General features: G+C 37.8%; 1 protein-coding gene across 1 annotated transcript; it reads left to right on the top strand.

Moving 5' to 3' along the window:
* The first annotated feature begins 28382 nt into the window (after positions 1-28382).
* Positions 28383-58933, top strand: TEX43 (testis expressed 43). The gene is made up of 3 exons (XM_053700487.1): positions 28383-28646; positions 28930-29038; positions 57336-58933. Exons 1-3 carry the CDS (start codon positions 28564-28566, stop codon positions 57555-57557), a joined length of 414 nt encoding a protein of 137 aa, XP_053556462.1. The 5' UTR covers positions 28383-28563; the 3' UTR covers positions 57558-58933.
* The last annotated feature ends 13156 nt before the right edge of the window (positions 58934-72089 follow it).

Here is a 72089-nt window from a genome sequence, read left to right as displayed (position 1 = left end):
GACTATACAGTTCTAGCTGCTTTAGGGTCAGGACAAGAAGAGGGGGGAAGCAGCAACAATTAGAACTTGACAAAAGGTCTCTTTTGGGAGAACATCCTGAGAATCAGGTATCCAATATTGTAAACTTATCCTGATTTCCCCTCAATCAGGGGCACATTAAACTCCTAGAAAAGGGGCTCCGCTTCTGCCCCTCCAATAGACTTAAGCTTTTCGAGGTCACTAAAGATCTGCATCTTTTTGCTCGGAAATTATCACTAAAGAAAATAATGACCCTGCAAACAACTATTGATCTAGCTAGTGGGAGTGATAGAGAAGCTCTACATAATTTGGAAACATTAGCTTATGAGCAATCTGATGAACATGTAGCTATCTGCCCCAGATCCAATTTTAAGAAAAAATCCACGTATATGCCTTCCTTCTCTGCAATACCCAATATATCTGTATCTGTGCAGAGTGTCTCTGAACAGTTTGCACAGATACAAACTACTGGTATAATAAGTGACAATTTAACTCATGGAGAACGTAAAGCCTTAGATGATCCTATTAACCATAAAGAGTTGGTCATTAAACCGGCCGACAAAGGCTGGAATGTTGTAATTTTAGACCAGAATTATTATATTGTTGAGGCTATACGACAACTTTCTGATGTCAACCAATATACCCCAGTGACAAATGAAGATTTCAATAAATCACATAATGAGTTATTGTTTCTGTTGAATGATGCTAGGAGATTGAATCTAATCACTAGTCAAGAACAAAGCTATTTGTATAATGCTAAACCTAAAATACCAGTGTTCTACTGGATTCCTAAACTACACAAATCACTACAGAAACCCCCAGGATGCCCAATCATTTCTGGGATAGGGGGCCCCACTGAGGCAATTAGCAAATACGTTGATTTTTTGTTACAGTCTTTTGTTAATTAATTGAGGACCTTTTGTCCAAGACTCTAGTGATGTAATAAAAAACTTGTCTATTATTATTTTATTATTATTATCAGGTATTTGTAGAGCGCCAACAAGTTCCGCAGCGCTATGAACATAGGTAGTAAATAAAAATTATTACAGGGATCAAATGGGGAGAGAGGGTCCTGCTGAGAGTTGCACTGTTGTAGTCGGCTCTTGTGAAGGTGAACTACAAACAGCTGGGCTCATAGCCTTACATGCTATGGGGTTTTAGGGGATAGCAGTGGGGATAGGAAGGTTAGTGTAGGTTGTAAGCGTCCCTGAATAGTAGAGTCTTCAGGGAGCACTTGAAGCTTTTAAAACTAGGGGAGATTCTTGTGGAGTGAGGCAGAGAGTTCCATAAGATGGGAGCCAATCTGGAGAAATCTTGAAGACGGGAATGTGAGGAGGTAACAAGAGAGGAGGAGAGTAGGAGATCATGAGCGGAGCGAAGGGGACGGGAGGTAGAGTATCTAGAGACAAGGTCTGAGATGTAGGGGGGAGCAGTGCAATTTAGGGCCCTAGGTGTCAGAGTGAGAATTTTGTGTTTAATCCTGGGCAGTTATCAGGATATCACATAGCTCTTGTTCTAGACTCCGAAAATGTTCCTCTATAAGCCGGGTCAATGTCAACTCCCATCTACGTAGATTCTCCATTTTGAAATAAAGGATAGATGGGCTACCAAGCAGCAGAGTCCCAAATTATGCTTTAGTATTGAGGAATTATCCTATTGCAGGATAGCTAAACCCCAGAGTTTGGGGGGAGTGGGGTAATTGTGCGGCAGCCCCAGACCTATGATTCACGTCTCACGCAGACTTTGATTAGTGAGATCCTCTCATTACTTGAAAGTGGCAGTTGTAAAATGGCTGCTAGGCCTGAGCAGATGCGCGTCTCACAGCTGTCTCAGAGAACATAGGCAAGGACGCGGTCGAGACATTCACTCTTAGCATCTGTCGGATCTCGGTTAAACAGATGATCACAGGGGAATAAAATAGTGTAGATTTTCTGCAGAAAAGCCATCCAAAATCTATCTGGTATCAGGAGCTTCATAAAGACGCGTCCTACTGCACTGAGAGCAGGCTCCACTCCCATAATGATCAACATTTTATTACAAAATTTATTACAAAACCAGAGACTTATATTTTGATTAGTTTAAAGCAAATAAGAATTTAAAGTTCAAAAGATATCTGATCACTGGGTTTAAGTAAAATTTCCGGAAGGGACAAATATTTCAAATAGGCTTTAGTGGCAGCCTAAGCTTCTAAATTATCAACACCTGCTTCTTCCATGATCTATTTTACCCATATGGAAAAAGTTAACAGTGGAGAAAAAAAGAAGAAGAATTGGTTAGGAGAAGCACAAAACAGTTTAGTTTCATTTATGTCTTCTTAAAATGTTCAACAAAATATAACTGTTTATCCTTAGTAAACTGGATAAAAAATAGTTGAAAATGTCAATAATCTGCATCTCATTAGGGGTCTTCATTACTGGACATTACACATTAAATCTATAGTAATTTCTGTCATGTTTATTTAATTTGAAATATTGTCAAGAGACAGGAAAGGAAAGTTAAGGGGAAATTATTTTCTGGTCTAGTGTCTTCCAATACAAGCACAGGATAACTATGGTTTTCACTTCAGTCCTTTATAAGGGAGGTGAAAAAGTACAATTTGTAGACGTCAATTACAGGAATAGCAGACAAAAAACATAACATAAATATATATATTTTTTAATTATGCGTAAAAAATGTATAGGGAATTTAAGTTGTGCTTACTATCCCTTTACTCTGTTAACAAATTGTTTTTGCACAGCACTTTCCTTAAGAGCAATTTTGGTCTGGGGCACGCAACAATGGATGAAGCCAGATTCGTCATCGCTCAGCAAAAGAAAGTATTAGATGCGGGCAGAGGAACGGTGCAATGTTTACCATCTCTAAATGGTAAATATTTTAGAAATGTAGCGGCTTAAAAAAAAATCAAAGTTCCCCTGTTTTTTATAGTAATTTTATATGGTAGCCAGGGAATCTGTAAACTTTACAATCACTTTAATGTGTGTGTAGTGTGGTGTTTGCATGGTGTTTGTGTGCATGTTTTAATCTGTCTGCAAAGGAAAGAGATTAAAAAGACACTGTACTCATATTTTCCATTTCAGAGAGGTCATTTTAAAGTATCTTACAACCTTTAAGCTTAAAATATGTTCCTCTGCTAAAATCTGTTTGTCAGTCTTTTAGAAGTGTGCCAATGTCAACCAATACAGTTGATGGAATTGTTCCTACCAGCTAGGGCACAGTTATATAAATATGAATATTACATATAGAAGACAGCAAGCATGCTGTTAATTCATATTGGTGTCAAAAATGATTTGCAAGTGAAAGTGGAAAATAAAAAAAAATAGCACTCCTATTCTTGCGCTCATTTTATAAGTTGAAAGTAAAACGTTTTCACTTGAGTGAAACTCTCAGGTGAGCTAACATCTGGAATTCTGCTATTCGGCCTCACTAACTCCTTTTCCCATAGACTTCTATGGGCTGAACTACAAAAGCCTGCGCTGGGCTAAAGCAAATTAAGAAATACTTGAAATAGCTGTAGATCCAAATCTATACCCAAAGATATAAAACAACTCAAAACCCTATACACACTAATACAAACATTTTAGAAGTTTCTTGCAATGTTAGGAATTAATCTGCATATCCCTAAATTCAAAACTATTTTAGGTAACCCAGAATTTCAATTAGGCTCTCAATCCACACCGTTTCAAAGATGGGACAATTTGGGTTTAAGCAAGGCTTCTTAGTTTGTAGATTTGGGAATACAAACAAATATTTTTACACATTGAGCACAGAATTTAACCTTCCTAACTGACGGCTAGATTACAAGTTTTGCGTTATGAGTGAAAAAACAGTGTCATGGCTCTTTTTCACTACCGCTGGTATTACGAGTATTATAGGTATAGCTGTACCGCACACCTTTTTGGCCTTAACGCAACGTAACTACCGCACCTTTAAAAAAAGTACTTTTTCAATGGGACTTCCATAGCACCGGTAATACGAGTTTGCCTGTCCAGCCAAAAAGTGAGCGGTCCAGCCCATAACTACAAGATCTGTACCGCCACCTGAAAGTCAGTAGTTATGAGTTTTACGCTACAAAGCTGTAGCATAAAACTCATAACTAAAGTGTTACAAAGTACACTAACACCTATAAACTACCTATTAAACCCTAAACCGAGGCCCTCCCGCATCGCAAACACTAAAATAAATTTATTAACCCCTAATCTACCGCTCCGGAAATCGCCTCCACTGTAATAAACATATTAACCCCTAAACCGCCGCACTGCTGCATCGCAAACACTAGTTAAATCTTATTGACCCCTAATCTGCTGCCCCAATGTCGCCGCCACTATACTATTATTATCCCCTAACCCTAAGTCTAACCCTAACGTAACCCTAACACCCACTAACTTTAACCTAATTAACATAATTCCAAATAAAAATTACAATTAATACCTAAATAATTCCTATTTAAAACTAAATAAATACTTACCTGTAAAATAAAACCTAAACTAGCTACAATATAACTAATAGTTACATTGTAGCTAGCTTAGGTTTATTTTTTATTTGACAGGTAAGTTTGTATTTATTTTAACTAGGTAGACTAGTTAGTAAATAGTTATTAACTATTCACTAACTACGTAGTAAAAATAAATACAAATTTACCTGTAAAATAAAACCTTAACTGTCTTACAGTTAAACCTAACATTACACTAAAATTAAATAAATTAACTTAAAAAAATACATTTATCTAAATTACAAAAAATTAATAAACACTAAATTACACAAAATAAAAAAGAAATTATCAACTATTTAAACTAATTACACCTAATCTAATAGCCCTATCAAAATAAAAAAGCCCCCCCAAAATAAAAAAAAAACCCTAGCCTACACTAAACTGCCAATGGCCCTTAAAAGGGCCTTTTGCGGGGCATTGCCCCAAAGAAATCAGCTCTTTTACCTGTAAAAATAAAATAAAAACAACCCCCCAACAGTAAAAGCCACCACCCACACAACCAACCCCCCCAAATAAAAACCTACCTAAAAAACCTAAGCTCCCCATTGCCATGAAAAGGGCATTTGGATGGGCATTGCCCTTAAAGGGGCATTTAGCTCTTTTACGGTGCCCAAATTCCCTAATCTAAAAATAAAACCCACCCAATAAACCCTTAAAAAAAAACTAACACTAACCCACGAAGATCCACTTACAGTTTTTGAAGACCGGACATCCATTCTCATCCACTCAGGAGAAGTCTTCATCCAAGCGGCAAGAAGTCCACAACGAAGCCGGGAGAAGTCTTCATCCAAGCGGCAAGAAGTCGTCCTCCAGGCGGGCAGAAGTCTTCATCCAGACGGCATCTTCTATTTTCATCCTTCCTATGCGGAGCAGCTCCATCTTCAAGACATCTGGTGTGGAGCATTCTCTTCATACGGTCCCAGCCGTACACTGAAGGTTCCCTTTAAGGGATGACATCCAAGATGGCGTCCCTTGAATTCAGTCAATGAATTCTGATTGACTGATAGAATTCTATCAGCTAATCGGAATTAAATGGTAAAAAATCTTTTTGGCTGATGAAATCAGCCAATCGGAATTAAATGGTAAAAAATCCTATTTGCTGTTCCAATCAGCCAATAGAATGCAAGCTCAATCCTATTGGCTGATTGCATCAGCCAATAGGATTTTTTACCCTTTAATTCCGATTGGCTGATATAATTCTATCAGCCAATCGGAATTCAATGGACGCCACCTTGGATGACGTCCCTTAAAGGGAACCTTCAGTGTACGGCTGGGACCGTAGGAAGAGGATGCTCTGCGCCGAATGTCTTGAAGATGGAGCTGCTCCGCGTCGGAAGGATGAAGATAGAAGATGCCGTCTGGATGAAGACTTCTACCCGCCTGGAGGACGACTTCTTGCCGCTTGGATGAAGAATTCTCCCGGCTTCATTGAGGACTTCTTGTCGCTTGGATGAAGACTTCTCCCGGCTTCGTTGAGGACTTCTTGCTGCTTGGATGAAGACTTCTCCCAGCTGGATGAGGATGGATATCCGGTCTTCAAAAACTGTAAGTGGATCTTCGGGGGTTAGTGTTAGGTTTTTTAAGGGTTTATTGGGTGGGTTTTATTTTTAGATTAGGGACTTTGGGCACCGTAAAAGAGCTAAATGCCCTTTAAGGGCAATGCCCATCCAAATGCCCTTTTCAGGGCAATGGGGAGCTTAGGTTTTTTAGGTAGGTTTTTATTTGGGGGGCGTGGTTGTGTGGGTGGTGGGTTTACTGTTGGGGGGTTGTTTGTATTTTGTTCTTACAGGTAAAAGAGCTGATTTTTTTGGGGCAATGCCCCGCAAAAGGCCCTTTTAAGGGCTATTGGCAGTTTAGTGTAGGCTAGGGGTTTTATTATTTTGGGGGGCTTTTTTATTTTGATAGGGCTATTAGATTAGAAGTAATTAGGTTTTTTTATTTTGTGTAATTTAGTGTTTATTATTTTTTGTAATTTAAATAAATGTATTTTTTTAATTTAATTTATTTAATTTTATTGTAATGTTAGGTGTTAGTGCAACTCAGGTTAGGTTTTATTTTACAGGTAAATTTGTATTTATTTTAACTAGGTAGCTAGTAAATAGTTAATAACTATTTACTAACTAGTCTACCTAGTTAAAATAAATACAAACTTAGCTGTGAAATAAAAATACAACCTAAGATAGCTACAATGTAACTATTAGATACATTGTTGATTGACACCCCCTGCTAGCGGCCGATTAGCCGCGAATCTGCAGGGGGCGGTATTGCACCAGCAGTTCACAATAAGTGTAATGTAGGTGCCTGCGATGTCGGGTGCGGCAGATTAGGGGTGTTTAGACTCAGGGTTTATGTTAGGGTGTTAGGTGTAAACATACATTTTCTTTCCTCATAGACATCAATGGGGCTGCATTACGGAGCTTTACGATCCGTCATTGCTGGTGTTAGGCTTTTTTTTAGCCGGCTCTCCCCATTAATGTCTATGGGGAAATCGTGCACGAGCACTTCAAAACAGCTCAAAGCAGCGCTGGTATTTGTTTGCGGTATGGAGCTCAACGCAACCATATTGCTGGGTTTTTGCAAACCTGTAATAGTAGCGCTATTAAAGGTGAGCGGTGTAAATAACTTGCAAGTTATTACCGAGCCACTCATAACGCCATAACTCGTAATCTAGCTGAAAGTCTTCTTTGCTGACTTACAAGTTAGACATTATGGGGCATATTAATCAAGCTCCTTATGGAGCTTGATGCCCTGTATTTCTGACGAGCCTTCAGGCTCGCTGGAAACACAAGCTATGAAGCAGCGGTCTAAAGACCGCTGCTCCATAACCTGTCTGCCTGCTCTGAGGCGACGGACAGAAATCAACCCGATCGAATATGATCGGTTTGATTGACACCCCCTGCTAGCGTCCAATTAGCCTCGAATCTGCAGGGGGCGGTATTGCACCAGCAGTTCACAAGAACTGCTGATGCAAAGGCATTTATCGATGTGCAGCGGACATGATCCGCAATATCGGATCATGTCCGCTCACACAATGATAATTAGGCCCTTAGATCTTTAATTTAGCTACAGAACATGGATGGAACTGGTCCTGGGGAGTTTTTGAAAAATGGTTCCCGTTAGTTAGGAATGGTATTTACTCTATTTCAATATGGTATATATTGCTGCTCTCATAAAGAGGTGGCCTAAATCTCCTAGAATTATCCCAACAATGGAATGTTCTAAATCCCCAAATTAATGTTGATCAGGAAAAGATTCCAATATCTATTTCATTAGTTTCACGAGCTACACTATCCTCAACTTGGAGAGAGTCCCATGTTAAACTACTTTATAAGACTTATTTTACCCCTGCAAAGGGATATAGATGGGGGAATGTTAAGTTCAATGTATGCCCAAAATGTTCACTCCTCGCAGCTGACCTTGTTCATATGTTATGGGGATGCCCTAAAATCCAACAAATGTGGCAGAAAATAGAATATTGGATTATTAATGTCTTGAAGCTGCCATATAACGGCATTTCTCTATCACACATAATTTTCTTATGGGAGGGAAGTCAAAATCAATACTGTAAATAAATTGTTAATATTAAACAATGTATAATAGAACAATACGACACAGGTATGAATTATGACTGAGACATATTTAGTTTTTTTCCAAAAATGGTCCTTTTTATAAAAAGTCTACCTCCGGGAGAAATCAACTATTTGATTTTTCCATTTCGGAATTCAGAAATAGTCTTATTAGGAATTTGGTAAGCCGACTCTTCCTCCTTTCTTTTTTACCTCCCCCCCCCCTTTTTTTTTTTCTCCTTCATATACAGAAATGCATGGAATACTCCTTGAACGTGTATAGCAAAAGTAGCTTTTTAGCATATTCTGCAGGTATTGTATGCATGTAAGGCAATAATGTATTCTTTGACACAGAAATGTATTATTTACTGTGGAGAAATAATCGCCTAGATTATGAGTTTTGCGCTAAACAGGCAAAACTAACGGCAAAAAAGTGCATTATTGCACTCTCCATAGCGTTGCCATTACGAGTTACTGAAAAACCTCCTTGTGCTGTGCGTTATGGTGCGTTAAGCTCCATACCCCCCTGGGCCTTCCCGGTAGTAGTAGTAAAGAGCTGGATTGAGCAGCAATGGAACACTGAATTAACTGAAGTAAACTTGCTAACAATCAAGCAAGGATTGTTAGGGGAGCGAGGCCGGCTCGGCACAGAAGTCTTCGGCGTCCGCCAGGGGGCGCCGTAGAGCACCGAAATCCGTGTCGCCGAAAATCTCCTCGAGGGTGCCCCGGGCTCGTCGCGAGGGGGGCTGAGGGGGGCCCCCTTCGGCGGGGGCGAGCGCTGTCATATCTTACTTTTCCTTTAAGATCCTGCTCCTCACTTTTACCTGCCTATATTACCTTCCTCTTCCTAACAATCCTTGCTTGATTGTTAGCAAGTTTACTTCAGTTAATTCAGTGTTCCATTGCTGCTCAATCCAGCTCTTTACTACTACTACTACTTGTGACTATCCGGATTTACTTGCTGGTCTGACTGATCCGCTAAAGCCTTACACATTGTACTCACCTTCAGACCGGCTGAGACTGGAGCTCTGTTTCTCACTTCCGGGACGCCGAATCCATGCTGCTGTGACCATTCAGGAACCAGTTCTGTCGGTAACAGTCTGCGGGGTCTACCTGAACTGGGACATTTCGTCTCCTACATTCCTGTTGCGGAGCTCACAGGAACCTGACTCCTTCTCTTCTGCCTAGAAGGTAAATATTATCGCCTCCTGCAATTCTCTGGTAAAGGATCTCTCCACTGACAAAGTTACCTTTATCCTATTACCTATTTTGCTTCATCAATCCAAATATTTACATGCTGATTTCTACAATAAGATATATTTTACTTATATCTGGGATCTGTGTTCTCTGGTTATCCATATCTCTCACTGTGTATGATTATTTTGGACATTCCATTTCATGATACTCTGCTCTAAACTTGCAATACTTCCTTTTTGCAAGTTTAAAGCTAAAACAGCTGCTGGTGTACAGTATTTTACAGCCTCAATTCTAATTTTATTGCTGTTTTACTGAACCAGCTACAAATATTCTATTCTGTGTTAGTTATTTTCTCTTAAAGAGGCAAGCTAACTTGGATTTCCTTGTTAGTCATTGCACGCACAAAAGCCAAGGGCTGAGTTTACGTGCTCGTGTATGCTTTCCCCCATACACATCAATGGGGAGAGACTGTTAGAAACTAACACCTGCAATCCCGGAATGGAGATCGCCGTAACACAACCCCATTGATGTCTATGGGGAAACCAAAGTTATGTTTAAACCTAACACCCTAACATAAACCCCAAGTCTAAACACCCCAATTCCGCCACTCCCCGACATCGCCGACACTAATAAAAGTTTTTAACCCCTAATCCGCTACTCCCCGACACTAATAAAGTTATTAACCGCTATTCCGCCACTCTTGGACATTGCCGACACCAATAAAAGTTATTATCCCCTAAACCGCCAGCCCCCCACATCGCAAACACTATAATAAAGTATTAACCACTAAACCTCCAGCCCCTCACATCTTAACTACTAAACTAAAACTTTTAACCCCAAAACCGCCAGCCCCTCCACATCGCAAAACATTAAATTAAACTATTAACCCCTAAACCTAACACCCCCCCAACTTTAAATTAAAATTACAATGTAACTATCTTAAAATAAATAAAAGCTTACCTGTGAAATAAAAAAAAATCTAAGATTAAGCTATAAATTAACCTAACATAACTATTCTAATAAAATAAAAAACTACCAATTAAAAAATCTAAATTACAAATTAAAAAAAACCTAAGACTACGAAAAAATTAAAAAAATCTAAAATGACAAAAAATAATAAACACTAAATTACGAAAAAATAAAAAACTCTAAGATTACAAAAATTAATAAACGAAATTATCAAAAATAAAAACAATTACACCTAATCTAATAGCCCTATAAAAATAAAAAAGCCCCCCCAAAATAAAAACACCCCATAGCCTACAATAAACTACCAATAGCCCTTAAAAGCCCTTAATACTTGAAATAGCATTGTACCCTGAAGATTGATATTTTTATATCAGTATATAATACTGTGTGTATATTTATATATATATATATATATATATATATATATATATATATATATATATATATATATATATATATATATATATATATATATATATATATATATATATATATATATATAAGTAGTGATTGGGAACCTACAAAGAAAATAAAAAACAGATAGGGACTGTAGAGTTTTACAAAGTAAAATCATATTGCACAATGCGGCAAGTAAAACACCCCCCACTCTTATGTAACTAATATCAACAACCAACATCTGCACATTACTGCATATGAATCCAATCAAAGTGATATGTTAAAATATCCCAATCATTTACAGTCATAATAATTTCACAGGGTGGAGTTTGCACTTGGGTGCAGAAATATTCAGATGTACGTGTGAGAAACTAAAAGAGCACATTCATTTTAAATTAAATTCCTTTGCAGTATTGTTTCAAATGTTTCTAGTTTCATTTTGCTAACAGAACTAGCCAAAAAATTCTAAACTTTGTCAGGTGACTTCCTATGAGTTGTAAATGGATATAAAGAGAACAAAAATGAAAGAGAAGATTATAAGAATTCTAAAAGGGACGTAGCTGTATAAAACCAAACTACTTTTTTGACTAGTCAACCCCTGCCCAATGTGTTTATCTATGACTCATTAAAAATATAATAAAAGTTTACACACCCAGTGTGTTTGTGTGGCAGTCCCTATAGAAGGATACAGGCAGATCAGCCAGTCAGTGGCTTAGATCCAATATATCCTGTTTCTGAAAATGATATCTTGTGGAACAAATTTGCTGCAACATCAGTTGAAAATTTTGGAATTCATAAAGAGATGTACCTGCCCCTTGCAACAGCTGTGAGTTGCGAGTTAAAATAAGTTTCTCCTTAATGTTTTTCAAAGGACTTGTTATACCAGCTGTACAGTATTAAATGTGTGGGAAATTACTCCTTTGGGTATATTATGGTATATAAAAAATATCTATTTCTGTTCATTTAAACCACAGACCAATAAAATGAGTTGAGCATGCAGGGAGAGCAAACATCATTAGCTTATCTCTCTGTATTTACACAAAACCCTCATTTTTTTCTCAATATATACAGTGAGACCAATACTTAGGGCTTGGTGATTTCTAAAGCTCTCCACTCTGGAGAGATTATCTAAGTATTGTTAGTACTGTCAAGTCCCTCAAATCATTTTAGAAAGACAAAGAGATTTAACGAACATGTGAATAACATCAGAAATGAACTTGAAACATAGTGTGTGTCCAACCACTTTGCATAACTCAAATCCTAGCAGACTCGCACTAAAAATCATTGACTGGGTTCCCCCAAATAAATCCACAAATAGATTAGTGACTTTACACCAACATGAAACCTTCTGGATCCATGAGCTAACATTTTTCCACCCAAATGGACTAACTATAGATCTAGACCTACAAGCAATTATGTAGCTAGTTTATTTCATGCAAGTGGCAAGAGTCCATGAGCTAGTAGCGTATGGGATATACATTTCTACCAGGAGGTGGGCAAAGTTTCCCAAACCTCAAAATGCCTATAAATACACCCCTCACCTCACTCATGCCTCAGTTTTACAAACTTTGCCACCTTTGGAGGTGGTGAGGCAAGGTGTGCTTGATTTATCCTGTGAAAGGCGCTTCTAAGCATTTTGAAGCCCAATTCCTCTCAAAGTACAGTGTTTGTCTGAGGGATGTGAAGGGAGTATTGCCTGATGACACCATGTTTTTGCCTATTGGAAATCTATTGTAGGGCTCTATGTAAATCGGTCGCAGGGATTCATCTGTTGCCTCCCTTTACAGATTGACATTATACTCCTCTACTATTATCTCTACTATGTTTCAGTACTGGTTTGGCTGTCTGCTATATGTGGGTGGGTGTATTCTGGTAAGTATATATCTTTTTTTAAGACACTCTCAGCTATGTTTAGCACTTTATTTTATAAAGTTTTTAATATATATCGCATATATTTGCCATGAGTCAGGTCTGTGTATATTTCCCTTTGCAGTCTAACAGTTTCAGCATGGAAATTATGTTTATTGTAGTTATGTAATTATTATTTTTTTCTTACCTGGGGTTTCAGTTGGTTGCAACTTGGAGTCTATTTTTCAAAATTTTCATGGACTATCTAGGCTCGCGATGACGCAAAATGCTACTTTTTTACACAAATTTTTTGGGCACGCCTGTTATGATGCGAGTTGCATCATTTTATTGTGTTAGCTTTGGCACCAAAAGTTTTTTCCTCTGCATTTGCGTCATCTTTGTTTGCGTCATTCTTGGTGCCAACATTTGTTATATTAAGTCTCTCCCTCTTTTGCTCGCTGCTCTCATTTGTTTATAGAGGGCTATGATGTTTGCTTTTGTATAAGAATTTTATCATAAGCATTTTTTCCCATTCCTGAAACTGCTATTTTGAGGAAATTGGATATTTTGTTTAAATGTTATTTTTTCTTTTTTGTTACATTTTGCAAGATGTCTCAAACTGATACTGCCTCTGATGTTACTGTAGGAACTAAACTGCCTGAACACAATTCTATAGTCCTCTTGATCACAAAACTAGTAATCGTTTGAAGTTTTTCCTATTCCAGATGCTATCTCTAATATGATTACTAAAGAATGGTCTAAGCCTGGTGCTTCTTTTAACTTTTCTTCTAGGTTTAAGAAGCTGTATCCTTTACCTGTGGCCAATTTAGAGTTTTGGGAAAAAGTCCCTAAGGTTGATGGGGCTATTTCCACTCTTGTCAAACATACTACTATTCCTATGGAAGATAGTACTTCCTTTAAGGATCCTTTAGATAGAAAGATTGAATCTTATCTTAGAAGAGCATATTTACATACTGGCTATATTCTTAGACCTGCTATTTCTATGGCTAATGTTGCTGCTGCTTCTACTTTTTGGTTGGACAGCTTAGCACAGCAGTTATCAGATCCTGAACTTTGTTGAATTGTTCTTCAACATGCTAATCATTTCATTTGTGATGCTATATTTAATGTCATTAAAATTTATATTAAATCTATGTCTTTAGCTATTCTTACTAGAAGAGCTTTATGGCTTAAATATTGGAATGCTGACATGGTGTCTAACTCTAGATTACTATATCGTTTCAGGGTAATAATTTATTTGGTTCTCAATTGGATTCTATTATCTCCACTATCACTGGGGGAAAGGGAGTTTTTCTGCTCCAAGATAAGAAATCTAAGGGTAAGTTTAAAGCTCCCAATCGTTTTCGTTTCATCAGAATAGAGAACAAAAAACCTCTCCTTTCCCTAAGGCCTCTGGCTCTAAATGGAGACCATATTCGAAATGGAATAAATCCAAGCCTAAGACTGCATGAAGGTGCGGCCCTCAAACCAGTTCAACTGGTGGGGGGCAGATTGAAATTATTTTAAGACATTTGGACAGAGTCTGTTCAAAATAAGTGGATTCAGGATATTGTTTCTCAAGTGTATTGAATTAGGTTTCAGAATAAGACCTTCCATGGGAAGATTGTTTCTTTCTCACATTCCAACAAACCCTGTGAAGGCTCAGGCTTTTCGGAAGTGGCTTTCAGACCTAAATGTTTTAAGGAATGATTGTCACAGTTACTCAGCAGGAACAGAGTTTGGGTTTTTATTCAAATCTGTTCATTGTCCCAAAGAAAGAAGATTCGTTCAGACCAATCCTGGATCTGAAAATTTTAAATCGTTTTGTAAGAGTCCCAACTTTCAAGATGGTGACTATAAGGACTATTCTGCCTTTTGTTCAGCAAGTTCATTTCATGTCCACTTACAGGACGCTTATCTTCACATTCCGATTCATCCAGACCACTATCGTTTTCTCCAACATTGGTGTGTCCGGTCCACGGCGTCATCCTTACTTGTGGGATATTCTCTTCCCCAACAGGAAATGGCAAAGAGTCCCAGCAAAGCTGGCCATATAGTCCCTCCTAGGCTCCGCCCACCCCAGTCTCATCCAGACCACTATCGTTTTCTGAGATTCTCTTTTCTAGACAAGCATTACCAATTTGTCGCTCTTCCGTTTTGGCCTAGCGACAGCTCCAAGAATCTTCTCAAAGGTTCTTTGTGCCCTTCTATCTGTAATCAGAGAGCAGGGTATTGCGGTGTTTCCTTATTTGGATGATATCTTGGTACTAGCTCAGTCTTTTCATTTAGCAGAATCTCACATGAAACAACTAGTGTGGTTTCTTCAAAGACATGGTTGGAGGATCAATTTGCTAAAGAGTTTCTTGATTCCTCAGACAAGGGTCACCTTTTTAGGTTTCCAGATAGATTCAGTGTCCATGACTCTTTCGCTAACAGACAAGAGATGAATGAAGTTGGTTTTATCTTGTCTAAACCTTCAGTCTCTATCATTTCCTTCAGTGGCTATGTGCATGGACGTTTTAGGTCTCATGACTGCAGCATCGGACACAAACCCCTTTACTCATTTTCATATGAGTCCTCTACAGCTTTGCATGTTGCACCAATGGTGCAGGGATTATACTCAGATATCACAGTTGATATACTTAAATCCCAACACTCAACTCTCTCTGACTTGGTGGTTAAACCATACTTTATTGTTCAAGGGGCCTCCTTTGTTCATCCTTCCTGGACTGTGATCTCAACAGATGCAAGTCTTACAGGTTGTTGAGCTATCTGCGGGTCTCTGACAGCACAAGGGGTTTGGAATCCTCAAGAGGCGAAGTTACCAATCAATATTTTAGAACTCTGTGCTATTTTCAGAGCTCTTCAGGCTTGGCCTCTATTGAAGAGAGAACTTTACATTCGTTTTCAGACAGAAAATATCACAACAGTGGCATATGTCAATCATCAAGGAGGGACTTGCAGTCCTTCAGCAATGAAAGAAGTATCTTGGATACTTTCTTGGGCAGAATCCAACTCTTGTCAAATTTCTGTGATTCATATCGCAGGTGTAGACAATTGGGAAGTGGATTATCTCAGCCGTCAGACTTTACATCCGGGGAGTGGTCTCTCCATCCAGATGTGTTTTTTCAGATTGTACAGGTGTGGGGTCTTCCAGAAATAGATCTGATGGCCTCTCATCTAAACAAGAAGCTTCCCAGATACCTTTCCAGGTCCAAGGATCTATTGAAACAACAGGACAGGAAGGTAAGGGGTTACTATAGCACTCACTCTCACTCTAATAATGATTAAGGTAAAATCATTCATACTTTATTTATCAAAAGTTAAAATCAGGATGGACATCCCTGATAGGTAAGTTACACTACCCACAACCACCTATATAATAATATTTAAAAGCAAAAGGGGCTCTCCTAACACTCTTCTGTTTCCTGGCCGATAACAGGAATCGTCGGCATCAGGTGACTGGAGTGATAGGATAAGCCTAGAAAGAACGTGCTGTACAAACGCGCTTCGGCTATTAGAAAGCCTTTCTCAATGTTTCACATTCAATGTCTAAATGAATAAGCCGAGGCTCCGATGTTCGGAGCTTAATATATCCCCATAACACCGGTTAGCAGCCAATCCGAGGCATATTCCAGGTTCCGCCTTCAGATCCTCCAATCGGTTACGGGCTTAGTTCACGCCCATAAGAAAACATCCATCCGATTGGAGCTATGCCGCACACCTCGTCACTGGTGTTCAGTTTATTATGCACACTCCACGTCCATAAGAAAGTCTCCTTCTGATTGGAGTAATGCCTTACATCATATCATTGGTGCGATGTCGGACTTAGTGAACTGTGCATAAAATACTGCTAAAGCCTCAGGTTAAAATAACCATAAATAGCATTTACTTATTATTTTCCAAACTGTCATCTTTCCAAAATAATTAGAGATTATGTAATGCTTATATGAAGAATTGAAAGCAGGTTACTGCTGACGAATTTACTTCATCAAGTGAGTTAGTTCTGTAGTTTGCAGGCAAACATTGTTCTGCACTCAGATTTGTCATGCCATTATAAAAATATATGTGTTAGTATATGATCAATACCAGTATTAAATCACTTAATGATGAGACATATCCTCTTGTATCCAACTATACACATAATACCATTATTATATTAAACTACGGCCACATCGATTATCTTTCAAAAAACAAAGGGACAAAATTTGTTTGTTCTCCCTGAGATTGAGGACATTCAGTTATATGTGGGTTGATAGTTACTAATTAGGATCTCTTGTCGTTTATGATTACTTAACTCCATCTTATGCACATTACTAAATCAACTTAAGTGTCTGACAGTAATGGAAATTTACTGGTCACAGTTATATATAGATATGTGACATACACTAATTGGTACAAAGCTAGAAAGTATATAAAGAAATACCCACAAACACCCCCGACAGGACCTAGTAGAAGCTTTTGATTGCCTCCAAACTATGACCATAAAAAGGGGGTACGTGGGTCTAATGTGTTCCATATACATATAGCTCTTAAAGGTATATCCACCTGTTATTATAAAAAACTATTCTAGCAGATGTTTGTGTATTATCCTCGGATTCTAGGAAAATTATGGAACATAATAGAATCCTCAGGTATAATAGTTATTTAAAGTTTAACATTTCATACTGCTACATAGAATAGCAATTATACATTAATGATTATAATTATGACCTGTAAATGCTATCGGTTATTTTAGATATACACCCAGTAATTGTTGAATTCATTCATACCATTCTGTATGACCGTGTTCAGATTAAAGACCCATTTAGTTTCCTTCTTAAGGAGTTTTTGTTCAGTAAACGTGATTTACTGTTTATCTTGCAGTTGTAATTTATTATACGTTGGTATGACGACACGCAGCCTTGGCACACGCATGACCGAACATCTAAGTAATATAAGGACAGCCCATAGAGATGTGGAAAAGAAAAAACAAATTACTAGTGTGGCTAAACACTTTCTGCAATCTCATAATGGGAATACCAATGTAATGCGATGTTGGGGTCTTGAAAAACTTAAACCAGGTATAAGAGGGGGGGAAACTGAACAAAAACTCCTTAAGAAGGAAACTAAATGGGTCTTTAATCTGAACACGGTCATACCGAATGGTATGAATGAATTCAACAATTACTGGGTGTATATCTAAAATAACCGATAGCATTTACAGGTCATAATTATAATCATTAATGTATAATTGCTATTCTATGTAGCAGTATGAAATGTTAAACTTTAAATAACTATTATACCTGAGGATTCTATTATGTTCCATAATTTTCCTAGAATCCGAGGATAATACACAAACATCTGCTAGAATAGTTTTTTATAATAACAGGTGGATATACCTTTAAGAGCTATATGTATATGGAACACATTAGACCCACGTACCCCCTTTTTATGGTCATAGTTTGGAGGCAATCAAAAGCTTCTACTAGGTCCTGTCGGGGGTGTTTGTGGGTATTTCTTTATATACTTTCTAGCTTTGTACCAATTAGTGTATGTCACATATCTGTATATAACTGTGACCAGTAAATTTCCATTACTGTCAGACACTTAAGTTGATTTAGTAATGTGCATAAGATGGAGTTAAGTAATCATAAACGACAAGAGATCCTAATTAGTAACTATCAACCCACATATAACTGAATGTCCTCAATCTCAGGGATAACAAACAAATTTTGTCCCTTTGTTTTTTGAAAGATAATCGATGTGGCCGTAGTTTAATATAATAATGGTATTATGTGTATAGTTGGATACAAGAGGATATGTCTCATCATTAAGTGATTTAATACTGGTATTGATCATATACTAACACATATATTTTTATAATGGCATGACAAATCTGAGTGCAGAACAATGTTTGCCTGCAAACTACAGAACTAACTCACTTGATGAAGTAAATTCGTCAGCAGTAACCTGCTTTCAATTCTTCATATAAGCATTACATAATCTCTAATTATTTTGGAAAGATGACAGTTTGGAAAATAATAAGTAAATGCTATTTATGGTTATTTTAACCTGAGGCTTTAGCAGTATTTTATGCACAGTTCACTAAGTCCGACATCGCACCAATGATATGATGTAAGGCATTACTCCAATCAGAAGGAGACTTTCTTATGGACGTGGAGTGTGCATAATAAACTGAACACCAGTGACGAGGTGTGCGGCATAGCTCCAATCGGATGGATGTTTTCTTATGGGCGTGAACTAAGCCCGTAACCGATTGGAGGATCTGAAGGCGGAACCTGGAATATGCCTCGGATTGGCTGCTAACCGGTGTTATGGGGATATATTAAGCTCCGAACATCGGAGCCTCGGCTTATTCATTTAGACATTGAATGTGAAACATTGAGAAAGGCTTTCTAATAGCCGAAACGCGTTTGTACAGCACGTTCTTTCTAGGCTTATCCTATCACTCCAGTCACCTGATGCCGACGATTCCTGTTATCGGCCAGGAAACAGAAGAGTGTTAGGAGAGCCCCTTTTGCTTTTAAATATTATTATATAGGTGGTTGTGGGTAGTGTAACTTACCTATCAGGGATGTCCATCCTGATTTTAACTTTTGATAAATAAAGTATGAATGATTTTACCTTAATCATTATTAGAGTGAGAGTGAGTGCTATAGTAACCCCTTACCTTCCTGTCCTGTTGTTTCAATATATTTTTTGAGGGGCAGCACCGGAATTTTTAATTCCTGTCTCACCTATATTCACAGTGTAGTGCCAGTTTGTGTTTCTTTCGTCAGGTCCAAGGATCCTCAGGCCAGAATGGCCTCACAGGTATGCGGATCTTGTCCGGATGTCCAGTTGCCAGCCTTGGCCACTGCCTTTAAGACCAGACCTTCTGTCTCAAGGGGCATTTTCCATCTCCAGGATCTCAAATCTCTAAATATGAAGGCATGAAAATTGAACGCTTAGTGCTTAGTCATAGAGGTTTCTCTGACTCAGTGATTAGCACTATGATACAGGCTCATAAGTCTGTTTCAAGGAAGATTTATCATCAGGTTTGGAAAACCTATATTTCACGGTGTTCCACTGATGATTATTCTTGACATTCTTTCAGAATTCCTAGGATTTTACAGTTTTTTCAGGATGGTTTGGATAAAGATGTGACGGATACCCCGGCTACCCCGACTGGGTAGCTCCACCAAATGGGTCCTGCTTCCTCCCTGCCAACTGCAGCTATGTAGCTGGCATGTGACCACAGCCTGTAACCACCCCTGATGCCCGACAGCACCAGTACTCTGTGTCCCACCCTGTGGCAGACTCCAGCTACCCCGACTGGGTAGCTCTGCCAGAGGGTCCTTCCTTTGCCTGGAACAGGCTGCTATGTAGCCCAGGAAAGTGATTTTAGCTGGAGCTCACCCAAATAACTAGACAGTCTAGCATTCAGGTGAAACAAGAACTGACTTTATTGGGACAAACACACATCTTTTATACACACACACATCTTTATAAAACAGGGAGACAATGCCACAGTTTTCCCTCCATTCCCGCCCCTCCAGACTGACCGGCGCCTCCATAGCAACCATAGTCCCACAGAATCCCAGGACACAGTGGTGACGGTTTTGGGGTGATCCTGGGAGAGCGGCGGCACGATTCGTTATTGGGGACCGGAGATACAGCCCGTTTAAGTACTAATCCCCAAAAGTGCGGATCTCTGGGGCACATGGTTGCTGGAGCGACCAGGGGTAAAGTTAGTGGGTGTCCTGCTGTCCTGTGGCCGACCGGGAGCTCCAGGAGCCCAGACAGCCTGAGAGGGGTTAGACGGGTGTCCGTGGTGAGGCGGCCAACCGGGAGTTCCAGGGGCCCAGCCAGCCTAGGAGGGTTTTCCTGGTCATACACCAGCTTTTCACAAGACAAGCAAACCAAAGCTTCTAGGGATTGTGGTTGCTCTGAGGAGCCCAAAACCACTGAGAAACAACAGGGGTGAGGTTGTAGGGGGGTGGGGGGTAGCCTTAGCTGTCTGGTATCCGTGACAAAAGGGTTATGTACAAATACTTTGAAAAGACAAATCTCTGCTCTTTCTGTCTTATTTCATAGAAAGATTGTTAAGCTTCCTGATATTCACTGTTTTGTTCAGGCTTTGACTCGTATCAAACCTGTTATTAAATCTATTTCTCCTCCTTGGAGTCTCAATTTGGTATTGAAGATTTTACAGGCTTCTCCTTTTGAGCTTATGCATTCTCTAGATATTAAATTACTTTCTTGGAAAGTGTTATTTCTTTTGGCTATCTCTTCTGCTAGAAGAGTTTCTGAATTGTCTGCTCTCTCTTGTGAGTCTCCTTATCTGATTTTCCATCAGGATAAAGCTGTTTTGCGGACTTCGTTTAAATGTTTGCCTAAAGTTGTGAATTCTAACAACATTAATATGGAAATTGTTGTTCCTTCCTTGTGTCCTAATCCTAAGAATACTCTTGAAAGGTCTTTACATTCTTTGGATGTGGTAAGAGCTTTAAAATATTATGTTGAGGCTACTAAAGATTTCAAAATGACTTCTATTCTATTTGTATTTTTTCTGGTTCAAAGAAAGGTCAGAAAGCCTCTGCCATTGCTCTGGCATCTTGGTTGAAACTTTTGATTCACAAAACTTATTTGGTGGTGGGGCAGTCTTCTCCTCAGCGAATTACAGCTCATGCTACTTGATCAGTTGCCACTTCTTGGGCTTTTAAGAATGAAGCTTCAGTTTATCAAATTTGGAAAGCAGCAACTTGGTCTTCTTTGCATACATTTACAAAATTTTACCATTTTGATGTGTTTGCTTCTTCAGAAGCAGCCTTTGGTAGAAAAGTTATTCAGGCATCTGTCTCAGTTTGATTCTAATGCCTTTGATTTGAGTTTTTTTTAACTTTTAAGAAAACAAATATTTTTTTGGATTTAATTTCTCAGCGGATATAACTGTTTTTATTTTTTCCCTCCCTCTCTAGTGACTCGTGGACTTCCACATCTTGGATATTATATCCCATAAGTCACTAGCTCATGGACTCTTGCCACTTACATGAAAGAAAACATAATTTATGTATGAACTTAACTGATAAATTCATTTATTTCATAGTGGCAAGAGTCCATGAGAACCACCCTATTTTTTTGTGGTTATGATTTTTTTTGTATAAAGCACAATATTTTTCCAGTTCCTCTTTTTGTATGCCTTTTACCCCTTTTTTTTTTACACCTCGCTACTTGGCTATACTTTAAAATGAGGTATGAGTGAGGTGGGTGGTGTTTTTATAGGCATTTTGAGGTTTGGAAAACTTTGCCCCCTCCTGGTAGGAATGTATATCCCATACTTTACTAGATCATGGACTTTTGCCACTATGAAAGAGAAGTTCTTACATAAATTATGTTTTTTTCTTCTTATTTCTAAATAAATTGTAGCAACTCTTGATCAACAATCAATAAAAAATGGAATGATTTGAAACTACATCACACAAACGTAGGGTTAATATATTGCATTGAAGATTAGATATTAAATCAGATTTAGGATGCAATAATAATTAGTGATATTATACAGTGCTGAACTTATTTGCTCAATATCAATAAGATATAAATAATTGGCACTTTAACATCTATTATGTTATGCCTAATAACCATACACATTGTTTGTCCTTATTTTTTCTTAATATGTTTTTATTTAATTGTATGTAGTTGCCAGCATTTTAGTATTTTAATGTATTCTCTTATATTGCGTCTTAACAATATTGTGATACTATGTTTCTTAACGAAATAATAATTTAACTGGGAAAAGGATCTACATTAATATTTATAGACATGTATCATCAGCCAATCACCGCCTAGCCCTCTTTCTGACGGGCAAGCACTAATAGCCAATCATGGACAAAACCCTATTCCCAGCATTGTACATTGAGCCTTATTTAAGGCTAAAGGAGCAATACTTTGACATTACCTATTGAAAAAGTCTGGACAATACGAGAAGAAGAGAAACACATGGAGGCCAAGTATACCCAACCCAACTTTCGTAGACGCTACACTGTCACCGGCATTCTAACAGACTTGTGTACATCTGCAGTACACCAACATACAGGAAGATCATAGGGCAGCGAAAGAATGGAAATGGAGTATTAGACTACACTGTGTTATACAATACTGTGCAAAAGTCCCCATTAGATTTCTTGTTTTAGCAATGGTATAATGACCATATATAAAAAAAAACTCAGTCTCTTTATTAGAATACAACCAGAAAATACAGGATATTTGTATGCAGTATTAAAAAATAGAAAAAAATCATAAAAATAGCTCATATAGGCTAAAGTGGTAGTATTTAGTGTGACCTTCCCTTACACTTGAGCAATAGCAAGAACCTGCCTCTCGTAAACCTAAATGGAATGGAACCCTAATTAATGTTATTGCTAACACCTGTATTTGTTCTTCTATTTCATATCAAAATGACTGCTGTGAAAAAGGTCTATTACACCAGGTTTGTGCAAGACATCCTTGAGCATTACATACACATGTGGTATGAGTTTCATTGGAAGCTTGCTAATAAAACCATCTTTTAATCACATCATTCCATTCAAAATGCCAAAGATCACAGAATTTGACAGACATAAAATCATACTTTTGCATCAGCAAGGCCACTCTCAAATTGAAATCAGAAAACAAACTGGATATTTAAGATGTGATATTCAAGCTGTTATAAAGAAATTTGAAGAAGAAGAGGTCAAGGACAAAAAAGTACTGAAAGGCCAAGAATTTTTTCAAAATCTGAAGAGAAGTTTCTCAAAGTGTCTTCTTTGAGAGACCCGAAGAAGTCCAGCAAGGACTTGGCTCAGCATCTGGCAGCTTCGTCGGTTGACCCTTCTACAGTCCGAAGAAGCTTGATCAGGAATGGTCTTTGTGGAAGGGTAGCAGCCAAGAAACCACTTTTTCAGAAGGGGAACAGAGTGCAAAGGCTAAGTTATGCTAAAGCTCACAAATATTGGAATGTAGATCAATGGAAAGGAGTATTATAGATTGACGAATCCAAGTTTGAAATCTTTGGGTCCAATCGTCGACAATATGTGAGAAGAAAACAAAGCATAGAGGGTGCCACATAGTGCAGATCATGCGAGAAGGATCCAAAAGATATATATAGCCAAATTGCTACTCACGTGATGTAATGCACATTCGTGCAATATGGGTAAACCAGAACCAAAAGTCGTCCGGCAGACACTCAGGCAGTATACAGGAAAATCCCAATGAAGGAGATTGTAGTCCTTTTTTAGACACGAAACACCTTGTCCCACCAGGGGGAATCCAGGCGTAGAGGGTATCACTTGGGAGATAATCAGTTGATCATAAAAGATGGCCAATCATATAGCCAATGGATACACTGTGGTAAATATGGTAGTAATCAGTCCTCCAGGAATGATACAGTGTAGCAGCGAATAATTTGATAAAAAGGTTTTATTTAAAATAAGTTTAAAAAGCAATGCATTTCTCCGTGTCACAGCACGGTTACATCATGCTGTATAAAACAATAAACAAACTGCTACACTATATAATACAACATATCCAATCATAACCGGGCTTGAGCTATCCACCCACAAACTGACACAGCTGATTTCAGTGTAAGTGATTGAAAGCGTGTAGTGCTTAAAGGCGTAGCTGAGTCCTGTGTGATTGATTGTTGCCATATCCTGCTTAGCAACCGTGGGAGGTCTATAAGGATCTATTCCTTCTTTAGTCTGACAGGCTTATTAGACAAACCTACAACAATATCGTACATTTCCTTAAACTATCTATATATGTGTGATCGTAGTCTAACTGCCCCTTGTCAAAACTGTAATGTGACATAATCATTAGAAGTACTTATAAGGTGTGATCATAATCGTACATGTTAGTTACAAAACCAGCTCCCTCTATAAAATACGATTATCACTTGTATTCTAAGTCAAACCTCTTTTATTCAAAAACGCAATAATTACTTATATGTATACCAATAATATCTCCATTACTGGTAATACCACTAGCAGCACCCAAAAATTACACTTATAAAATATCATCGAGTCTGTATAGAATAATCAACCAACTACTAGCGGCACCATAATTACACAATATCGTAGTCATCATTGAATCTGTTTACATAACAACCAACCAATCATCTGTTGGGGGTGTGGTTACTGTCATAATCATCAATTGTTGATAATCCTCCTAAAGTTATCAATATATTCATAAACAGGGGTTGCAGGACCTATTCATAGTTGACCAGTAGCCGCACTAAATCATACTTACACAATATCGCAGCGATCATCAAATCTAATCTAATCAAATGTGAGAAGAAGAGTTGGAGAGAGATGGAAGAATGAGTGCTTGCGGCCTTCAGTGAAACATGGTGGAGGGTCTGCCCTGGTTTGGTACTGCTTTTCTGCCAGTGGTGTTGGGGATATTGTCCGAATTGAGGAGATCATGAATGCAGAAAAGTACAGACAGGTTTTAATTTATCATGCCATTCCTTCTGGAAAGCACCTGATTGGGATTGGTTTATTTTTCAGCATAATAATGATCCTAAGCACACTGCTAGTGCAATGAAATCATATTTGGGGAGAAAATCAGCTGATAAAACACTGACAGTCATGGACTGGCCTACACAGAGTCCAGAGCTGAATATAATAGAGGCAGTATGGGATCACCTGGACAGAGAAATAAATAAAAGACAACCTAAATCTAAAGAAGAACTCTGGGAAGTGCTGAAAGAATCCTGGTATAATATATCAGAAGATTACTTCAGAAAACTTCATGACAGTCTCCCCCAAAAGAGTTCAAGATGTGCTTAGTGCCAAGGGAGGTCACACTAAATACTGACGTTTCTCCTGAAGAAGCCATTTTGTTCTGAAAATTGTGTTTTTTTTATATTTTGTGTACATATTTCCTGTATTTTCAGTTTGTATCTAAATAAAGAAACCCACAAATAATATATGGTTTGTCATTAAACTTTGATAAAACAACAAATCTAATGGTGGCCTAACACTTTTGCACAGTACTGTATATGATATGCTTCTAGTAAGTAATTTTAATTTTGCTCACTTTATTTGAGTTTAAACTTACTACACCTAGAGTGAGTTGCTTTCGTGTTACTTGTGTTTTTTAAGTATGTCCATCCAAAGAAAGTTAACAGAAATCTCCTTTTTTTACATGTAGCGGCACAAACCAATAGAGAAGTTACCCAGATTCAAAGTGCAGCCTGCTCCGACTAGCACACCCCGCTAATTCCCCCAGAACGCTTATAACTACGTCACATCTAACCTACACTCCACCTGCACTGACTCGCTACCTCCCACCAACCACCTACACCTACATCAGAGCTAACCTACATTCCCTCTGCACCGCAATCACGCCTACATCTACGTCATGCCTAACCTACACACCCCTGCAATGCCCAGCTAAGTCCCTAATACCGCCTACACTTACATGTCTAACCTACACTCACCTTGAACACCCCAACTAACTCCCACGTACTGCCTATGGTCTGAAAAATACCTCACTATAATACATTGTACTAAATAGTAACCCTGTTACAGAGGAGGAAGTTTCCGCCCTTATACTGTCCTCTCACCTCACTACCTATCCCCTCGATCCCATCCCTTCACAGCTGCTCCCCTCTCTTTCTTCTACCCTTACCCCTATACTCATATCTTCAACCTCTCCCTCAGCACTGCTATATTTCCCCTCATCTCTTAAACATGCACTGGTCACAACTATCCTCAAAAAACCTTCTCTCGATCCAACTTTCCCATCCAACTACTGCCTTATTTCCCTACTCCCTCTTGCCTCAAAGCTTCTTGAAAAGCTAGTATATGCACGTCTATCCATTTCCTTACGTTAAACTCCCTCCTTCACCCACTGCAATCTGGATTTCGCCCCCATCACTCCGTAGAAACAGCAATTGTTAAGGTTATCAACAACCTACTGACAGCAAAATCCAAAGGCCACTTCTCTCTGCTTATCCTCCTTGATCTGTCTGCAGCCTTTGATACTGTCGCTCCAAACCCTCCAATCCTATGGCATTTGCAACACAGCTCTCTCATGGTTCTCTTCCTATCTGTCTAACCGTACCTTTAGTTTAGCTTTCTCTGGGGCATCCTCTGTCCCATTACCACTTTCTGTTGGGGTACCATAAAGGCTCTGTCCTTGGTCCCCTTCTCTTCTCAATCTTCACGTCATCGTTAGGTTCCTTAATCAAGTCCCACGGGTTTCGATATCATTTGTATGCCAACAACACCCATATCTACCTCTCTGCGCCAGATCTATCTCCTTTCTTGCTAACCCGTGTCACTAACTGTCTTTCTCATATCTTATCTTGGATGTCCTCTCATTACCTCAAGCTTAATCTCTCCAAAACTGAGCTCCTTATTTTCCCCCTTCTTCCAAAATCTCCACCCCCCATTTCTCTATAACTGTCGATGACTCCATCATTACCCATACCCCACATGCCCGATGTCTTGACTCAGATCTTTCTTTCACTCCTCATATTCAGTCCTTGGCTAAAGCCTGCCGCTTCCACCTTAAAAACATCTCTAAAATTAGACATTTCCTTACACAAGACACAACTAAGATTTGAATCCATTCTCTCATCTTTTCCTGCCTTGATTACTGCAACTCCATCCTCTCTGGGCCTCTGCCAGGCTCATCTTCCTTACACATAATTCTTCATCTGCTGCACCTCTCCCTTCAATCCCTTCACTGGCTTCCTCTTGCCTCCGGGATTAAACACAAAATTCTCAATCTGACATACAAAGCCCTCAACTGCACTGCTTCTACTATTCAGGGATGCTTACAACCTACACTAATCTTCCTAACTCTATTGCTATCCCCTTGAACCCCTTAGCATGTAAGCCTATGAGCCCAGCTGTTTGTAGATCACCTTCATAAGAGATGACTACAACAGTGCAACTCTCAGCAGGGCCGCTACCCATTTGATCCCTATAAATGTTATCTTGTATACCCCCTATGTTTGAAGCGCTGCAGAATCTGTTGGGGCTCTACAAATACAAATACCTGATCATAATAATAACCTCCCTATTATAACTATAGGAGCTATGTCACTAAAACGCCTCTCTGCGATGCCGCCTGTTCACAGCTATGTCGGAAGCTTGGAATATTTCGTCAGCTTGGAATATTTCGTCAGGCTTGCTCGACATAGCGTTGGATCCCTTCGAATATTTTGCCACCTTGTAGCACTTTCGATCACCGGGGCCTAAGAGAACAGTGTGAGTATAAAAATAGATTAAATTATGTACATTTCTAAATAGGATGATGATTTTTGGTGTTTTTATTTTTTATTATGCTAAAAGGGTTTAGACACGGTTAATCCCTCTGTGAAATAAAAAATTAGGGTGTTTTAAAATGTATCTAATATTTTTATGGTTAGGTATTTTTTCTTACATATTTTTTTTTTTTGCATGAGAACTGTAAGATGGGGCAAAATGATAAAATAATGTTATCTAATTTACTAAGTTACATTTTATTAGTACACTATATTGTCTTTTTAACATTTATTTCTCTCATTTAAAAAGTAATCACACGATTCAAGATAAGAGCAGATATCAGATTTCTTTAAAAGAACTAGACCACAGGAAAGAATGGTTGATTTAATCATAGAGGTTTGTTAAAACACATATTTGTAAACAGAAAGAATTCAGAAAATTTGAGTAACACATAATTTGTTTAATGAAGAAGAATCAAGGGGAATAGCTAACAATGTCACCAAATGACCAATGACAGGGAACACATAGGCAGCCCTGTTTCACAGCTGCTGTCCCACACTGTGAGTGTTAGAGAATGCACTGTATGATGTTTGTTTGCCATAACAACAGTAACTATGTGGGGGAGGAGCTACAGAAATTGTAAGCAGAGTCACAGGGAGAGCTAGTAAACATAGCCAGACATGAACATAAAGAGAGAAAACTTGACAAGAAGAAATGAGAGGATCAAGAACTGACTGGAGATCAAATTAAACTTAGAGAAAAAGAAATTAAAAACTAAAAAAAGGAAGTGAAAAGTATAATGATATAGGCTAGGGAGGCTTAGAGAGAGGTCAAATCAGACATGAAGGACCAAATGGAAATGATAGGAGCTAATGAAGGACCGGCAGCCACCAGATCTGTGGCAACCATCACTGATATTAAAGGGTAACTAGCATCACCTTGCCTCCCTGATACTTATATTGCTGTCCTGTGTGAAAGAGAATAATGTATCATTGTAATCTTTATTTTATAGGATATTCTGTATATGATTGAGTGGTATTCTCTTTAGATTTTTAGCTCATCCAATTAAATGTGGTGCTTAGCTCTAGGAATATCCAAGCCTTTAATGACTGCCTGGCTATTTACCAATCAGATGTTGCTCAGTGTGATGGTAGAGTTGAGGTTTCCTATGAAGCAGCTGACATAACTGGTGATATCTGTTATACAGATTAGCAAATTCACACGTTCCTGAGTTCTCCAAGAGACATCCTCTCATCCCCAAGCGGTATGTGATGCCCTGGAAACAAGACATGGTTAACAGGAAGCTTATTACAAAGGTAAGCACAAAGGAAATGTTAGCTCTAGAACATAAATTAAGAGAGTATATTCTGAACACATTTACCTTCTTACAGGGATAGGAAACTCAAAAATGTGCTTTTGTGATTCAGGCAGAGCTTACAATTTCCAGTTTACTTCTAATATAACATTTGCTTCATTCCTATTTTATTCTTTGTTGAAGAGATACCTAGGTAGGTGTCTGGGGCACTACATGACAGGAAATAGCTGCCATATAGTGCTCTTGCAAATGGATAATATTTTCTTGCAAAACTACTGCCATATAGTGTTCCAGACACGTGCATGCTCCTAAGTTTACATCCCTACTTTTCTGAAAAAGATACCAAGAGAATAAAGAAAATGGGATAATAGAAGGAAATTAGAAAATTGTTTAAAATTGCATGCTCTGTTTGAATCATGAAAGAAAAACATGGTGTTTAATGTCCCTTTAAATTTACTGTGAGTCACTTAACCTACATAGTGTAAACTTTAGCAAGGGATACGCTAGACCTTAATATGTTCACACCGTGTAATGCTTAGCAACTAATTAATGTAAAACTAAACACTAGAATCATCTTAAAATAAACATTGTGAATATACATCATGTTATACATAAAATATAGTATAATGGTAATGATAACAGTTTCTGCCTTATTAAAATGAATCCAGCTATAATAAAACATCCATAGTAAGTTATTTATTAAGGACCAGATTACAAGTGGAGCGATAAATATTGCTTTCATAAAGGCGATATTTGCGCTCCAATGTGTAATGCCAGCACACGCTAATGTGCGCTAGTATTACAAGTTCACAGCAATGCAAACTCAACCTCACGTTGGTATTGCTATGAAGCATTGCGCTCATGAGAGTGCGCTTCCATAGGCTCCTATAGAAGCCTCATTCTTTCTGATGCGGTCAGAGGGCTCGCGAACCATAATTTGGTTTGCGCAAGGTCGCTGTCGGAAGTAATTTGTTTTATCGACTGCTTCCAATGGCGCATTATACCTCAATTTCAGCAGCCGGACCCATAGCAAGTATTAGAAGCTGTTAAGCGATAACTTATACCAGGTTTCCAATGAAAGCGCAAACCGGTAATACACTGTTGGAGGCTGTCGATATTGTGAAAAAAATTACACCCAGCTCAACTAGGTGTAAAAGAGGAAAAGGAGCTTTTTGAGGCCTGGTTCCCATTGAAATTCTAAATCTTGCAATCAATGCAAGTGTCTCAATCTAGAAATGAATTGGCTTATGTAATATATATTGTTGTCCCATGTATAGGAATATTTGCACTTATGTTCTTATTGAAATATCAATATGTATGTACATATAAAAATATATGCAAGCAAAAATTGGTTTTAGTTACTTTAAAGGGCTTAGTAAAACTGAGGCTGTGGGTATTTTACATAAAATGGAAAATTCAAGAACCAGGGGTCATGATCTCAAGCTGAAGGGTAGTAGATTCAGGAGTAATTTGAGGAAGCACTTCTTTACAGAAAGAGTGATTGATTAATGGAATAAACTTCCTCAAGAGGTAGTAATGACAAACATTGTTGGGGACTTTAAAAATGCCTGGGACAAGCATAAGGCTATCTTACGAACTAGATAAGTTTATATTGTTAGGTAATATCAGGCAGACTTGCTGGGCCTATGGCTCTTATCTGCCGTCAATATCAATATCTATATATATACGTATTTCAAACTAGACCTATGCCTAGGGCATCAATATATATTACATATTGAAATTAGTCAGGTGTGTGCCTGATATTTGTGGGCCCTTGAGCGGTTTGTGAATGGGGAACATATCAGTAGTAGTATTTGATTAATATTTCAAAATCAAGGAATATATCACTGTGTTAATTTTTCTTATAGTTATGAGAAATGTTTCTTTTTTTAAAGCTATGTACTAATCTATGCATTTATCTTTAAAGGGATACTAAACCCAAATTATTTTCTTTCATGATTCGAATAGAGCATGCAATTTTAAGCAACTTTCTAATTTACTCCTATTATCATTTTTTATTTGTTCTCTTGGTATCTTTATTTGAAAAGCAGGAATGAAAGCTTAGGAGCCGGCCCATTTTAGGATTAGCACCTGGGTACTGCTTGCTGATTGGTTGCTAAATGTAGCCACCAATTAGCAAGCGCTATCCAGGGTGCTGAACAAAAATGGGCTGGCTCCTAAGCTTTTATTCCTGCTTTTTCAAATAAAGATACCGAGAGAACCAAGAAAATTTGATAATAGGAGTAAATTATAATGTTGTTTGAAACTGCATGCTCTATCTAAATCATAAAAGAAAAAAATTGGGTTTAGTATCCCTTTAAGTTGATTTTGCATACACAGTTTCAAAGTTCCATATATCACCTAACAAGAGAACCATGTTTTGGGGTCTGCTGAAAGGGATAGGAAACCCCAAATATTTTGTTCATGCTTGTGTTTTTTTATTTATTTTTTTCATTTGAAAGTTTACAATTAATTGTTATTATCAAATTGTATTCATTCTCTTGTTATTCTTTATTGAAGAGATATCTAGATAATTTAGCGTGCATATATTTGAAGCACATCTAGTGATTTTAAAAAATGATTTACATTATTGCAAAACTGCTGCCATATAGTGTTACAGACACGTGCACAGTCCTGAACTTACTTTCATGCTTTTCAACAAAGGATTATAAGAAAACAAATACAATTTAAGAGTAGAATTATATTGTAAATTTGGTAAAAGTGTATGCTTTATCTGAATCATGAAAGAAAATATGTGGGTTTTATGTCCCTTGAAATGACATTATGATGTCAATTGTTCATTTTAAAGGGACAAATCAAATCTATTTTTAAAATAACAAAAGGTGCATAGATTATCACTACATATAATCCCCTGAGATTGCACATCGAAAGGTCATTGTTACCAGATATAAATTAAAATACAATAATAATGTAAAAAAAACTAATACATTTTTATGATGATGACTCTTATTATTTTATAATTAGCATCATTCATATACAGGTAGCCCTCAGTTTACGCCGGGGTTAGGTTCCAGAAGGAATGGTTGTAAATCGAAACCGTTGTAAATTGAAACCCAGTTTATAATGTAAGTCAATGGGAAGTGAGGGAGATAGGTTCCAGGCCCCTCTCAATATTGTCATAAGTAACACCTAATACATTATTTTTAAAGCTTTGAAATGAAGACTTTAAATGCTAAACAGCATTATAAACCTAATAAAATAATCACACAACACAGAATATATAATTAAACTAAGTTAAATGAACAAAAACATTTGCTAAACAGCATTATAAACCTAATAAAATAATCACACAACACAGACTTCACTTGCATTTTTCTGCAAACAGTTATTTCTATGCATTCCAATCTGGACTGATTTACAGACAGGAAGATCTTGGGCGCGATCCGATATACGGCGCAGGTTTCGGCGCAAGCGTGGAAACCTGCGCCTCCCGTAGTTTCAGCTCGCAACTCGAGCTATCCCATATACGGCGCCGCCAGAGGCTAAAGTGCCGTAAGTCTCACAAACTAGCGATGTCCAGAAATCTGCATTTGATTTGAATAGCCAATAGAATAAGAGCAACTGTAATTCTATTGGCTATTCTAATCAGCCAATAGAATTACAGTAGCTTTTATTCCATTGGCTATTCAAATCAGCCAATAGAATTAAAGTAGCTCGCTTTCGATTGGCTGATTTGAATTTGAAGGCTCAAATCAGCCAATAGGAATTCAAGGGACGCCATTTTTAATCGCGTACCTTGAATTCCTATTCAGTGTACGGCGGCGATCGCATGAAGAGGATCCTCCACGTTCCGGCTCCGGTCTTCAGTTCCAGAGGTCTTTCGGTTCCAGCGTCGCCGATCTTCAATTCCAGCATCGCCGGTCTTCATTTCCAGATGGACGGTCTTCAGCTCCGCGGTCATCAGTCTTCAACTCCTCCGCTCCGTGCCGGCTGGATCCTGGAAGAAGAAGAGGTCGCCGCCTGGAAGAAGAGGTCGCCGCCTGGAACAGGACCTTCTCCGCCGGTCTTCAGGACAGGTAAGGAGCACTTGGGGGTTAGACTTAGGTTTTCTTAAGGGGGGATTGGGTGGGTTAGAATAGGGGTATGTGGGTGGTGGGTTGTAATGGGGGGGAGTGTTGGTTTTTTTTTACAGGCAAAAGAGCTGATTTCTTTGGGGCATGCCCCACAAAAGGCCCTTTTAAGGGCTGGTAATAGAGCTGTTAACTTTTGTAATTTAGATTAGGGTAGGGAAATTTTTTTATTTTGTGGGGCTTTGTTATTTTATTAGGGGGCTTAGAATAGGTGTAATTAGCTTAAAATTCTTGTAATCTTTTTTTTTGTTTGTAATTAAGTGTTTTGTTTTTTTGTAATTTAGTTTAGTGTATTTAATTGTAGTTTAGTTTAGATATTTGTAGTTTATTTAATTTATTGATAGTGTAGGTGTATTTGTAACTTAGGTTAGGATTTATTTTACAGGTAAATTGGTAATTATTTTAACTAGGTAGCTATTGTACCTAGTTAAAATAAATGCCAAGTTACCTGTAAAATAAACATAAACCCTAAAATAGCTACAATGTAATTATTAATTACATTGTAGCTATCTTAGGGTTTATTTTATAGGTACGTATTTAGATTTAAATAGGAATATTTTAATTAATAATATTAATATTAATTAGATTTATTTTAATAAGAATTTAGTTAGGGATGTTAGAGTTAGATAGGGTTATTATACTTAATATATATATATATAATATAATAACGATATTAACTATATTAACCCTAATATAATTAGGGTTAATATAGTTAATATATATAATATAATAACTATATTAACTAGATTAACCCTAATATAATTAGGGTTAATATAGTTAATATAGCTGGCGGCGGTGTAGGGCGATTAGATTAGGGGTTAATCTATTTAATATAGGTGGCGGCGGTGTAGGGGGATTAGATTAGGGGGCAATCTATTTATTATAGGTGGCGGCGGTGTAGGGGGATTTAGATTAGATGCAAAGGAGCTGATTACTTTGTGACAATGCCCCGCCAAAAGCCCTTTTAAGGGCTGGTAAAAGAGCTGATTTCTTTGGGACATGCCCTGCAAAAAGCCCTTTTAAGGGCTGGCAATAGAGCTGTTACTTTGGGGCAATGTCACGCAAAAGGCCCTTTTAAGGGCTGGTAATAGAGGTGATTACTTTAGGGGGATTAGATTAGGGGTTAATGTATTTAATATAGCTGGCGGCGGTGTAGGGGGATTAGATTAGGGGTTAATACATTTAATATAGCTGGCGGCGGGGTAGGAGCTCACATTAGGGGGTAGTTTAATGTAGCTGGCGGCGGTGTAAGGGGCTCACATTTGGGGGTAGTTTAATGTAGCTGGCGGCGGTGTAAGGGGCTCACATTAGGGGGTAGTTTAATGTAGCTGGCGGCGGTGTAAGGAGCTCACATTAGGGGGTAGTTTAATATAGCTGGCGGCGGGGTAGGAGCTCACATTAGGGGGTATGTAATGTAGCTGGCGACGGTGTAGGGGGATCACATTAGGGGGTAGGTAATGTAGCTGGCGACGGTGTAGGGGGATCACATTAGGGGGTTATACTTTTAATGTAGGTGGCGGCGGGGTCCGGGAGCTGCGGTTTAGGGGTTAAATACTTTATTAGGGATTGCGGCGGGGGATCGCGGTTGACAGTCAGATAGACATTGCGCATGCGTTAGGTGTTAGGTTTTATTTAGCAGATTGCGGTTGACAGGTAGATAGACATTGCGCATGCGTTAGGTGTTTTAGGTTTTATTTGGCAGGTAGTTTAGGGAGTTACGGGGCTCCAATAGACAGCGTAAGGCTTACTACGGCTGCATTTTGTGGCGATGTAAAAATGGAGTAAGATTTCTCCATTTTTGCCACGTAAGTCCTTACGTTGTATATTGGATACCAAACTGCGCGGGTTTGGTATACCTGCCTATGGCCCAAAAAACTATGGGCGAAGGCAGAAATATACAAGCATAACTTCTATGTTACGCCATATATGTGATACCAAACCAGCGCAAATTTTGGCGTCACCGGCTTCTGCAGGTGACGCTGTATATCGGATCGAGGCCCTTGTTCCTTTGAAATCTGCTCGATAGCTCAGGTCTGGTTAAACTGATTAATTTCAGCTTGCTTGGCTTTGCTGCAACACAAGCGGACAGCTTCACCTACTGGCTATTTTAATAAATGCACTGCTTCTCATTGCTTTTCAATAGCAGTCACATGACTGGAAAAAAAGGTTGTTATTCTGAAACGGTGTAAATTGAACCGTTGTAAAACGAGGGCCACCTGTATTTCATTTTCAATGTGAACATCTGTGATCATTTTGATTCAATAAAAAAATAATGACACAAAATATTATGTGGCATATTAATATTATTTATAAAATATATGTAATATTATGTCTGCTCAAGCAGAGTATACATTTGCAATATTTAGGAATATTAGAAAAATAAAATGAGTGACAAATATGAAATAATAACCACAAATTTTGAAGTATTATCTTAAATATGGAGATATTTAAACATTCTAAAAGTGTATTGTGCATTTTTCTCAGGGAGAGTCCGTGTCTGTTCATATGATGTCAATTAAAATGTATTTATCACCTCTATATCATGGCAATCACATATATATTCCGCATACATCACAGTGCTTAAATATAAAAGAAATGCATTTATATTATTAGTCAATATATTTTATAATCTACTTGACAAAAAGGAGTGCATTAGTCATGCTAGGTACATTTTTAAATAATTTCATTAAAAACAGGACTTTAAACATAAATGCAAGGTATTTGGCCATATCAGCAGGAATGAGGACTTGCTTTCAAGGTTTTCTACAACTGGATAACCCTTATTAGCTTGTTCTGAAGGAGAACATTTGCTTCAGGATTATTAGTCATAACATTATTTGCACATGCAAGTTGACTAATGTGAAAAAGCATATACTGTATTAATTTCTAAAACGTATCCTCAAGTATTCTTAAATGGGATAATATTGTTGAAAAAAGGACACATAGGTTTCTAAACAATTTACGCGGGCATATTAATTAACATCATGTGAAAGTAAAATAAAAAATGAAGCTGTTATTTCAAAATATAAGGGGGAAAAATCTGCAACAGTCAGCATGCCACTCGTAATGTAGCCCAGCAGTCGCCAACCAGTGGTCCATGAACCACTAGTTGTCCATGAACCACTAGTGGTCCACGAGAAGATGTTGGTGGTCCTTGACACCATCAAGCAGAAATTAATCTCCTCTGATGGTGTCACCCCTGTCGTGCCGCAACTCCCTACAGTGCCTGGCTGGACATCAGTGAAAACCAACCGAGGAGGAGTTAAATTACAATCTCCCTATGCACGTTGCGTAGTACTTAGTACTGAGCGCTGCTCAGAGGAAGATGGTTCCATTCTAAAGTCAGCAGAGGTTGGTATAGTCATGGCTTGAAATAGTGGAATTAAAGTATATAAAAAAAAGAAAATCTTAAAAAAAAAAATTCCCACATTTCAGTTATTTTCTTCCCTTTACCTGTCTCTTTGTAGTAGTTTTTCTAATTCCTTCAGATGGATTTACATCACTCTTTGTCTTCCTCCCCTTCATCTTCTTTTTTTAAATGTATTAAATATTAATTATATTTTATTCTAATAATTTTCCCGCTCACAAAGCCATTCCACCTGAATTCGAATAATTGCTATCCAGCAGATCAGCCGTATTCCACCTGTATTATAGTAATTGCCAGTAACATCAGTAGTGGTTAGCTCACATCCATATTGAGAGCTTTCTGATATAAACTTAATTTATGACTCCAATGTGTGTCTATGATCATAAGTCGTTTTGAATATTTCCTAACTGGGGAGGCAACTTGGAAGTCTTTTGGTCCTTTTAAACATAATTCTTTTTTTCTCACTTTCTGCCTCTCTGTTTCCAGCTCAAAAGTTGGCACTCACCCTTCATCTGTTATTTGGAAGTATTCTCTCAGTTCTGGCATTCAGTTAGTTAATTCCAAAAAATTGTTCTTAAAAATGCGTAAATATATACATAATGTAAACTTAGCTATGGTTATACTAGTTATGTACATTATGTGTATGTGTATATACAGTATATATATATATATATATATATATATATATATATATATATATATATATATATATATATACATACACACACACACATTATACAGGTTTGTACCTTTTAAAAAAAAAAAATCATGTTGGTTGTCTACGGGATTCAAATTGTGAGTTTAGTGGTCCCTGAGGTCCGAAAGGTTGGCTACCCCTGATCTAGCCCATAGTAAGATATTAATACGAGGGACTCAGAGCGATTTATAAAAGAACAATCATGACCTATGTCTCTTTTTAGTAAAAAAAAATAAAAAATCCTCTAAAATGATGAATTTGAAATGTGAGATAATCTTTGTTGAAATAAAGTGTAAGATTACCTAATATAAAAAACAAAACGTTGAATGTTTTATCCACAAGGTGCCAATTTTAAAGTAATATAATGGTGTTGAGAAGGAAACCACATTTAAAAAAATATTTAATAATTTTACACAGGTTAAAGATACAAAGATTGGTTTTATGTGGCCTTTGTAAGTCAATAAAATCCTTAAAAAATTGCATGATCACATTTGTTTTATACAGCTACATACCGTACATGTGCTGTTCAATAGCATATGAATTTCATATTTAGAAATAGCTCATCTTCTATAAATGAAACACACATTTTTATATTTGTGTGGTTCATCCATAATGTTGTAAAAGTCATCCAATATTAAGATAGAAAATGTTATCAACATTTTATCTATCAAAATTGCATGAATAATTCAATGTATTAATGTATACTGTAAGTCTATACAGCTATGTCAGATTGAAAGGTATTCATAAAGATTTAATCAAAGTTCTTTGCAAACCGAGACTTATTTTGCTAATTTGCAGTTTACAAAGTAATTAATTTTTTCTATCTGTTCTTAATTAAACTATATATTAATAAAGAATATTTATATTAGTTAAAAATAAATATGAAAGAATTACATTTTTATAGTATAATATTATACTGAACTACATCTGCTTGAGTGACATAAGGGTGTGTATATATAGTAAATAATGCTACATACAGTAATAAATTAACATAAATAAGTGCATAGCAGTTAGCAACATCATCTAGGGTTCTGGAGAAGACAACTACTGGATAGAAAAAGGAAGTCATTGAACTGAGAGAGTGCAGAGAGTGTTGACATTAATGTGCAGTCATAGCTGACCTGGAAAATTGTTTTATAACTAGAGGCGTAACTAGAAACCTCAGGGCCCCGGTGCAAGAATCCATGAAGAGCCCCCCCCCATATATTATGTATATGAACGAGCAGAAGTTCAATATTTTAGTTAAACATATTTTTGTGTGGAAAATGTCTTAAGGACCATCATAAGTGATAAAATTACATGCTCCAATTCCTTAAAAACATTTTATTTTATCACTAGTGACAATGTAGGCCTATGTGTGTTGCTCTGCAGGTCCCAAATGGTACTTTAACTATGTGTTTAACCCCTTTGCGGAGGTTAAGCACATAGCTTTGCAGATTCTGTGGTGATAAAATAACAAATTAGAGAATGTCATTTTAGCACTATAAAAGCCCTTTAAATGGAAAGTCTACTTGAATTTTTTATTTTTTTTAAAGATAGAGAATCCCTTTATTACCCATTCCCCCGTTTTGCATAACCAAAACGGTTATATTAATATACTTTTTACCTCTGTGATTACATTGTATCTAAGCCTCTGCAGACTGCCCCTTTATTTCAGTTATTTTGACATGCTTGCATTTTAGCCAATTAGTGCTGACTTATAAATAACTCCACTGGAGTGAGCACAGAGAGAGAGAGAGAGATTATGGTTTAAGAGTTACAGCAATCACAAACACACAGATAACATTTTAATGCAATATAACATCTTAAAGGCCCATTAAACCAAAAAAAATTCTTTCACGATTCAGATAGAGAATACAATTTTAAACAACATTCCAATTTACTTCTATTATCTAATTTGCTGCAATCTTTGTATATACTTTGTTAAAGAAATAGCAATGCACATTGGTGAGCCAATCACATGAGGCATCTATGTGCAGCCACCAATCAGAAGCTACTGAGCCTATCTAGATATGCTTTTCAGGAAAGAATATCAAGAGAATGAAGCAAATTAGATAATAGAAGTAAATTAGAAAGTAGTTTAAAATTGTATTCTCTATCTGAATCATGAAATAAAAAAATGTGGGTTTAATGTCCCTTTAAGTCTTAACTGCACTGACAGTTAATAGTCAGCAGATCAGCACTTTTGTAATAAACAATGATGTTCTCAACCTACACCCAGGAGATGTGTGTGCTAGCTTGATAGTATTAAGATGCAGGAAGCAGGGTTCTAAGGCCACACACATTATTATACATGACATGATGAGTCTCATCATGTCATGTATAATAATGTGTGTGGCCTTAGAACCCTGCTTCCTGCATCTTAATACTTCGATGAGTGTATTTAATATATATATATATAAGTTTAAATGCTTAAAAAAGTGTTTTTTAAAGAAATGGACAAGTTCAATATATATACACTGTGTGCAGAATTATTAGGCAAATGAGTATTTTGACCACATCATCCTCTTTATGCATGTTGTCTTACTCCAAGCTGTATAGGCTCGAAAGCCTACTACCAATTAAGCATATTAGGTGATGTGCATCTCTGTAATGAGAAGGGGTGTGGTCTAATGACATCAACACCCTATATCAGGTGTGCATAATTATTAGGCAACTTCCTTTCCTTTGGCAAAATGGGTCAAAAGAAGGACTTGACAGGCTCAGAAAAGTCAAAAATAGTGAGATATCTTGCAGAGGGATGCAGCACTCTTAAAATTGCAAAGCTTCTGAAGCGTGATCATCGAACAATCAAGCGTTTCATTCAAAATAGTCAACAGGGTCGCAAGAAGCGTGTGGAAAAACCAAGGCGCAAAATAACTGCCCATGAACTGAGAAAAGTCAAGCGTGCAGCTGCCAAGATGCCACTTGCCACCAGTTTGGCCATATTTCAGAGCTGCAACATCACTGGAGTGCCCAAAAGCACAAGGTGTGCAATACTCAGAGACATGGCCAAGGTAAGAAAGGCTGAAAGACGACCACCACTGAACAAGACACACAAGCTGAAATGTCAAGACTGGGCCAAGAAATATCTCAAGACTGATTTTTCTAAGGTTTTATGGACTGATGAAATGAGAGTGAGTCTTGATGGGCCAGATGGATGGGCCTGTGGCTGGATTGGCAAAGGGCAGAGAGCTCCAGTCCGACTCAGACGCCAGCAAGGTGGAGGTGGAGTACTGGTTTGGGCTGGTATTATCAAAGATGAGCTTGTGGGGCCTTTTCGGGTTGAGGATGGAGTCAAGCTCAACTCCCAGTCCTACTGCCAGTTTCTGGAAGACACCTTCTTCAAGCAGTGGTACAGGAAGAAGTCTGCATCCTTCAAGAAAACATGATTTTCATGCAGGACAATGCTCCATCACACGCGTCCAAGTACTTCACAGCGTGGCTGGCAAGAAAGGGTATAAAAGAAGAAAATCTAATGACATGGCCTCCTTGTTCACCTGATCTGAACCCCATTGAGAACCTGTGGTCCATCATCAAATGTGAGATTTACAAGGAGGGAAAACAGTACACCTCTCTGAACAGTGTCTGGGAGGCTGTGGTTGCTGCTGCACGCAATGTTGATGGTGAACAGATCAAAACACTGACAGAATCCATGGATGGCAGGCTTTTGAGTGTCCTTGCAAAGAAAGGTGGCTATATTGGTCACTGATTTGTTTTTGTTTTGTTTTTGAATGTCAGAAATGTATATTTGTGAATGTTGAGATGTTATATTGGTTTCACTGGTAAAAATAAATAATTTAAATGGGTATATATTTGTTTTTTGTTAAGTTGCCTAATAATTATGCACAGTAATAGTCACCTGCACACACAGATATCCCCCTAAAATAGCTATAACTAAAAACAAACTAAAAACTACTTCCAAAAATATTCAGCTTTGATATTAATGAGTTTTTTGGGTTCATTGAGAACATGGTTGTTGTTCAATAATAAAATTAATCCTCAAAAATACAACTTGCCTAATAATTCTGCACTCCCTGTATATATATTCCATATTCTTTTTTATTTTATTTATAATAAAGCAGTCAGTTACTGATAATGATTTGCTAGCCTCTCCTCTGAATAGTCATGTGACTTGGTCTACTACTTAGTCATGATGAAACTAACCTGTCTGCATTTGCTATAAAAATAAATATGATATATAATGAAATTATACCAAAATCATATGCAGCAGCAGCAGAACTAATGTTTTAAAAACAATGTGATCAGAAAACATTGTGCTGCTCTCCTCTGAACAGCACAATGTTTTCTGATCACATCGTTTATTAAAACATATTTGTGAGTGTCAATATTAAGTATTTATTAATAATAAAATAACGCTTTGGCCTAGATTTAGAGTTCGGCGGTAGCCTTGAAAACCAGCGTTAGAGGCTCCTAACGCTGGTTTTAGGCTACCGCCGGTATTTGGAGTCATTCAAAAAAGGGTCTAACGCTCACTTTTCAGCCGCGACTTTTCCATACCGCAGATCCCCTTACGTAAATTGCGTATCCTATCTTTTCAATGGGATCTTTCTAACTCCGGTATTTAGAGTCGTGACTGAAGTGAGCGTTAGAATTCTAACGACAAAACTCCAGCCGCAGAAAAAAGTCAGGAGTTAAGAGCTTTCTGGGCTAACGCCGGTTCATAAGGCTCTTAACTACTGTACTCTAAAGTACACTAACACCCATAAACTACCTATGTACCCCTAAACCGAGGTCCCCCCACATCGCCGCCACTCGATTCAATTTTTTTAACCCCTAATCTGCCGACCGCCAACTACGTTATACTTATGTACCCCTAATCTGCTGCCCCTAACACCGCCGACCCCTGTGTTATATTTATTAACCCCTAATCTGCCCCCCACAACGTCGCCGCCAACTACCTACAATAATTAATCCCTAATCTGCCGACCGCAAAGCGCCGCTACTTAAATTATCCTTATGTACCCCTAATCTGCTGCCCCTAACACCGCCGACCCCTATATTATATTTATTAACCCCTAATCTGCCCCCCTCAACGTCGCCTCCACCTGCCTACACTTATTAACCCCTAATCTGCCGAGCGGACCGCACCGCTACTATAATAAAGTTATTAACCCCTAATCCGCCTCACTAACCCTATAATAAATAGTATTAACCCCTAATCTGCCCTCCCTAACATCGCCGACACCTAACTTCAATTATTAACCCCTAATCTGCCGACCGGAGCTCACCGCTATTCTAATAAATGTATTAACCCCTAAAGCTAAGTCTAACCCTAACACTAACACCCCCCTAAGTTAAATATCATTTTTATCTAACGAAATAAATGAACTCTTATTAAATAAATTATTCCTATTTAAAGCTTAATACTTACCTGTAAAATAAATCCTAATATAGCTACAATATAAATTATAATTACATTGTAGCTATTTTAGGATTAATATTTATTTTACAGGCAACTTTGTAATTATTTTAACCAGGTACAATAGCTATTAAATAGTTAAGAACTATTTAATAGTTACCTAGTTAAAATAATAACAAAATTACCTGTAAAATAAATCCTAACCTAAGTTATAATTAAACCTAACATTACACTCAGAATCAAGTTCAATCCGATTGGCTGATCCAATCAGCCAATCAGATTGAGCTCGCATTCTATTGGCTGATCGGAACAGCCAATAGAATGCGAGCTCAATCTGATTGGCTGATTGGATCAGCCAATCGGATTGAACTTGATTCTGATTGGCTGATTCCATCAGCCAATCAGAATATTCCTACCTTAATTCCGATTGGCTGATAGAATCCTATCAGCCAATCGGAATTCGAGGGACGCCATCTTGGATGACGTCATTTAAAGGAACCGTCATTCGTCGTTCAGTCGTCGGCCAGGATGGATGTTCCGCGTCGGAGGTCTTCAGGATGCTGCTGCTCCGCTCCGGATGGATGACGATACAAGATGCCGCTTGGATGAAGACTTCAATCGGATGGAAGACCTCTTCTGCCCCGCTTGGATGAAGACTTCTACCGGATCATGGACATCTTCAGCCCCCCGCTTGGGCTTGGATCAGGACATCGGAGGAGCTCTTCTGGACCGATCGGTGAACCTGGTATGGTGAAGATAAGGTAGGAAGATCTTCAGGGGCTTAGTGTTAGGTTTATTTAAGGGGGGTTTGGGTTAGATTAGGGGTATGTGGATGGTGGGTTGTAATGTTGGGGGGGGGTATTGTATGTTTTTTTTTACAGGCAAAAGAGCTGAACTTCTTGGGGCATGCCCCGCAAAGGGCCCTGTTCAGGGCTGGTAAGGTAAAAGAGCTTTGAACTTTAGTAATTTAGAATAGGGTAGGGCATTTTTTTATTTTGGGGGGCTTTGTTATTTTATTAGGGGGCTTAGAGTAGGTGTAATTAGTTTAAAATTGTTGCAATATTTTTCTTATGTTTGTAAATATTTTTTTATTTTTTGTAACTTAGTTCTTTTTTATTTTTTGTACTTTAGTTAGTTCATTTCATTGTAGTTATTTGTAGATATTGTATTTAATTAATTTAATGATAGTGTAGTGTTAGGTTTATTTATAACTTAGGTTAGGATTTATTTTACAGGTAATTTTGTTATTATTTTAACTAGGTAACTATTAAATAGTTCTTAACTATTTAATAGCTATTGTACCTGGTTAAAATAATTACAAAGTTGCCTGTAAAATAAATATTAATCCTAAAATAGCTACAATGTAATTATAATTTATATTGTAGCTATATTAGGATTTATTTCACAGGTAAGTATTTAGCTTTAAATAGGAATAATTTATTTAATAAGAGTTAATTTATTTCGTTAGATAAAAATGATATTTAACTTAGGGGGGTGTTAGTGTTAGGGTTAGACTTAGCTTTAGGGGTTAATACATTTATTAGAATAGCGGTGAGCTCCGGTCGGCAGATTAGGGGTTAATAATTGAAGTTAGGTGTCGGCGATGTTAGGGAGGGCAGATTAGGGGTTAATACTATTTATTATAGGGTTAGTGAGGCGGATTAAGGGTTAATAACTTTATTATAGTAGCGGTGTGGTCCGCTCTGCCAGTGTAGGCAGGTGGGGGCGAAGTTGTGGGCGGCAGATTAGGGGTTAATAAATATAATATAGGGGTCGTTAGGGACAGCAGATTAGGGGTACATAGCTATAATGTAGGTTGCGGCGGTTTACGGAGCGGCAGATTAGGGGTTAATAATAATATGCAGGGGTCAGCGATAGCGGGGGCGGCAGATTAGAGGTTAATAAGTGTAAGGTTAGGGGTGTTTAGACTCGGGGTACATGTTAGGATGTTAGGTGCAGACGTAGGAAGTGTTTCCCCATAGCAAACAATGGGGCTGCGTTAGGAGCTGAGCGCGGCTTTTTTGCAGGTGTTAGGGTTTTTTTCAGCTCAAACAGCCCCATTGTTTCCTATGGGGGAATCGTGCACGAGCACGTTTTTGAGGCTGGCCGCGTCCGTAAGCAACTCTGGTATCGAGTGTTGCAGTAGCATTAAATTATGCTCTACGCTCCCTTTTTGGAGCCTAACGCAGCCATTCTGTGGACTCTCAATACCAGAGTTATTTTAGAGGTGCGGCCAGAAAATAGCCAGCGTTAGCTACGCGGGTCGTTACCGACAAAACTCTAAATCTAGCCGTTTGTTTGCCAATGGCCCCTGAAGCTGTGCTGTGTGCCAGTGCCTGCCCTGATGAGGCAACTCTACTACTTCTTGAGTGATGATGAAATTAAACTAAAACTAACCTTACCTAACGGTCTGCATTTGCAGCTATAAAAATAAATATATATCTTTCTTGATATCAATTGAATCAATCATATGCAGCCCCAGCCAGCATGCAGCAACAGAAATAATGTTTTAAAAACGATGCATGTGGTCAGAAAACATTGTGCTACTCTCCTCTGAACAGCACAATGTTTTCTGATCACATTGTTTATTAAAACATTTGTGAGTGTGAAGTGATACTGATTTAATTCATAATAATAACCCTTACCCTTTGTTTGCCCCACAATTTGCCCCTGAACTAAGCCGTGCTGTGTGCCAGACAGTGCCCCCTCACAAATTAGTGCCAATCTCTCACAGTCTCACTTACTAGTCTGAGTTGTCTAGTGGAAGTCTGACTATTGTTGATCACCAACACCAGCCACTGCAGTCTGCAGCCAGACCCTGGTCCAAGTCGGAGTCTGGACTCACTCACTCCTCTCCTCAGCATGTTCCAACCAACAGTCTGAGAGACAACACCGGCCAGTCCACGAGCCAAGCGACCTCTGATTCACTCACGATGAGTCACGTGTCAGCCGCGCAATGCTACCGCGCTGACTCTGTTATGGACAAGTCCTTCCCCCTCTGATACTGTGTCGGCCTCCCCAGCCAGACCCCGCCCTCTTACCGCTTCTCAGTCTCACTGTCTCAGACTGACTGACAGCAGCAGCAGCTGAGTGACAACTTCTTGAGGCAATCAGGCAACAAGAAGGTCTACTCTTGCCAGGGCCCAGCTCCTGCCTCCTTCTTTCCCGCTCAGCACTAGCAAATGTTTCAGAGCGTTGCCGCGGGTTACCATGGCAACGCTCTGAAACATTTGCTACTACTGATTTAAAACTGCTAGGGACCGGGTGCTGAAAATTATGGAAAATAAAAAGTTTGTTAAAAAAAAAAAGTGTGGAAAATAAAAAAGTTTGTTGTGCTGAAGCTGCCTGGGGCCCCCTTGAGGGTTGGACCTGCCGGGCCTGGTCGCAAGTGCGACTTCTGCACCACCGCTAGTTCCGCCCCTGTTTATAACTATCATCTCTCATCTATCTTTCTCCACTGCCTCCTGTCTTCAATCTCTCTTTGTAACACTCCCTTCTCTCTCAGGCTATGGGTATGGTGTAGATTTATTAAGCAGTGGGTGCTGCAATCTACCCCCAAAGTTTTAGGTCCGCCTGAAACTTAAATTAAGAAGCAGCGGTCTTAAGACCGCTGCTCCTTAAAGGGACAGTTCACCCAAAAACTTTCTCCCCTTTAAATTATTCCCAATGATCCTTTTTACCTGCTAGAGTGTATTAAATTGGTTGCAAGTAGCTCCTTTACTCATATTTCAGCATTTGAAATAGCTGATTTAGCTTGTGGTTTCCCAACCTATACTGAAAGTTTTGATACTGGCGTATACGCTATTGACAAGCCTAAGTAAACACAGCCAGCAGAAGAGATTACACCCTCAGTGGGGGCATGATAGTTAAGTAATAAAATGATAATATTCCATTGTTCTCTCTATGTATTGAGCTTTGGTGTTCCAGACAAATATAAGATAAGGAAGCAAGTCTGTGTACATAAAAGTGATAACGTAATGAGATCTGATATTACCTGAAGCTCAACCCATTGTAATAGGCTGTGGTTTCAAAGCACAAAACCAGCTACTTCAGATACACAAATAAACCCGAAAATGCAATTTCTCAAATATTTTATACTCTGCAGTTGGTATAACAAGTCATTTAAAATACATTTATGGAAAAACAATTTTACAGTGTACTGTCCTTTTAACTCATCCACCACCTCTGAGGTGGCGGACAGCAATCATCCCAATCGGATACGATCGGGATGATTGACACCCCCTGCTAGCGGTCGTTTGGCAGGGGCGACATTGTACAAGCATTTCACCAGAAATGCTTGTACAATGATAAATGCTAACAGCGTATGCTTTCGGAATTTATCGATGTCCTCTCAACATTTGATAAATCTAAATATATTTTCTTTACACTCTGCTTTCTTAAATCTCTTCTCTCTTTTTTTTCCTCTCCACTCATTCATAACACTATCTTTTTCACCAAAATCTGCCCCTGTTTACCCTCTCAGTTTAAAGGGACATAATACTTATATGTTAAATCACTTGAAACTGATGCAGTATAACTGTAAAATGCTGACAGGAAAATATCACCTGAGCATCTCTATGTAAAAAAGGAAGATATTTTACCTCACAATTTCCTCAGCTCAGCAGAGTAAGTTCTGTGTAAAAAGTTATACTCAGTTGTTGCTCAGCTGCAGGTAAAAAAAAAATAAAAAAAATGAAGAAAGGAACAGCAGCCAATCAGCATCAGCAGTGCTGAGGTCATGAACTCTTTTACTGTGATCTCATGAGATTTGACTTAACTCTCATGAGATTTCATAGTACACTGAATAGGGAAATAATATGAGAGTGCACAGGCTCATCCCCTAATCTGTCCCAGGACAGACACACTAAAATGCTGCTTAGAAATCCTTTACAGTGGGAGGTGGCTACTGAGGAACTTTTGAGGTAAAATATCTTTCTTTTTTACATAGAGATGTTCAGGTGATATTTTCTAGTCATCTTTTTACAGCTATACTGCATCACTTTCAAGTGTTTAAACATTTGGGTATTATGGCCCTTTAAGCACTAATGGGGTCCCTATAGTGCATTTGGGGCACTTTTAGAAAATTAACCAGATATCAGATCTAGCAAGCAATATTTAGCTCTCCACTTGTAATTTAGCCCTTTAACGTTTAGGGCCAAATGATCTAAAGTTCTTCATTCTGGAGAGATTGTCTAAGAAGTCTCGTCAGTACTGTAAGGTGCCTCAATTAATTTTTGGAAAGGCAAATTTAGCTTGTGATCTGCACATTGTGCTATGGGGGTTCTGTATATGAAACATGCATTACAATACAATGTCAAAAAATGCCCCTAAAGCTTTTGCATTATTTCTCTCCATGCCATGGTGCCATGGATCATTAGGCCCTTAGCATTTTTATTCATTTGGACAGTTTGTACAGGCTGCAAGTGTAATCTTAGAGCAAATGGAAACAGTGATTGGTGCTTACTGTGACAGGCTTACCTGACACTCAAGTGAGTGCCTATTGTGCATGCATCAATCAGAGGCTGTGTATGCTCAAAAAGTAGCAAAGGGGCGTGTTAACAGCCTCTCTCACACACACACTCTTTCACACACATTTATACAATACACACACATAAACTCTCTCTCTCTCACACACACACTCTCTCACACACACATATATATATATATATACTGTATGTATATATATATATATATATATATATATATACACACACACACACACACACACAAACTCTGTTCCTCACACACACAGATACATACTCTCTCTCTCTCTCACACACATACATATATTTTCACTCTCACACATACACTTGCAGATATATGTATTAACACACAGATACACACACTTATAATTTCACAGATACATGCACACAAAATGACAAAATGAAAAAATATGTATGTAATTTAACTATTAAACTATATATAATTAAAAAAAATGTTCAGGGAATTTGATTGTAATGAACCTTTAAAAAAAAACATAATTTATGTAAGAACTTACCTGATAAATTCATTTCTTTCATATTAGCAAGAGTCCATGAGCTAGTGACGTATGGGATATACATTCCTACCAGGAGGGGCAAAGTTTCCCAAACCTTAAAATGCCTAAAAATACACCCCTCACCACACCCACAATTCAGTTTAACGAATAGCCAAGAAGTGGGGTGATAAGAAAAAAGTGCGAAAGCATATAAAATAAGGAATTGGAATAATTGTGCTTTATACAAAAAAATCAAAACCACCACAAAAAAGGGCGGGCCTCATGGACTCTTGCTAATATGAAAGAAATGAATTTATCAGGTAAGTTCTTACATAAATTATGTTTTCTTTCATGTAATTAGCAAGAGTCCATGAGCTAGTGACGTATGGGATAATGATTACCCAAGATGTGGATCTTTCCACGCAAGAGTCACTAGAGAGGGAGGGATAAAATAAAGACAGCCAATTCCTGCTGAAAATAATCCACACCCAGAATAAAATTTTAATGAAAAAACATAAGCAGAAGATTCAAACTGAAAACACTGCCTGAAGTACGTTTCTACCAAAAACTGCTTCAAAAGAAGAAAACACAACAAAATGGTAGAATTTAGTAAAATTATGCAAAGAGGACCAAGTTGCTGCTTTGCAAATCTGATCAACCGAAGCTTCATTCCTAAACGCCCAGGAAGTAGAAACTGACCTAGTAGAATGAGCTGTAATCCTTTGAGGCGGAGTGTTACCCGACTCAACATAGGCATGATGAAATAAAGATTTCAACCAAGATGCCAAAGAAATGGCAGAAGCTTTCTGGCCTTTTCTAGAACCGGAAAAGATGACAAATAGACTAGAAGTCTTTCGGAAAGACTTAGTAGCTTCAACATAATATTACAAAGCTCTAACAGCATCCAAAGAATGCAATGATTTCTCCTTAGAATTCATAGGATCAGGACATAATGAAGGAACCATAATTTCTCTACTAATGTTGTTAGAATTCACAACCTTAGGTAAAAAATTCAAAAGAAGTTCGCAGCACCGCCTTATCCTGATGCAAAATCAGAAAAGGAGACTCACAAAAAAGAGTAGATAATTCAGAGACTCTTCTGGCAGAAGAGATGGCCAAAAGAAACAAAACTTTCCAAGAAAGTAATATAATGACCAAAGAATGCATGGGTTCAAAAGGAAGAGCTTGAAGAGCCCCCAGAACCAAATTCAAACTCCAAGGAGGAGAAATTGACTTAATGACAGGTTTTATACGAACCAAAGGTTGTACAAAACAATAAATATCAGGAAGATTAGCAAACCTTCTGTGAAAAAGAACAGAAAGAGCAGAGATTTGTCTTTCAAGGAACTTGCGGACAAACCTTTATCTAAACCATCCTGAAGAAACTGTAAAATTCTCGGTATTCAAAAAGAATGCCAAGAAAAAAAGATGAGAAAGACACTAAGAAATATAAGTCTTCCAGACTCTATAATATATCTCTCTAGATACAGATTTACGAGCCTGTCACATAGTATCAATCACAGAGTCAGAGAAACCTCTTTGACCAAGAATCAAGCGTTCAAACTCCATACCTTAAAATTAAGGTTTTGAGACAGAAAGACTGGTCTTAACGGAAGAGTCCACGGTTGGCAAGAGGCCATCCGGACAAGATCCGCATACCAAAACCTGTGAGGCCATGCTGGAGCTACCAGCAGAACAAACAAGCATTCCTTTAGAATATTGGAGAATACCCTTGGAAGAAGAACTAGAGGCGGAAAGATATAGGCAGGATGACACTTGTAAGGAAGAAATAATGCATCCACTGCCTCCGCCCGAGGATCCCGGGATCCGGACAGATACCAGGGAAGTTTCTTGTTTAGATGAGAAGCCATCAGATCTATTTCTGGGAGTTCCCACATTTGAACAATCTGAGGAAATACCTCTGGGTGAAGAGACCATTCGCCCAGGTGCAACGTTTGGCGACTGAGATAATCCGCTTTCCAATTGTCCATACCTGGGATATGAACCGCAGAGATTAGACAGGAGCTGGATTCCGCCCAAACCAAAATTCGAGATACTTCTTTCATAACCAGAGGACTGTGAGTCCCTCCTTGATGATTGATGTATGCCACAGTTGTGACATTGTCTATCTGAAAACAAATGAACAACTCTCTCTTCAGAAGAGGCCAAGACTGAAAAGCTCTGAAAATTGCACGGAGTTCCAAAATACTGATCGGAAATCTCACCTCCTGAGATTTCCAAACCACTTGTGCCATCAGATACCCCCACACAGCTCCCCAACCTGTAAGACTTGCATCTGTTGAGATTATAGTCCAGGTCGGAAGAACAAGAAGCCCCCTGAACTAAACGATGGTGATCTGTCCACCATGTCAGAGAGTGTCGTATAATCGGTTTAAAGATATTAATTGAGATATCTTTGAGTAATCCCTGCACCATTGGTTCAGCATACAGAGCTGAAGAGGTCGCATGTGAAAACGAGCAAAGGAGATCGCATCTGATGCGGCAGTCCTAAGACCTAAAATTTCCATGCATAAGGCTACCAAAGGGAATGATTGTGACTGAAGGTTTTGACAAGCTGATATCAATGTTAAACTTCTCTTGTCTGACAAGGACAGAGTCATAGACACTGAATCTATCTAGAAACCTAAAAAGGTTACCCTTGTCTGAGGAATCAATGAACTGATTAGTAAATTGAACCTCCAACCATGAACTTGAAGAAACAACACAAGTCGATACGTATGAGATTCTTCGAAAATGAGAAGACTGAGCAAATACCAAGATATCGTCCAAATAAGGAAATACCAAAACCCTGTTCTCTGATTACGGAAAGAAGGGCACCGAGAACCTTTGAAAAAAATTCTTGGAACTGAGGCTAGGCCAAACAGTAGAGCCAAAAAAACTGGTAATGCTTGTCTAAAAAGAGAATCTCAGACACTAAAAGTGATCTGGATGAATCAGAATATGCAGATGCACATCCTGTAAATCTATTGTAGACATATAATGCCCTTGCTAAACAAAAAACAGGATAGTCCTACAGTAACCATCTTGAATGTTGGTATCCTTACATAACGATTCAATATTGATAGATCCGGAACTGGTCTGAAGGAATTGACCTTCTTGGTACAATGAAGAGATAAAATAAAACCCCAGCCCCTGTTCCAGAACTGGAACTGGCATAATTACTCCAACCAACTCTAGATCTGAAACACATTTCAGAAATGCTGAGCCTTTGCTGTGTTAACTGGGACACGGGAAAGAAAAAAATCTCTTAGCAGGAGGCCTTAACTGAAGCCAATTCTGTACCTTTCTGAAACAATGTTCTGAAACCAGAGATTGAGAACGGAATTGATCCAAATTTCTTTGAAGAAAACGTAATCTGCCCCATACCAGCTGAGCTGGAAAAAGGGCCGCACCTTCATGGGTACTTAGGAGCTGGCTATAGATTTCTATAAGGCTTGGATATATTCCAAACTGGAAATAGTTTCCAAACTGATACCGCTCCTGAGGATGAAGGATCAGGCTTTTGTTCCTTGTTGTGAGGAAAGGAACAAAAAAGATTATTAGACCTAAATTTACCTTAGATTTTTTATCCTTTGGTAAAAAAGTTCCCTTCCTTCCAGAAACAATTGAAATAATAATTTAATACCCTGGAAAGAAAGGGAAAGCAAAGTTGACTTAGAAGACATATCAGCATTCCAAGTTTAATCCATAAAGCTTTTCTAGCTAAAATAGCTAGAGACATATACCTGACATCAACTCTAATGATATCAAAAGATGGTATCACCAATAAAATTATTAGCATGTTATAGAATAATAATAATGCTATAAAATTATGATCTGTTACTTGTTGCGCTAAAGCTTCTAACCAAAAAGTTGAAGCTGCAGCAACATCCGCTAAAAATATAGCAGGTCTAAGAAGATTACCTGAACATAAGTAAGCTTTTCTTAGAAAGGATTCAATTTCCCTTAAATAAAGTACTATCTGCCGTAGGAATAGTAGTACATTTAGCAGGAGTAGAGACAGCCCCATAACCTTAGGGATTTTGTCCCAAAAAAACTCTAATCTGTCAGATGGCACAGGATATAATTGCTTAAACGTTTAGAAGGAGTAAAAGAATTACCCAAATTATTCCATTCCCTGGAAATTACTTCAGAAATAGCATCAGGGAGATTAAACACTTCTGGAATAACTACAGGAGATTTAAAAACCTTATTTAAACGTTTAGATTTAGTATCAAGAGGACCAGAATCCTCTATTTCTAATGCAATTAATACTTCTTTAAATAAAGAACGAATAAATTCCATCTTGAACAAATACAAAGATTTATCAGTATCAGAATGATGATGTTCATTTAAAAATTCATCTGAAAAAAGAGAAGTTTTAAAAGACTTTTATGTAAACTAGAAGGAGAAATAACAGACATAGCCTTCTTAATGGATTTAAAAAAAAAAAAAATCTCTTATGTTTATCAGGAACACTCTGAAAATTAGATGTTGACGGAACAGCAACAGGTAATGTAACAGTACTAAAGGAAATTGTATCTGCATTAATAAGTTTGTCATGACATGCAATACAAACAACAGCTGGAGAAACAGATACCAAAAATTATAGCAGATACACTTAGCTTGGTAGCTCCAGCACTAGACAGCGATTTTCCTGTAGTATCTTCTGACTCAGATGCAACGTGAGACATCTTGCAATATGTAAGACAAAAAAACAACATATAAAGCAAAATTGATCAAATTCCTTAAATGACAGTTTCAGGAATGGGAAAAAATGCCAAAGAACAAGCTTCTAGCAACCAGAAGCAATGAAAAAATGAGACTAAAATAATGTGGAGACAAAAGCGACGCCCATATTTTTTAGCGCCAAATCAGACGCCCACATTATTTGGCGCCTAAAATGCTTTTGGCGCCAAAAATGACGCCACATCCGGAACGCCGACATTTTTGGCGCAAAATAACGTCAAAAAATGACGCAACTTCCGGCGACACGTATGACGCCGGAAACGGAAAATAATTTTTGCGCCAAAAAAGTCCGCGCCAAGAATGACGCAATAAAATGAAGCATTTTCAGCCCCCGCGAGCCTAACAGCCCACAGGGAAAAAAGAGTCAAATTTTTGAAGGTAAGAAAAAATGATTAATTCAAATGCATTATCCCAAATATGAAACTGACTGTCTGAAAATAAGGAATGTTGAACATTCTGAGTCAAGGCAAATAAATGTTTGAATACATATATTTAGAACTTTATAAACAAAGTGCCCAACCATAGCTTAGAGTGTCACAGAAAATAAGATTTACTTACCCCAGGACACTCATCTACATGTTGTAGAAAGCCAAACCAGTACTGAAACGAGAATCAGCAGAGGTAATGGTATATATAAGAGTATATCGTCGATCTGAAAAGGGAGGTAAGAGATGAATCTCTACGACCGATAACAGAGAACCTATGAAATAGACCCCGTAGAAGGAGATCACTGCATTCAAATAGGCAATACTCTCCTCACATCCCTCTGACATTCACTGCACGCTGAGAGGAAAACCGGGCTCCAACTTGCTGCGGAGCGCATATCAACGTAGAATCTAGCACAAACTTACTTCACCACCTCCATCGGAGGCAAAGTTTGTAAAACTGAATTGTGGGTGTGGTGAGGGGTGTATTTTTAGGCATTTTAAGGTTTGGGAAACTTTGCCCCTCCTGGTAGGAATGTATATCCCATACGTCACTAGCTCATGGACTCTTGCTAATTACATGAAAGAAAAGAGATAAATCAAACTAGCTCAATAAAATTTGTATTTAGAACATACACATATTTGATTGCACATACACTAAAGATACACAGGTGCATTTTTTTTTTATTGCTTCTAAACCAACTTTTAATATAACTGAGCAATGTCCACTATTTTGTCATATGACAGTGCAATTAAAAATTTAAAAATATAAATTCTTTCAGGATTTTTAAAATAAACAATACATTAGGTAAATGTTTAAGGGAATATATACTTTTGTGAGCGTGTGAAATCTCACGCACGCTTACGGAAGGACTTTAATATTTACATAATGCGCCTTAAGATAACTAATTCTTCAAGTCTGCTAACCCAACACTGTGTTAGACCTACAGAAGGAAACCTGAAGCATGGTATGAATATTTTATATTCCAATGTTCTTCACATAGAAGAAAATGTTCTTTTTTTCTTAAATAGATATTTCTATATATAGCTGATGATTTTATTGCAAAATAGATATGTATACCTATATATCTATATGAATATAAAAAGGTGTGTATATATTTATATATACAGTGGGGCAAAAAAAGTATTCAGTCAGCCACCAATTGTGCAAGTTCTCCAACTTAAGAAGATGAGAGAGGCCTGTAATGTTCATCATAGGTATACCTCAACTATGTGAGACAAAATGTGGAAACAAATCCAGACAATCACATTGTCTGATTTGGAAAGAATTTTTTTGCATATTATGGTGGAAAATAAGTATTTGGTCACCTACTAACAAGCAAGATTTTTGGCTCTCACAGACCTGTATCTTCTTCTTTAATAGGCTCCTCTGTCCTCCACTCATTACCTGTATTAATAGCACCTGTTTGAACTTGTTATCAGTATAAAAGACACCTGTCCACAACCTCAAACAGTCACACTCCAAACTCCACTATGGTGAAGACCAAAGAGCTGTCGAAGGACACCAGAAACAAATTGTAGACCTGCACCAGGCTGGGAAGACTGAATCTGCAATAGGCAAGCAGCTTGGTGTGAAGAAATCAACTGTGGGAGCAATAATTAGAAAATGGAAGACATACAAGACCACTGATAATCTCCCTCAATCTGGGGCTCCATGCAAGATCTCACCCCGTGGGGTCAAAATGATCACAAGAACGGTGAGCAAACATCCCAGAACCACACGGGGGGACCTAGTGAATGACCTGCAGAGAGCTGGGACCAACGTAACAAAGGCTACCATCAGTAACACCCTACGCCGCCAGGGACTCAGATCCTGCAGTGCCAGACGTGTCCCCCTGCTTAAGCCAGTACATGTCCAGGCCCGTCTGAAGTATGCTAGAGAGCATTTGGATGATCCAGAAGCGGATTGGGAGAATGTCATATGGTCAGCTGAAACCAAAGTAGAACTGTTTGGTAGAAACACAACTCGTCGTGTTTGGAGGAGAGAGAATGCTGAGTTGCAACCAAAGAACACCATACCTACTGTGAAGCATGGGGGTGGCAACATCATGCTTTGGGGCTGTTTCTCTGCAAAGGGAACAGGACGACTGATCCATGTACATGAAAGAATGAATGGGGCCATGTATCGTGAGATCTTGAGTGCAAACCTCCTTCCATCAGCAAGGGCATTGAAGATGAAACGTGGCCGGGTCTTTCAGCATGACAATGATCCCAAACACACCGCCCGGGCAACGAAGGAGTGGCTTCGTAAGAAGCATTTCAAGGTCCTGGAGTGGCCTAGCCAGTCTCCAGATCTCAACCCCATAGAAAACCTTTGGAGGGAGTTGAAAGTCTGTGTTGCCAGCGACAGCCCCAAAACATCACTGCTCTAGAGGAGATCTGCATGCAGGAATGGGCCAACATACCAGCAATAGTGTGTGACAACCAGTGTTCCCTCTAAGGCCAGTTTTGTGTGCAGCCCAGCAGTGAAACAGTTAACAAGAGAACCATACCTTGCCATCTGCATTGTGCAGTGTTTGCTAATTGCAGGGTGTGGTTACCTAATTAACTGTTTCACTGCTGGGCCGCACACAAAACTGGCCTTAGAGGGAACACTGGTGACAACCTTGTGAAGACTTACAGAAAACGTTTGACCTCTGTCATTGCCAACAAAGCATATATATCAAAGTATTGAGATGAACTTTTGATATTGACCAAATACTTATTTTCCACCATAATTTGCAAATAAATTCTTTCCAAATCAGACAATTTGATTGTCTGGATTTGTTTCCACATTTTGTCTCTCATAGTTGAGGTATACCTATGATGAAAATTACAGGCCTCTCTCATCTTCTTAAGTGGGAGAACTTGCACAATTGGTGGCTGACTAAATACTTTTTTGCCCCACTATATATATATATATATAAATATATATATATATATATATATATATATATATATATATATATACTGTATATATATATATATATATATATATATATATATATATATATATATATATATATATATATATATATATATATATATATATAGGAATATCTTTTTAAAAATACAAGAACATTTTCCTGTATGTGAAAAACATTGGAAAGTGAAATATGTACATTAAATACATAGTAAAACACATTCTAAAATATAAAAAAAGTGGAAAGAGCTCCATATATATATATCCATTTCCATTATAGGCCTTTTCATTCATACACCTTGTGATATACCACCATAATTTTTATTAGATAGTGTATATATGAGTGTACCACTTTATTTTAAGGTATTTATGTTGTGTTTGGTGCACATTTATTTTAACTCTTACTCTTTATGCAAGGTCTTCAGTCGAGCAAACCCGACACATGCTAATTTGTTTGCGTTTGAGTAAACGTGTTTACTTTCAACTGGTAATAAGTGCGCAAGTTAGAGTGCGCGCAATATTACTAACATTAGCGCACCTTTTGTAATCTAACTATAGAGTTGCAAGGTCGCTAGTGATTAAATTACATGCTCTATTAAATTACAATACTATAAATATACTTATATTGACATGCCACCCCAAAGATTGTACAACTGTTTTAAATTTCCAGGAAATGAATAACACCGTTTTTTTTTTTTCCATTGTAGTATGCAGATCTAGTGGGGATATATAAAGGTCCTCATGAAGAAAGTCTGTTTTTGGAGAACAAAGAGAGGATTTGTCATGAAGAGGAGTTCAAAGTCATCAAAGAGAAAATTAAGGACCTGTCACTAATGGAGAACACAGATTTTCCCATGCACTCTCCTCTGTACAAGTATAAGAGTTACATACGTAGACATCACAGCAAAAATCTCAGCCTGTTGAGTTAATAAAACCAAATGCCAACTGTGCAGACTGGCAGATTCATTTTTAAAAGACAGTCTGGTACACAATATTGATCCCCTTGTAATGCTATTTTTTTACATCTATAAAACTGACTTTTCTTTCTAAAGAGCACATTCTTTGTAGTGACATAATGGAGTGTAGTGTATCATTAGGCTTTTCTAACTAGTAGCTAGATTCCATTGTTTTAAAGCAGGACTGCCCATACTTGAGTCAAATAAGGATCTACTTTTGTGAACCATCTGTATCAGTGTGATTTATATTTGCACTTGCTAAATGGAAAGAGATCTGAGCTTGCACATATTGGTTACTGAAGTTCCTAATGTCTTTATGTTAAAGGGACATTAAGCTAACCATGTCATTAATTTTAAAGATCTATAGCTGAAACATGTTGATGTGCATTTTAGTTTCCAATTAAAACAGTTTTGCAACATAAAAAAATATACAAATCCCACCACTTCAAATATAATTTTATTGTGCAGTCATATCCAAAGATATCCAATAACCCTACAATAATATTATAAAAATAGATCAAATACAATGAGGCCCCAATACATCAATTCCCCCATACACTTTACATATATACTGGGAAAAAAAAATCACCCCAAGGAATCCCAAAGGGGCCATTGTAAATAGGACTGAATCACATGAATTAGGTTCCCTATATGTAAAGTGTCAATTGTGCTATCCACTTAATTTTGTAATCCACAATCATTAAACACTGCTGTCCTTGGGAAGCATATAAACAGCAAAGTCTGGGTGACACTCGTTTCTGGATTCGGCCCTTTCTCAAGGAGTCTGCTGTATTGGTTCACATGGTGGGGTAGATTTATTAATAGCCTAGTGGACATTATGCGCTAGTGAACTGCTTGTGCAAGGCTGCTCCATGCTCACTGCTATCAGAGGCTGTCACTCATCCCGATGGCATCAGGATGATTTCAATCCGCCACCTAAAAGGTGGCGGACAAGTTAAGAATCAGCGGTCTTACAATAAGGCTCCGAAGCAGCATGCGCTGCTTAATAAATGGACCCTGGTGCCTCTAAATAGTCCACTCCTGTTAACTGGTTGGATAAAAGTTCTATTTATATATAATCAGTTTGTAAATTAAAAATGATGCATGCTACATACTTGTTCTTAATACAGCAGTTATATATTATACTAGCTGCTTGCTTTTTGTCCTATTATTACATAGTAAATATATATAAGAAATAATGTTATTGTTTCACACTACTTTATTTATATTTTTTCTATTCAGATAAACCAAAATTATTATGCTCAACATGAATTTGTACTGATAGATCCTGATCTACCTTTTGGACACACGTGTTATTTTATATCTAAATAAATGTACTTTTTAAAGCATTGATTGGTATATTTTTGTGTGAATATTTATCCCTTACTATGGCAGACTGTACCACTGTTAATATCTTCTGGCTGTGTACCTAAGCAAAATACCGCTGCTTATGAATGAAGAATAACACTTCTTATGTTGCACAGTTTACTATTGGGGTTATCTTTGCACAAACTCTATTTTTCTACTTTCAAAATATTATTGTAAGTATTTCAAGCTTGTAAACCACATGACAAAAAAACTAATATTTGTCAGTTTTGGATTCCCTTTAAAGTGCTAGTATTGGGAAAAAAAGAAGGAAATAACTGCCCTTTAAAGCAAAATATGTTTATTTACCATAACTTTCTTTCATGTAAGTGGCAAGAGTCTATGAGCTAGTGACGTATGGGATATACATTCCTACCAGGAGGGGCAAAGTTTCCCAAACCTCAAAATGCCTATAAATACACCTCCGACCTCACTCATACCTCAGTTTTTACAAACTTTGCCTCCCTGTGGAGGTGGTGAAGCAAGATGTGCTTGATTTTCTTCTGTGATAGAAGCTTCTAAGCATTTTGAAGCCCAATTCCTCTCAGAGTACAGTGTTTGTCAGAGGGATGTTGCCTGTTGATTAAAGGGACACTGAACCCAAATTTTTTCTTTTGTGATTCAGATAGAGCATGCAATTTTAAGCAACTTTCTAATTTACTCCTATTATCAATGTTTCTTCGTTCTCTTGCTATCTTTATATGAAAAAGAAGGCATCTAAGCTTTTTTCTTAGTTTAGAACTCTGGACAGCAGTTTTTGATTGGTGGATGAATTTATCCACCAATCAGCAAGCACAACCTAGGTTGTTCACCAAAAATGGGCCGACATCTAAGCTTACATTCTTGCATTTCAAATAAAGATAACAAGAGAATAACGAACATTTGATAATAGGAGTAAATTAGAAAGTTGCTTAAAATTTCATGCTCTATCTGAATCACAAAAGAAAAAAATTGGGTTCAGTGTCCCTTTAAGTGGTTTCACCCATGGGAAATCAGGCAATGGGGCCTATTTATCAAGCCGTCAACCGCAAATACGCTGGAATTCCGCAGCGTAATTGTGGAGAGCTTGATTCCCCTTATTTATCAAAGCCTATAGACCGGCAAAAGTAGAAATCTGTGACGTAACATACGATCCGCCGGTCTCAGTCCGACACAGATCGATGCTTACGTCACTACAGATGTTCTGAATGCAAATTTGGCACTATCTGAGTACTTTTGCTAGTTAACAAATAACTAGCAGGTACGCTCGCCACTATTCCTGCCCAGCGTACCTGGTTTTCAATCCGCCGCCCTTGAGGCAGCGGATGCCATAGGAATCAATGGGAAAGCTCATTTCGCTGCTGCCCGATATCCCATTGATTCCTATGGGAGAATAAAAGTTATGTTTACACCTAACACCCTAACATATACCCTGAGTCTAAACACCCCTAATCTGCCGCCCCCTACACTGCCGCCACCTACATTATACTTATTAGCCCCTAATCTGCTGCCCATACACCGCCGCCACCTACATAAAGTTATTAACCCCTAAACCGCCAGCCCCCCACATCGGCATAAACTAAATTAACCTATTAACCCCTAAACCTAAAAACCTGCTAACTTTATATTAAATATTAACTCATCCCTATCTTATAATAAATTTAAACTTACCTTTAAAATTACATTAAACTATATTAAACTAATAATTAACCTACCCTAACTATTATACTAAAATTACATTAAACTATATTAAACTAATAATTAATCTACCCTAACTATTATACTAAAATTACATTAAACTATATTAAACTAAAAATTAATCTAACCTAACTTTTATGCTAAAATTACATTAAACTACAAATTAAATTAACTATATTCTATATTTAAACACCTAACCCTACTCAAATAATTTAAATCTACACTAAAAAATTACTAAGTTACCAAAAACTAACAACTAAGTTACAAAAAATAGCAAACACTAAGTTACACAAAAAAATAAACACTAAGTTACAAAAAATAAAAAATAAATTGTCAAAGATTTAAACTAATTACACCTAATCTAAGGTCCCTATGAAAATAAAAAGCCCCCCAAAATAAAAAAAATAAACCTAACCTACAATAAGCTACAAATAGCCCTTAAAAGGGCCTTTTGCGGAGCATTGCCCCAAAGTAATCAGTTCTTTTACCTGTAAAAAAAAATACAAACAACCCCCCAACAGTAAAACCTACCACCCACACAACCAATCCCCAAATAAAATCCTAACTCAAAAACATAAGCTCCCCATTGCCCTGAAAAGGGCATTTGGATGGGCATTGCCCTTAAAAGGGCATTTAGCTCTTTTTCTTTGCCCAAACCCCTAATCTAAAAATAAAACCCACCCAATAAACCCTTAAAAAATCCTAACACTAACCCCAGAAGATTCACTTACAGGTTTGAAGATCCGACATCCATCCTCCAAGAAGCCGGGAGAAGTCCTCAACAAAGCGGCCGAACGAAGATAATGTGATAATAGGAGTAAATTAAAAAGTTTGAGTTTAATATCCCTTTAAGATTACAGGTCTACAGGTCACATCCTACACTTAGGGGTTATATTTGCAGAAGAAAAAATAGTCTATACTACCACCTATTAAAACTAAATTGTTTAAATTTTCTTAACCTGTCACAAGCCCCTGTTTTCATAATATTCATAACTATAAATCTTGTACCCTAGACTTTCCATGTTTCCCATCTTTCCAAAAAGTCTTAGAAACATCTGAAATTTCAAAGAAAAAAAAAAGTTTCTTTTTTATAAATGTAATTTATGATAGATATTTAGAACTACATTTTCCTAACAGTGTTAGCAGCTAATATTTTTATCATCATTATTATCAGATATTTGTAACTTTTTTGCGCAATATTTTTATTTATTTTTTTAAACAATTTTTTTTTTTATTGAGGGTTAAGCATCACAACAAATGTTACAGCATAGATGACCAGTAAGTTCACATGTATATGTACATTATGTCGTTGTCATTACATATTAAATATAGATACTGGTGGTGATGCAGAGCATATAGAATGAACATATCAAATAGAAATAAAATATCAACTATGTAAACCTCATTTACAATTATTATCAACAAACCTTAAATACAGGGACCAGTGTAGTACACCAGTCATATATATTAACTCAATTTTCTAGAGACTTCAGGAAGTCAGCCTAAAGATACCTGTCAACACACTTCTTCTAGTAATCGTAGTGCGCGTCTCCAGGCGGGGGAGGTCTTTTATGGGAAGGTAAATAAGAGGTAATGATACGGGGTAGGGTAAAGAGTAGGTCACACGTTGTAGAAGGGAGGAAGATGGGGGAAAGGGAAGGAGGGGGGGAGTAAGGTAGTAGAGAGGAGGGGAGTGGTCAGATTTTGGTAATAAGTTTAGAGAGGCGTGAGTCATCAGTTAATTAGCATATTCTCACTAGGTATGAAAGTTTAATTATGTTAATGGGGATGGCCAGGAACCTTATCATGTCTACATGCTTAACTATGGTCTCCCTGGTAGCTAAACCAAGTCTCCCAAATCTGCCAGTATAGGTCTTCTTTATCCATGTTAAAATAGAAACTTTGTTCCATTTTGGCGTATACCTGCATTATAGATGTAACAACTGTAATATCTGGGGGTTGGGCTTGCTTCCAAGCCCTCGCTATTGCCAGTTTCGTGGCCGCTAGGACAAAAATGATCAATTTAGACACGTGGGTTGGGACGCCTCTTGGGAAAATATGCAAGAGAGCAATTGCAGGAGTGAGTGGAATAGATAGTCCGAGGTTGGCACAAAGGCTCGATATCTGGCTCCAAATGGGTGCTAGTTTTGGGCATTCCCACCATATATGTATATCTGAGCCTCTGTGCATGCATTCTCTCCAACATAAAGGAGACGTTGTAGGGAACATCTGTGACAACCTCGAGGGGGTAGAGTACCATTTCAGAAATAATTTCATGTAGGCCTCTAAGGTGTTTGCACAATGTACAGTCTTCTTAGTTAACGTCATAGCTGTACGCAGGTCTCTATCTGAAATTGGTCTGGATAGGTCTCCCTCCCAGACCCTTAACTGCCAGGGTCTATCTCTGTTAGTAGACATCTGTAGGAGGTCATAATGAAACGATATGAGTCTAGGAGTTTTGATAGGAAGCTGCCACAATTTTTCCCAGTTAGTCAGCGGTCTAGTTAGGGCTTTGGTGAATCCCCAAGATGTCATGAAAGCATAAAGTCTCGAGTATTCAAAAGTGGCCCAAGGAGGGGGCTCTGGGATAATTGTTCTTATATTATTGGGAGTGAGTAGAGTGCCTGAGGGATATAGGTGGGAGACCAATTTCAAGTCCCACTCTCTCCACTGTTGTATGTGTGTGTCAGGTAGGGCTGCCAGTAAGGCTGGTAGGGAATAAATGGGAGATGGATGTGGGGCAATGTCGCGTAGATTTCTAATGCTATGCCAAGCTTTCAGATTATCTCTGACGATGGCATTTTTTATTCTCAGATTGTCGAGGCAATGGCCTGGAATCCAGGGTAGATCTGCCAAATTTAAGCCCAAAGGAAGGGTTAGTGCCTCTATGCTTTTCCATCCCTGCGGTTCCCCTTTGTCCGCCCATGCCATGATGTGAGAAAGCCTGGCTGCCTCATAGTATCCGCGTATGCTAGGCATTGCTACCCCTCCGTGTTTGTATTTTTTTTGGAGTATTTTCGCTGCAACCCGTGATCTAGACTTGCCCCAGATATAACGTCGTCCAAGAGATTGGAGCTTATCTATTAGAGCATTGGGGACATTAAGAGGGATACAGCGAAAGTAGTATAGAATTTTAGGCAAGATCGTCATTTTGAAAGATGCGATGCGGCCCAGCCATGAAATCTCTTTAAGAGTGCAATATTTTTTTTAATTACTTTTATGATATAGTGTTATTATGAGTGTAACTGCACTTTTAAATGTATTTTTGATGTGTTTTGTAACACTTTTTTGTTTCACGTAACAGTTAACCAGAGCTCTGAAGTTGCAGTAATTATTCTAGCACGAATTGCATTACAGTGCTCACAAGTTGCATTTACTTTAAACTTGTAATACGAGCGCTCCTTCTGATGCGTGCAAACAGCTGCGATAAACCTGATATTGCTCGTTAGCACACCAAATCATGATCTTTAGTGTCTTGTGTAAAGAAGTGCCTAAATATAAGAAATAAATTAAGCATTCTTCTGAGTGCAGTGGTATTGTTTTTAAAGCAATAAACACCTGGGCAAAATACAGACATCAGCAAACATCACTGTTAAAAAGCTGTGTCTGCTTAAATATAAGTAACTAAACAGTAGAAATGATTAATGTGCAGTTTTTTGTTAGGTAAGATAATTAGACCACCAAATTCGCAATTCTACACTTGAAGAATGTGTAAAGCAGGTACTTTTCTAAACAAGGTTTTGATATTGTATAAAGGGAATAAATATCCCTTGTTCTGGTAAGAGGCCGAACTTTTGAAAAGAGCAAACCATGTCACTTCCTGTGACGTTACATCAGCTGTTTTACACATTTTGGCCCAAATGCGCATGCGTGCCAGCGTCATCACATACCTGGCCGCATACATCACTGGTAAACTATTTAGACCTGTGAAATTCAGAAGCCTTTCTATAGCGCATGCGTGGGATTTTCTATCACAAATGGGGGGGTTATGGAAAGCTCTTTATTCGTCTCCTCGGCAATATTCGGAAGTCCGCCCCCCCACTGCAACTACTCCCATTAAGCTGAGTCTCCGTGCGTGTATGACAAACAGCCACTCGGCTATCACCACTGCTTCTTCCGAGGAGACGAATAAACAGCTTTCCATAAACCCCCCCATTTGTGATAGAAAATCCCACACATGCGCTATAGAAAGGCTTCTGAATTTCACTGGGTCTAAATAGTTTACCAGTGACGTATGCAGCCAGGTATGTGATGACGCTGGCACGCATGCACATTAGGGCCAAAATGTGTAAAACAGCTGATGTAACGTCACAGGAAGTGACGTGGTTCGCTCTTTTCAAAAGTTCGGCATCTTACCAGAATACCCGTTTTACTCCTAATGCATAAAATAAAAATGATTCATTGAATTGAAATCTGTAGTAAGCAGGGACTGTGATCTCCTGCCCCAGTTGCCTTTCCTGTCTTGTTTTTATTTACAGTACCCCTAAAGAGCACTGAGGAATCTAATACAAATAATTATTATTATAACAACGGTTACTTATTCTTGGCCCTACACATCACTATATCCATGTATAGATAGTTGCAAATATTAGGCTCCTGTTACTGAGTAGACAAGAATGTCAGCAATGTTCTACAAACATTCCTTAGCAGAAGGAACGGTGAGATTTTCCCAGAACAAACCACTTCTATAAACGTAGTGTTCATTAGTATACAATGCAGAATTCATTTACTATATTGAGTCAAAATATGTCTAAATTACTTATTTACTGTGTCTACAATTATAAGTATTGATTTAAATGTAGCTTGTTACTACTAACAGTTAAATCACTATTCATATCACAAGATTCATTGATAGTCAAACAGGAATCTCCACTTTAATAAGTTCCAAAAAAGATAAAACAATGGTCATGTTTATTTGACTGATGCATTAGACTTACTGTGTTAATAGCTGTATATAATATCTAAACACGAATGTTATGTACATCATGGTGCACACAGAGAGGTAAGAAACAGGCTATTGTACCCCACTGCAGCTTGGACATTTATTGAGTTTAAAGGGACAGTATAGTCATAATTAGACATTCATGATTTAGACAGAATTTTAAATAACTTTCCAACTTCTATTATGTAATTTGCTTCCTTCTCTTGTTATTCTTTGCCAAAAGGTTTATCTAGGAAAGCTCAAGAGCAGCAAAGATCCTAGGTTCTAGATGCTGATTGGTGGATGCATATACATACCGATTGTCATTGGCTCATCCATGTGTTCTGTTAGAAACCAGTAGTGCATTGCTACTCTTTCAACAAATTATACCAAGAGAATTAAGCAAATTTGATAATAAAAGTAAACTGGAACGTTTAAAAATTGTATGTATTACCTAAATCATGAAAGAAAAAAATTGGGTTTCATGTCCCTTTAACTCTGTATGTGCACAAATATACAAAATAACCAGACATCTAAGAATCAATCTAAATGTAATGTTATAACAATATTAATTTTTACGACGGTGTATTACCTGTATTGAAAATGCTCCAAACGTGCTTTTAAGCTGTGTTTTTTATTATTGTAAAAAGGCCAGGCATGCAAACCTGTTTTTTTAAATTAAGTTTAATAATTATTAGATTATTTATACATTTTTTTTATTTTCTTATTATTATTCATAATAATATAGTGAAAAATAAAAGAACAAACATCAGATGAGAAACTTACTGTGCAGCTGCTCTGTAAGTACAAACACACATCCCTGCAGCTTCGCAGCCCTCAAATCAAACTTCAGGTCCTGCAGTGCCTCTATCTGGCCACATAACCATATCAGAACTCATATCCCTGTCGCAGTCCCTTGCCCTAATATCGCATAGGCTGATCACATGTTGTCTGCTTCTTTGGTTTCCCCTGTACATGGAGTGCTGTCTCTTAGGAACAGGGGCCTATGAAGGGGCAGCACATGGTACTTGTGTCATAGGCTGCTGATCAGTGGCGTCACTAGGGGGGTGCAGGGGGTACGGACCGCACCCGGGTGACACCCTCCAGGGGGTGACACCACCAAAAAAAATGTTTTTTGTTTTTTTTTTAATTTTATTCAAATTCAAAGAAATACAATGTAGAGATGCATAGCTTTTTTATTAGAGGGGCCAGCAGTTGTGAACATGCGTGGGACTGGAGAAGTTGTAGACATACTTAATTTTTTTGCCCCTTGAGCCCGTGTCGCAATTTCCACAAATAGTCTTCACGGCTGCTTTTGCTTGTTTGTACTTTGCTCCTCCCCTGCCTAATTTTACTATGAATGTTGTGGGTGTGCCGTGGGGCTTGCGAAGTTGCGCTGCTAGCCTAAACCTGCCTGCCTATCTGTACTCTCTGCTCAGTGATGTGTGGAGCAGTGGAGTCACTCACTGCTGTGCTGTCTCTCTAAACAGGAACCAGGAAATCATGAGGGGGATGCCTGGCACCTGACCGCATGACTGTCTGCTGACACTGTCTCTAAAGTGAAGGAGCCACGTATGATGCCCACCAGACCAGTATGGTTACGGTACACTAAGTGCACACTGAAGAGGTAGGAGGGGAGGGCAGGCGGGGGTCTGGGGGTGGGCAGAGTGCAGAGGTGATTGGACATAAGAAGCAGTAGGCCGGCCCGGGGCTGTGCACTGACAGACTTGGAACAGAGTCAGAGAGCAGAATTTTCATGGTTTGCACACCTAAACCTTTTCTTTAGTGATTTATTTTTAGAGTGCACTGTTTATCCTTCATTTGATGTTCTGCTGAGCCAGGGAGCAGCTCTAGGCATGAGCTTTATAATTAATGCAGTGCAGTTTACATATTTTGTATGTGTGTGTGCCTGAGTTTTTGTTTGTGTGTCTGAGTGTTTGTGTGCGCAGGGCCGGTGCTAGACTAATTTGTGTCCTAGGCAAGACCAGTTACTTGCACCCCCCCCCCCACACCAGAAAAAACAAACACAAAACAATTAAAGCAACAAAACATGACACACACACACAGTATAGGCACCAACACATGCACACACAGATAGAGGCAGACATACACATATATATGCAGGGACATGCATGGTAATATTTTTATTTCTTTTTTTAAATACTTCTGGGATTTTCTTATTCTAAACTTAAGGTCCAGTTCAGCTCATTTAAATGTTCATAAAAGTGGAATTGTATTAATAATCTGAGTTAACCCTTCTTTGTGCCACAGTACATACAGTATATTTAGTATTTTGTTAGAGCATAAGAACTTCTAGCAACTAACTCACAGTCAGACTGACCTCTATGATAACATAGTTGCTCCATCAAGTGCCATGCAGTAAAGTTGTAAATTTAAACTGGAGATTGTCCTCTCCCTCATGATCTCCTGCCCTGCAGCATGCATAGGAGAAGGAGTCAGAAGGAAAGTCAGGGGAAACATATGTTGTAATAATGGAGAGGTCCTCTCAGAGATTAATTTCTGCACTGAGGATGTGCATCACTACAATTTATTGAGTCTAGTCCAATTTTCATATTCCCAGATACCTAAGTGGCTCTATAATGCTGTCTACTTGCTCATATTATCCAGACTGCAGGAGTCATGGGAGTGCTGGTCATAAATGGTATGTCTCTCACAACCAACAGTACTATATTCCCTGCCCAGCACAGCCGGCCCTTAGCACAAAACTGGATCACATTTTCTGGTTCTGATTTTAAGTTCATGGGCCCGGTATTTGATAAAAAAAAGTCTATATATATATAATTTTTTTATATATATATTTTTTCTTTTTTATTATATGAATTTTATGTGAAGTTTTCTTCTACATATGTATTATTCCTGTATCATCAAGTATTCATTTTTATGACATATCAATTTATATATGCCTTTAGCAATCATCGATTATATTCTATATTTTATTGAATATTTTATATATATTAGATTTTCAAATTATTTATATTGATTTTAAGTGCACTTACTGATATACGAACAATTGAGGTGTCGGATGTCTTATTTCCGAAATATATATATTTTTTTATCATATTATAGTACCTATACATATATATACATATCCTTGATTAAGGGTATAATATTTTTGGACACAGATGTACCCTACTGTTAACGTCCAATATTGATCTTTTGTACATCGTAAATACACACTTAAAGTTTCTTCCTGTTGATACTCGATCGCTATGGAAACTAAGCCATCCGCCCTCCTGACGTAATCACGCCTGACGTCTGTAAAAGACGCACAGGCGCTATAGCAAACATTTACCTCTGACGAAGAAGGCAGACGGCAAGTCGTACACGCCTTCGAAACGCGTAAGGTTTCATTGCTAAGTATCACTACAAGCTGCTGACATTTGCTGATATTTGCCTGTGTTTGGATTTGCACGCTGTACTTTTACCTCATATATTGAGGTCCCTCTTGTGAGTAGGTTTAATCTACTGGTGTTCTGTATTTTAATTAATAAAAAGGTTAATGCACTATTAGTGTTTCCTTTTTTCTTTGCATTCTATGGCACCATATTGAAGTTCTACCCTACTCTATGGAAAGAGGATTTGAAAGTTTTTAACCGTGAATACTCCAATATAAAAAGGTGGTCCTGTATCCTATACAAGAGGCTTATGCAGACAGCGGGTGTTGTGACAAGTGATTACGTCTCTACTTACCTCATACTGATTGAGGTCAACTCAAGTAAGTGCACACCCATATAGGAATTGGAAGTCTGAAGAAGTTTTTGGATTTATATGAACTGCTCAAGTGTCTCTTCCTTTGAGTTTTAAGACTTTTTATTAATTTTTTTATTAAGTTTTATCAACTATTATTACTTATTAGGTTTTTTATTCATTTATTCATCTGTATATGTGGTTTTATTTATTATATATGTATCATCCTTTATTTATACTCCTACATATTATATGCTAGGTAGCGCTTACCTTTTTATTCTATTTTATTTATATATATATATATATATATCGATAGTACAGTTTATAATTGTATTTACTTGTCAGCCAAAGCTGTATATACAGAATATATAAAATGATAGGGAATAGATTACAAAGCCTTATCACCTAATAACCCAGGAAGTTGTCCCTCTGATGAATGTTAGTGCTAGCTTCTACCATATGTTGGTCTACACCGGTGATTCACAATATTTTTAGAAATAAAGCACACAGCAATGCACAAATTCCAGAATGGTATATACACAGTGTTATGCTTAATTAATTGTTTATAACTGTTCAGTTTACTTAAATTTTAAATAATTATCTAAATAAAGTCACACTGTAGCTAATAAGCTAAAAGTGAATAAAACCCTGATGACAATGTATATGTGTATTTATTAATCTATGAAGGCATCATTGTAGATATATATGTGATAGGTTTCATAGCTAACTGAAAGGGATATGAAAGCCAAAATAAACTTTCATTAATCAGATAGAGTATGCCGTTTTTACTTTTCACTTTATTTATATTATAAAATTTGCTGTTATCTTGATTTTTTTATTAAAAAAACATAGATAGGATCAGAATCAGCAACTAGGCCTTGTGGTGATTGGTGCCTACACATATATATGCCTCTTGTCACTTGCTCACTAGATATGTTCAGATAGCTCCCAGACAGTAGTGCATTGCTGCTCTCTGCTGTGGAGCTGACTTTAACTATGTGTTTAACCCTTTGGTTGTATGCAAACAAAGGTTCAACAATAAAGTGCTCTAACACATAAGAGCATTTTCTTTTTACACTTTTATGTCCCATGAAAGGAAAACAGTTGCAAGCTTTTAAGTCACTAAGGTACCTTTTCTGGAACTATAAAATGTCACACAATTTGCATGGACGGCCTCATTTTGGTTGTCTGTTGCACTGTCCCAAATTACTTTATTTTTATTACATTTTCTATTAATCAAACACCAAACAGATACCCCTCTTGTGAGTAGGTTTAATCTACTGGTGTTCTGTATTTTAATTAATAAAAAGGTTAATGCACTATTAGTGTTTCCTTTTTTCTTTGCATTCTATGGCACCATATTGAAGTTCTACCCTACTCTATGGAAAGAGGATTTGAAAGTTTTTAACCGTGAATACTCCAATATAAAAAGGTGGTCCTGTATCCTATACAAGAGGCTTATGCAGACAGCGGGTGTTGTGACAAGTGATTACGTCTCTACTTACCTCATACTGATTGAGGTCAACTCAAGTAAGTGCACACCCATTTGGGAATTGGAAGTCTGAAGAAGTTTTTGGATTTATATGAACTGCTCAAGTGTCTCTTCCTTTGAGTTTTAAGACTTTTTATTATTATTTTTTATTAACTTTTATCAACTATTATTACTTATTAGGTTTTTTTATTCATTTATTCATCTGTATATGTGGTTTTATTTATTATATATGTATCATCCTTTATTTATACTCCTACATATTATATGCTAGGTAGCGCTTACCTTTTTATTCTATTTTATTTCTATCTTTAGAGGGGGGATACAGAGAATCTCCCTTCGACTTAGGTCAGCTGCAGCCATTAAGCATATTCAGTATTAACCTACTGTATTTATTGTCATTTTTGAGGATCATTTATTGTAACCCTCATCTGGAGCGCTGGTGGACCTAGAGCTTCCTAAGATATATTGTTTATATCTGGGATTCTACTTGCATACCTTGTTGTTTCTCTTTTCTGGGTATAGCTGCTCTAGATTACTTTAATTATATCTGCTATAGTCTATATTTAGTTAAATATTCTCAGCATTATAATTATCTTTCGACCGATTTAATTGTTTTTGGTCATTTATTATACCTTTAATTTTTTAATATGGCTACTCCACAAGAACTAGAATATGGGGGATATTTTGATGCCAAGAATAAGATAAAGAAACTTTCTATTAGTACTGAGCCACAAATACTAATGGATAATTTAGGGATTACTAATCCCAAACATCTTTTTGAAAAATTAGATAAATTAACCAGAAAACAACTACTTAATTGGTACGATTGTACAAACTTGGAAAGGTATGTAAAATACCAAATAGTGCCAAAGGGTCTTAGATTGGAAAAAAATTCAATTATCAGAAGTAGAACTACTTACTGAGTGGGACTCAGCTTTAGAAGAGGCATCTTTTAAAATGATTAATATTTTAATTAGATATAGACAAAAGAAATTAGACAATCTGACCACAGAGATAGAGGACATTAGAGCAAGACTCAATGCATTTAAGGGAGATGTTTACTACAGAGAATTAGATGATTCCAATAAATCTCGGATTGCCACTTTTGAAGCGAAAGTGGAATATAATAAAATGAGAAAATTCATGAGAGATTACAATGAGAAATTTAATACAGAAAGAATTAATGATGATAGGGATACAAATGAGGAGGACAAAACTGAAACTGTATATCCTGAAGTTTGGGAGGATCAAGTTAACACCCCCAGGGATAGAGCAAATAGTATGGAATGGTTGGACCTATATTCCCCTAATTTTGATAGTGAGGGAAAAATCAGAAGTAATA

Source organism: Bombina bombina, chromosome 2, assembly GCF_027579735.1.
Source record: "Bombina bombina isolate aBomBom1 chromosome 2, aBomBom1.pri, whole genome shotgun sequence".
NCBI classification, from domain to species: domain Eukaryota; kingdom Metazoa; phylum Chordata; class Amphibia; order Anura; family Bombinatoridae; genus Bombina; species Bombina bombina.
The sequence above is the reverse complement of the archived record's forward strand: the minus strand, read 5'-3'. Positions and strand labels throughout refer to the sequence as shown.

Excerpts from the sequence above, each read along its gene's own strand:
- TEX43 (XM_053700487.1), top strand. The coding sequence starts at position 28,564 with ATGAAGGACCAAATGGAAATGATAGGAGCTAATGAAGGACCGGCAGCC. Across the intron at positions 28,647-28,929 it reads ACCATCACTGATATTAAAGG|ATTAGCAAATTCACACGTTC; the intron begins GTAACTAGCATC and ends TCTGTTATACAG. Across the intron at positions 29,039-57,335 it reads ACAGGAAGCTTATTACAAAG|TATGCAGATCTAGTGGGGAT; the intron begins GTAAGCACAAAG and ends TTTCCATTGTAG.